We start from the raw sequence: 72089 nt of genomic DNA on the forward strand, positions 1-72089 counted from the left end.
GGGTATAACATCCTGACAATGAGGAAATGGCAATAGCTTGGTCTAAGAGCAGGCTTGTCTATATCTCAACACCTAACAATAAGATGAAATCAGAAGACTCATCATCCTTTGATCAGTGCAAAAGCCAAGATTGCTAACTACAGAAGACTGACTAACCACCATGAGTGGGCAGAACCTATCCTGGGACCAATAAAAAAAGACCCTCGTCCAGGCTTTGGCCTATGACCTGTACAACAACCAAGATTTCTAATTCCAGAGATCTGACTGATAAACTGCAACTGAGCAAAACTTCTAGAAACATAATAACTATCCTAAGCTTCATCCTGGAATAGGCGCAAAAAACTAAGACCACCAACTACAGAAGACCGATTAAAATAACAGTGATGGAACAGACACTCTGGAACTGTAAAGAAAGACTCCATCTAATGACATGTGCAAATACAAAAATCACTAGCTACAAAAAGCCTGATTTTATCACCCATGATAGAGCGGGAAAACTTTCAGACATCACAAAAGGATCTAGGGGGAGAGTATAAGAGCATGTATGGAGCCTGTATTTATACCCATGAGAGTATACTTCAAGAGTGGAGGAACCCTGTTTCTCTTAGGCCAGGGGAATTCCCTATATAATCTCCCCAATTTTTACTGTGCCTATGCAAAAAAAATAGTACAAATTAAATTCTTTCTTTCCTTCCTTCCTTCCTTCCTTCCTTCCTTCCTTCCTTCCTTCCTTCCATCTCCTTCCTTCCTTCTTCTCTCTCTCCTTCCTTCCTTCTTTCTTTCTTTCCTTCCTTCCTTCCTTCCTTCCTTCCTTCCTTCCTTCCTTCCTTCCTTCCTTCCTTCCTTCCTTCCTCCCTTCCTTTCCCTTTGGTAAATGTTGTTGCTTGTGGTTTTTGGTTTTTTTTGTTTTTGTTTTTGTTTTGTTTTTTATTGCATTCACTTTTCTTTGCCCATTTTTCTTTTCTTTTCTTTTCTTTCTTTTTTTTTTTTTACCTGTGCTTGATTCGTCTTTATTTCAGGACTGTGGTTAGTGTTCAGTTGTTGTCAGTATTACTGTGGTGCCTTTCAGGTTTTTTGTTTGTTTGTTTGTTTGTTTTGTTTAGGGTTTGATTTTTCTTGTATTATTTTTGTTTTCCTTCCTTTTTCCCTTTTTTTTCCTTAAACAGATTTATAGTCTCTAGAAGGACCCCTCTTGTTTTTTCTTGTTTGAATTTTTGCCCCCCCTTTTTTCTTTTCTTTTTCTTTTTTTTTCTCTTACCTTCAAACAGAAACACATACTTGAACCATCTTGTCCTGCCTCACAAATTGAGGGGGGAAATAATGGAGGGAACCAAGACCCAAACAGTTGTATGAACATTGAGTAGAAAAAAGGAATGATCAGACTTGAACACCACTTCCAAAGCCAACTACAATAGAAATGACACCTAATCTACAACAGGCTAGACACAGAAGAAACCACTTATACTAGCAGCCTGTGGGGGCAAAGAAGGGGCAATATGTGATGCATGCCAGAAACAGGGGGTGGAGGGAGGATAACATTGGGATGGGATGCCCCTGATTCAATGTCACTATGTACCTAAAATATTACTGTGAATAATTTGTAATCCACTTTGGTAAAAAATAAAAATTAATATAAAAATTATTGATTGTAATCCACATTTTTGGTGATTAATGGCCCACCTTAATAATCTCATGAGTATCTTCTGTGCATGTACATCTGTTCTGATGGTAGAAATAAAAAAATTGATGTCATAGTTTCAAATGTTTTACTTCAAAGAATAAAAATGTTTGAAAGACTTTATGACATATCAAGAAACAACTAATTTGTAGACAGCATTTACATGCTTAAACATTAGAAATCTTTTTTTTTTTTTTGCTTTTTTGGGCCACATCCTGTGACACTTAGGGGTTACTCCTGGTTATATGCTCAGAAATCAATCCTGGCTCGGGGGACCATATGGGAAGCAGGGAATTGAACCAAGGTCTGTCCTTGGATCCTGCTGTGTGCAAGACAAATGGCCCTACCACTGTGCTATCACTCTGGCCCCTAAAAGGTCATTTTTTTTTGTTTTTTTTTGGTCACACCCAGCAGTGCTCAGGGGTTATTCCTGGCTCCCAGGCTCAGAAATTGCTCCTGGCAGGCACGGGGGGACCATATGGGGTGCCAGGATTCGAACCGATGACCTCCTGCATGAAAGGCAAAACGCCTTACCTCCATGCTATCTCTCTGGCCTTAAAAGTCATTTTGACTCTAGAATTTAACCTAATATTATTCTACATCACCAATCATTTTCTGACAAAGCTAAAATTGTAATTATTTATGCCCCAGAATTTTAGTTGTTGGTGTGTAATATTCTAGCAAATATAATGCTCTTGGAAGGAGTCTGAATCCATGGTTACAATCTTTAAAAATAATTATTGTCTAGCCTATTAGATAATTCTAATGGAATCAAGAGACCTATAATTTTAACCATTTAAATTTAAAATAGGCCTGCTATACTGGAAGTCTGGGGGCAAGAGAGGTGGTATTGGATACACTTGGGAACATTGGTGGAGGGAGTTGGACACGGGTGGTGGGATTGGCCGTGACTCATTATATGCCTGAAACTCAAACTGTGAAGAATTTTGTAAATCACGATTTAAAAAAATAAAATTTAAAAAGAACATATCATTTTAATTATCATTGCCAACATTGTATTGATTGGTCTTTACAATATTTAATAATTGTTTTTTATATTTTATCTATAATATGTAGTAGTAAGGTATACAATAAACAAATGCTATCATTTATGTATGAAAGATATGCATATATAATTTCTATAAGTATGTTAATGTATATTTTAATTTTATTTCTACATGTATTTTTGTTTAAAGAAAATTAATTTGTCTTTTATATTTAATGTATTAATAAACTGGGGGATTCTTTCTTAAAAAATAAATAAATGAAATTTGAACAGTTGATTTAAAAGTAGATATATTTAAAAATAAAAAAAGAACCAGAGTTGAAGAGAACATTTGCAAAATATTTTTAAAGCTATTCCAGATTGTTATGGATGTGAATGAAAATTAATTTGATCAATAGTTAATTCAAATGCAGAAACTCATGTGTGCTCTGTGTGATAATAAGGTGGGCTGCCAGCCTGGGTTTAAATGAGGTTACATGACCCAGAGCTGTAGCTACCACCCCAGAACTGGGGACCCCTCTTAACTATCTTCAAGGTGTGTGTGTGTGTGTGTGTGTGTGTGTGTGTGTGTGTGTGTGTGTGTATCTCACTTATTTGTCTCATCAACATTTCCATAGGGTGGGAATCAAGTTTCAAATAAATTTGGAAGTGTACTGATTGTGCTTAACTGTAGACTAGGAAGGTTTTTTCTGGCCACTAAAGTTTATTGGACTGTCAGTCTATTTGCACTTGTTAGATGTGGGCTCCCTGAGAGTTCTGAACATTCCATTTCTCTGATGATTGTCTGGACCTTCTTACTGACTGGTGCTATACCCATACCTCATCAGATGTGCAGGGCTGTGGGAATTCTGTGGGAATTTGCAAGTGATTCCCAGGACACATGATGGTTTTCAGAAGTTTTATGCTGATTAACTTCCGGTAAGCCAGTGTTTTGGAGCAAGTTATTAACCTGGGAAATTGGAATGGATGGTCCCTGAAGGAACTGGGTTTTGCATACATGGTAAGAAGTTGTCTCTATGTCTAGCATGATAAGATGCATTTGGGAACTGTCTTCAGACCACTATTTCTATCAATGGTACAAAAAAACCACAGCCTACTACCTCCTTTTCAGAAAAAAAAACATAAGCAAAACAACAAAACCACTGTCTTCCCCACACCTTTAATAAGAACAAATGGCTGGAACCAATAGCATGACTAGGAGGGCAATTTTGTTTTACACAGCTGACCCAGTTTTGGATCTCCAGCATCCCATATAGTCCCCGAGCCTGCTTGGAGTAATTTCTGAGGAGCCATGGGTTAGCAAGAGTGCTGCTGTGTGTGGTCTTACCCCTTATATTCCCCAAAAAGAGCAAACAGTCTGTCCATCCCATCCCCCCATGGCATCAAATGCTGCTACTGATGCAGTGGCCCCACTCCAACTAATGTACAAAATAAGGCTTTCTAGAGGCACTTTTTCATGCTCTCTTTCTTGTCTGCTCTTCCCTACACAGGTATTTCTTCTCACTGCAGGACTTATGAGATCAAGCAACTGAGATGAGGCTGGGGAAAAAGATGGGGTTCCTTTTTTTTTCTTGCAGACATTCATTTATTGTGTTACCACCCACCAAAAAAAAAAAAAAAAAACTCAGTGACATTCTAATAAGTGTCACAGCCTGTAATGTCATTCTAACACAACACTAAGAGAGGTCTATGCATCTATGTGCCTTAGCCCATGTTCACTGCTGGGATGCTGCAAAGAAGAGATTTTTGCATTTCGGGCAGAGGGAGGAGTTTAACTCAAAAACAGGCCCACACTGAGACAGAAAAACAGTACACATGTACATTTAAAATCAGTTTCCCCGATGGATTTATTGACCTGAGACAGTGGATCCTTGGAATAATGGACTTTATCCAGTTTAAATGGACATAACAGACTTTGATTTCTTATTTTCATCATCAGCATAACTCAAAAACTATTGGTCTGAACTTCATTGGTTGCTTTGTTTTAGAGCCGGATTTTCTTACCCTGAAAAGTTTGTTCCCAGAACATAAAGTTCCCTCTGGAATGTAGAGGATATTTTTGGAAGAAACTTTTACAAAACCTGCAGCCCCTTATGAGCTTTCTGAGTAGCAGTAATAGAAAAAAGCATTCTGTCTCCACTTTCTAATACTTGTGTTAGATCATTTATAGTTGAGAGCCTCAGATGTTAATTTTGAATATTTTGTTTTAACATCAAATATAATACACAATGCACTGATCTCTCAACTAAAAGAATGTTGGGTAACAGTTATGGTTTCTACCACCTGCTTTTGCATTATCTGTAAAGTACCTTTCATACAAAGCAACAAGTTACACAACTTTGATTCTCAAGTTACAACAAAGTTTGATTTAAAAAAATTTGGATTGAGGGGCCGGAGAGATAGCACAACGGTAAGACGTTTGCCTTACATGTTGGAAGGTCACTGGTTCAAATTCCGGCTCCATGATGGTCCCATCCGAACCTGCCAGGTGGTGATTTCTGAGCATAAGAGCCAAGAAGTAACCCCTGAGCATTGCCGGGTGTGACCCAAAAAACCAAAAAAAAAATTGGATTGGCCAGAAAGAGAGAACAGCAGTAAGGCTTTTTGTCTTGCATGTGGCTGACCCAGGAGGGATCCAGTTTGATTCCTGGCATCCCATATGGTCCCCCAAGCCTGCCAGGGGTGACTTCTGAATGCAGAGCCAGGAGTAACCCCTGAGCATCACTGGTGTGCCCCAAAAACCAATCAATTTATCAATTCAAATTAAAAAATTAAAAAAAAATTATAAAAACTTGTTATTAAAAATATAAATTCCATCTGGTGGGGAGGGAAGATTGGAATTGAAAATGATATGGGGGCCTGCTCAGATGTGAATCCACGTCCACTATCCTCCTCCTCAGCAGCTTCTGAGAAGGTCTAGGCATTCCTCTGTGGTGCCATGAATGGCATCCTTTGCAATAGGTCTTCCTGAATTGTGTTGGCATTTCCTAGACTGCATCTTGCTTTGGTGATAAGATATAAACAAAGTGAAGAATTAGATGTCAATGTAACTTTGTTTTGGGCCAGTTGAGACTCAGGTATGTTTGGTTACTTAATGATTTTGAGCACAGCCATAGTTTGGTTTGAGGCCAGAGAGGTATCAGAGTGGCAAGTTAACAGGAGACATTGCCAAAGCCTCTTAGATCTTGAGTGGACGGGATTGCCACAAGTAAGAGGGGAGTTTGTAGCCGGAGTTCACAAGAAAGAACCAGATGTTTTTTGCTACCTATGGAGCGTTTGATAAGAAAGTACCAGATGAGGAGCACTAGGGTCGTGTTGAAGAGGTACTTCATGATCCGGAGCCTAGGAACAGACGATGGCCAGCGTCAGAACAGGTGTCTTCCCTTGTACCTCCTGGCATTTTTACTTTCCACCTTCTAATACCACATAATGCTGCTGAATAATAATAGACTTCTACATGATTCTTCCAACAAGTCTCTTCCTCACCCTTATCCTACTAAAATCTGAAAAGTGTAAAAAGATCTTAGCCTTCTTTCTACTCAGAGTTCCTCTAATATCTATTACATGAAGATTACCTCCATATTACATTTGATGGGGAAACAAGCCTGATATGTGCAGGACACTCAGTTCAGGTTCCCAGAACTTTAAGTTCCCAAAACCAAATGAAAGCTCTTTCATTGGCCTTTCTCTCAGCATACCACATGTCTCATTGTGTTCACCTCTGGACTCATAATGGGGGAAAGGAAGTTATGCAGTTGGAGGGTTTGAAGAATGAAGAAAGCTCTGCCCAATGACCTCATTCAGTGGAAACTCTTTCCTGTTCTTTGCCTTTTGCTATCACATAACTGTGATGATAAATTTATTGATATCTGAGTCCTGTACTTCTTGGCTTTGAGCTGCAATAAGCTGTTTTGATTAAAAAAAATGCCTTCCCCTATAGAGGTATCCATGACAGCATGTCACATAAACAGTGCACATGGAAGCCTTTATGCCCTCCCCTGCTTCTTGTTGGGTATAAAACCTAGTCACAGGGTAAATCCTCCACAAAACTTTGGCCTATAGTACTCACCCTTTTCAAGTTTTTCTTGGCTTTGGGGATTTCAGACATAATCCTCTTTCAATAAGTATTGCTTCTCTCCAAGAACGTAGTTTTCGCTGTATTCCTTCCAGTTCAGCTTGCGCACATCAAAGTTAAACACCTGAAAGGCAAGATTAGGCTGTGCATGTCCAGCAGGGCACTCTTTGGATGGCCACCTCATCTAGTTGGGGCAGCGTCTACCTACATGAGAGACCAATCCATGTACTAAACAAGTTGGTCCCTTGCAAAGGGTTCCTGAGTGATTATTACAAGTCAGTGTCACTTCAACATGAATCAGGCTAAACAATTCACCTTTAGGTAGCAGTGAGGAAACCAGTTTTTAGCCAAAGAAATTTTTTGGGTCGGGGGACCAGAAGCTAAAGTGTTATTCCTTACAGACAACAAGTTCACTCTCCTGATTGAACTTCAAATGGTTCCCGGAACACTGTTGGGTGTAACAAACCCTCTCCACCTCATCCCATAAAAAATTTCAAAGTAATGGGAACAATACTTGGAGACCAAACTAGTATCATGTATTATTTTACCCTTGTACAGTATTGGTATGTCCTAAATAGTAAGAATGTAAATATATACAACCATCTTGGAAAACAGCCCGAGGATTGTCCCCTGCATCCTCAATACAAAATAGAAGTACCATAGTGTCCAATAATTATGGACCTTTACTTGAAAGCAGGAAAGCACATTGAAAAGCCATTACTTGAACCTGTGCTCACTGCAGCAGCAGCAATGGCAATGAGAGAACAGGCACCTGTCCCTAGTGAAGGAAATACTAGCCATTATGGAAGACCAAGGCCAACATCTGAATGACACTGAAGGGGGTCAGGTGCCTAAAGGGGACTGTGCTAAGGGAATCTGAGTGACATCACTACAAGGGTCATAGTTACATGTTAGGTGCCATGGAAAGTAAAATTCATTTCTGAGAGCAAAATGACCACCAGCCAAAGAGCTCAGCAGTAAATTAATCAGGGAGACCACAACACAGATGACACACATACACATACATGTTGTGTCTTTCCATGGCAATAAACTAGTGAGTGTCACTTCAACAGAAGGAAAAACTAAGGTTGATGTACAGATTAGGTAAAGGTGTCAATAGTACAAACTATCCAGTAAAATCTCTGTGAAGACCTGGAAAACCAGGTTAAGCTTTGGGGCTGCATTCATATTCCTCTTGGACCAAAGAGTGAGGGGAAAAGGTGTTATTGAGCTGTAAATGACCACCGTCAGTGATGCCAGATGCCAGAAGGGGGCCACCAGCACTCAATTTGATATCTCTGGGGAAGATACAGGTTGTGCCTTGGTTCTTGGTCTGTAGTCAACATTGAATGGCAGCGCCTCCCCCATGGCCAGACCCACTTCTTAATGGGGGGCAAAGACTCAAGATCTTCTGTGTTATCCTACACATGGGTCTATGGCTTACTTGTTTGTCCTCGGGGCACAGCTCTTCCATGAGCATCTGTGTGTTTGTTCATGTTCCACTCCCAGCTGTGTGTCGAAAAGTACTCCAGCATGGAAATTCCTTTCAGAAGGCGGCTCATGATATTCAGGAGCCTGTGAGGTGGCAATGGGAGCCAACTCAGTATCAGGTTGAGCCTTGGTATGGCCATAGAATCAAAGACACACTACACAATATAAGGGCACTGGGCACTATTTACACACTAGTTTAGCTAATAAAATATCACTAAAATTCAACTTTGAATCAATTCATTGCTAAGGACTCAGCCCCAACTATAGCCCTAGCTCAAAGAGGTCCCTCTCAGCCCCCAACACTGGTCCCAGCACAGGAAATCATCACCCCCATATACTGTCCCTGCGCCACTGGTTCTGTGAGAGCTGCTGTCAGGACTTCAATATTTGTGACAAAGACACTAAAGTCTAACTGCTGACTCCTGAGATGCACACTGGGACTATTATCAAATATCTATCACATATAGTGCCAACCCATCTGTGGCCCTTGGTCACAGGGACCTTAACATTTCTAGATCCTGGTTCCCAGACATGAGACAAGGGAATCATGATGTCTCACAGATAGACTTGGAAGGGGCAGGGTCCAGGTGCTAGTCTGGCTGAGCTCAGTGCATCCACCCTGTCCCTTCACTGCATTTTTCTTTTGTAACTGGGATCAAAGCCCCTCCAGGTGCAGCAAAAGCCAGCTGAGATTTATGTACTGGCCATCATTGCTCCCAAGAGACCACAGTCCCCAGGCGACCCTGAGAACTAGGCCTCTTACTGACAATCAGGCTTGAGGTGGGGTCCTGTGAGGCTGCCCTGCTCTGCCAAAGTTATGTCCAATATCTCTGCCCATGGACAGTGTGCTCATGGAGGATGGTGGGCCACCTTACTGAGGCTTCCTGCCTGTGAGCCACAGGAACAGGTCAACCAATGGCTGAGGACCCCAGTGGCTGACAGCATCTCCAGTATTTCACAGAAAAGGAGCTGGTTGCGATGGTGGCATTGGGTATCCTGAGAGCTCGATCCAGGGGGACTTTTCTAAGGTTGCCAGGGGGCTTCTTTACCTGGGAATAAAAGAGGCAGGTCTATGAAAGGCTACCTGAGTGCAGTCAAGAATGAAGTCTGCAGGCACAACCCTACTTTGGAGACCTAGTACTACTTGGTCTCTGAGCATGCCAGAGTGCTCAAATATATCTAATATACCACCTTCCCAATAGTTTTATATCGGGGGAAAGGTTGGGGATTCACACAGTGGGATCAGGGGTCACTTGTCTGGTGGTACTGAGGGACCATATTTGGTGCTGGGTAATGGAATTGTAGCTTTAACTATTTGGGTCCCCTCAAAAGAATACTAAAAATGGTTGTGTCAGATGAGTGACAGGTAAAAATCATGTGGTAGATAAAGAACATGGTCTTTTGGACAGGGAACAGGTGCAAATAGTACAGCCTGGCCTGTGTGGGAGGTCATGCACACTGTCCCCATTACCAATGGCCTGAGGTCTTTTTGTGAGGCAGGGCTTCTGTTAAAAAGGAATTTCTGGAATTGGAAAGCTTATTTCTGAACAGCAAACACAGGGAAAATGTCTCAGTCAATACAGGAAATATAAAGAACATGGATCCCATAAATAATAGGGTGTCTGTATAGAGAGAGCAGTGTCTGCTCCATGGACAGCTCAGTACTCCTGAGGCAGTAGCACCAGCTCCACCACCCTGCCACAGAATCCATTTCTCCTTCGGATGAGGAGTATCTAGAACTTCTGCTAAAAAAGTTAGTCTCTGGCCTGTCTGCCTGTCTGTCTATCTGTCTCTCTTTTTCTCTATCAACACCCTCCTCTTCTTTCTTCTCTCGCTTTGTCTAACTCTCTCCTCAATCTCTCATTGGCCTATGACTGCAGCCCCCTGAAATTTCATTTTTAAATAACTGCAGTGTACAGCAAATGCAAGACTGAATGCAGATAGATTAAAAAAAACATGAAAATTTTCCAATCAGAGTTATTAAAACAAGGATCAATGATTCAAATTTTTTAAATATTATTTATAAAAAAGTTTCTAAATGGAAAAAAAAGGTGGCAAGCTAATAGTACCTGAGAGGCAGATTATTTTTTTCAAGTAGAAATGAATGGACACTGCAGTTAATGATAATGTCAGCCAGACACTGGTCACAGGTACCATCATGTATGACACTTGGTCACAGACAATATCATATATATACATGGGTAATATAAAAAGAGGAAGCACTGTTATGTTATGACACTTGATCCCAGATACTCGTCATAGACAGACATAAATCATAGTTACATATGAATGTCCAAATGTCATATAGAGAAAAGGGTTACAAGCATTATCTGGTGAGATAGGGTCACAGACACGGTCACTTACATACACTGAGACACACAAACTCAGTCACACTGCCTCTACTGTTCAGCACCCATGGAAGCACTGCCCTCTATACACACTGTACCTAGTTCAACCCATTTACAGGGGTTGATGGCACCTGATGTACAATGGTAGATCCGTGTTGAATTTGGTCTGGAAAATTCAGGAAAGTTTATTTGAGTGAAAGGGGAACACTAGGCAGACGCAACAGAGAAGGCTCATGGTGTCCAGGAGTGGGGCCTCCAGGGGTGCAGTGCTGGGTGGTGATAATAAGCTCCCAGTAACTTCCTCTATGGACTTACAAATCCTACTACTCACAAACCCAGCCTGATATTAATGGATTGGAAATGCTAGAGAACTCACTATCCACCATCACTAACAAGGCTATGAGAACACTGCCTATCTCTGCCCTGGAAACTTCTAATACGGAAGCAGCTTATTTCTACTAGCTCAGGGTCCAGGGCATTGGCTGGGGTGACTTGTCTATCACAGACCCTATCTCCAGTCCCACTTGCTGAGAGGTGCCAAAGAAAGGGGGCCCTGTACTCTCTAAACACACCCATGTCACACCTATGCACCGCCGTGTACCATCCAACAGACAAAATCAGGTTGACCACGGTGTCCACTGGGATTCACATCGGCCACAGCTTGTGGAGAAGCCTTCATGGAGCGGAGCAGTCCTTTCCCAGTCTGCAGAAAAGAGAGAACAAGGACTGGGGTCTAGACGCCATGAAATATCACCCTCTGTATATGGAACAAACATGGCTGGAGTAAGGTCTATGTCCCTCAAATCCTGTAAGTACCAATACTTCCAGAAAACAGGTCCTAGATCCTCCCCAGACTCAGGATATATACTTTTTGAAATCTTAGAAAACAAGGTTTCTTTCTTTTTCTAGGCATACTAAAACAGTGGGAAATCTTATGTAAAGAAAAAAAGCTTTTATCTACTAGGGAAAAGAACCCATAGCATAATATAGTAGTGCCCTCCAACCCTGAACATTTGTCATAGGGACTCGGCTTAGACTCCATGTGATCGGACAATGACCATCCAATCCTAAACTCCATATCCCAACCATAAAACTACACAATTCCTGCAAACAGCACCAGGAACCAAACCTCCCTCTAAGAAGGTTCCTAATACCACTCTGGCACCAACTTGCACCAGGTTGATATGACACCCTGACCAAGAGAAAATAGGCAACAACTTGATCAAAGAGCAGGTTATCATACCCCTCATCACCTAAGGGTAAGATGAAAACAGAAGACATGCATCCTTTTATCTGTGCAGAAACCGAAGATCACTAATTAGAGAAAACTGACTTTGACAACCACATCTAAGCAGAACTTTTTCTGAGCTCAAGAAGAAAGAACCTAGTCTAGGCTTTGGGCTAGAATTTGTAAAAAAGACAAAACAAAAACAAAAAAAAACAAAGATCTCTTTATTCAGAGGTCTTACTTTAATAACTACAACTGAGGCAGAACTTCTAAAACCATAAGGAAAGACTCTATCCTAGGCTTTGTCCGTAGGATCTGTGCAAAAATCAAGATGAACTAAGTACAGAAGACTGACAACAACAACCCCATGATGGAACAGAATTTGTAGAACCATAAAGACTCTATTCTAGCCTTTCCATCTTATGACCCTGTGCAAATACCAAGATCTCTAGATACAGGGGGCCTGATTTTTTATCCACAACTGAGGCAGAAACATTTTCTAACACCAAATAAAATCCTTAGGCTTTGATAATGAGCAGATCTGTAGCCTGTAGGTTGTTCCCATCATAGTATGCTTCAATGGTGGAGAAACCATGTATCTCTTAGGCCAAAGGAATTCTCTCTCTAATTAACCCAATACTAACTTTTCCTATGCAAAACAACAACAACAACAACAAATAAAACCCGACAAAGCTTGCCACAAACAACCCTCCTCCCTTTTTTCCTTTCTTTTCTTTTTTGTTGTTTAGCTATTCATTGTTGCTGTTGTTTTTTGTTGTTGTTGCTTATTTTGGGGTGTTTTTTCTTTTCCCTTTCTTCTTTTAAATGATATTGAATAGCTTACATTGACTCCTCCCACATTTTTTTCTCCTACAGAACTTGAATCATTTTGTTCTGTCTCATAAATTGAGGGGAAAGGTGAAGTGCTACCCAGGAACAAATAGTCACATGAGCATTAAGTGGAAATAAAAATTTATCAGACTTAATACAAAACTTAAAGTCAGTGATGACAGAATCAAGATTCCCAATCTACAACAAGTTTTATACAAAGGGGACCTGTTACACAAGCTAGTCCAGAGGGCAACAGGTGGGGGAGCATATGGGATGGAAGCTGGGAACAGGGATGGAGGGAGGGATTGCACTGGTGGTGGGAATGCCTCAAATTCACTGTCACTATGTACCTTAAATTTAAACTGTGAAACGACTTGTAATACAATAAAACTTATTTTTTTAAAAAAAAAGAAAAGAAAAGAAGGTTGCAAGCTTTTTAAACCACAGAGTAAGATTCACTCTGAGGACAGTACCCAATGAAACTACAGGCACGACAGATAAGAGTGGCAGTGGTGTCCTTTTTGTCATTCAGAAGTGCCATTTCTGCACACAGGTCAGTACTGAGATAAGAGAACAACCTCTTTGTTTCACTTCATGGCTGCACAGTTTTTCCAGCCACTGGGTCACATCAAAACACACTATAAACATTTATAGAATCCTAAGAATTACAATAGGAAAGCAAATCATACCTCCACCATGCTTAGTGAGCAAAGATGGTATTCTGAAGACTCAACTAATATCAGCCAGTTTTATAACCTCTTTCATAAGGATATTAGAGAGATAAATGTAGAGGATTTTCAAGGAATTTAAAGAAACCAGGGAAGAAACAACTAATAAGACTCAAGAGGCTCTTTTCTGAATCCCTGAAGATTTCCTCAGAGGGCTGGGAAGGGCATCCTAAAATAAACTGCATCCTGGAGCTTCTCAGGCCGAGAAGCCAAAAAACACCAAGTGAGTAAGAACTGGCTGTGGAGATCTCCAAGCAGAGAGCTGATTCCTCTATCTGTTGAGGTTCTGACCTGCGGTGCCCTTGATGACTGTGATAACTTGGAGGGGACCTGTTGCCTTTGCTTGTGTCGCTTTTTCTGAATCCCAAAAGCTCTTCCCAAAGGGCTAGGAAGGGGCACCTCAAAAAATAGTCACTAGAAGGGCTGCAGAAGAACACGACTACTCCGCTTCACTTCATAGCCGCACACTCTTTCTAACCAAATGAATCCCACCACAACACACAGAAAAAAATCACACTAGAAGCGTGACAATGGCAGGCAAACACCCATGCACAGAGAATGAAGATGATAGCACTGATGGCCCCCAAAATTCCAATCATCTGATTAATCTCTCAGATTAGGAGTTTAGAATAGAAAGTATGGAGGAAGTTCATAAAACTCAAAGAAAGCATAGATCGAGGGCTGATCAGACCACAAAGAAAAAAATTCAAAAACTCTGGTGCCTGTCTGTGTTTCATTGAATACCTGAAGGTCTCCTCAGAGGCCTAGGGAGCGCACAACCCCCCAAAAAACTGCATTCTGAAGCTGCCCAGCGAGTTAGTGAGTGAAATCTGGCTGTAGGGGTTGCTAACCAAAAGCAGAGCTTTCTGGCCTGTGAGGCTCTGCCCTGCTGTGTCTTTGACCACTCTGAGGACTTCAAGGGAAAATCTCTCCTGTGCCTGTCAGTGTCTCTTGAATACCTGAAGGTCCTCCTCAGAGGGCTAGTATGTGCACCCCCCAAAAAACTGCATTCTGAAGCTGCCCAGTGAGTCAGTGAGTAAAATCTGGCTGTGGGGGTTGCCAACCAATAACCAGAGCTCTCTGGCCTGAGGAGGCTCCGCCTTGCTGTGCCTTTGAGCACTCTGAGACTTTCAAAGGAAATCTCTCTGTGCCTGTCTGTGTTTCTTGAATATCTGAAGGTCTGCTCAGAAGGCCTAGGGATCGCACCCTCCAAAAATTGTCAACTAGAGGGCAGCAGAAGAGCAGGGCCGCTCCGTTTTGTGGCCAGCACTCTTTCTAACCAATAAACCCCCAACACACAACATACAGGAGAAAAACCACACTACAAGTGGTGACAATGAAGAAACCTCACAGGCAAACACCATGCACAGAGAATGAAGACCATAGCTCGGATGACCTAAAAGATTCCAATCATCTGATTAACCTCTCAGATAAGGAACTTAAAATAGCAATAATGGAAGATGTTTGTAGAACTCAAAGAAAGCATAGATCGATCTGACAGAACACAAAGACAGAAATCAGAAAGACTCTAAACTGAAATAACCAATCTGAAAAAAAACGGTAGCTCAAATGAAAAACCTCAGTGGATGGCCTCTCCAGCAGGGTAACAAGAGCTGAGGACAGAATCAGCTTGCTAAAAGGGTGAGATGCAGAACAACTCAATACAGGCGGGAAGAAAATTGGAAAAGAACCGTAAGACAAATGATCAGCAATGGAAAAAGTACTCAAGAATGTGAACAGCTGAAAATAGTAGTCTTTGATAAAACTCAACAGAAACAATATAAGAATCATTGGGAGTCCAGAGGTCAGGGTAGAGAGATCCCCAGGAACAATCAACCATCAAAAGCCATCATCACACAGAGATATTCCCAGAACTAAAGAATGCATGCAATCAAATCCTGCATGTCCGAAGAGTAGCAGAAAAACAAGAAAAACAAGAAAAACACCCCAAGACATATCCTAATTACAGTGACAAATCCCACATATAGAGATATAATACTGAAAGCAGCAAGATCAAAAAGGGAAATACATTCAAAGGAGCATCCTTAAGACTTACAGCAGAACATGCCACAAAGAAACCCTGAAGGCTAGAAGACAGTGGTGGGATATATTGTGACAAGACTGAATGAAATGGATTGCCTAACCGAGAATACTGCACCCAGCCCAACCACACGGTTCACATTTGAAGGGAAAGTTACATAGCTTCATGGATAAGCAACAACTCAAAAACTTCACAGATGCAAAACCAGTGTTGAAGGAAAAACTAAAAGGTCTACTTTAAGACAAGACAGACCAACAAACACAGGCAAACTTATCCACAAAGATGACATTAAATCCTATGACAATCATCTCCAATGGACTAATGCACCAATTAAAAGACAAAGATTGGCAATATGGGTCAAAAAGATGAACCCAACCTTCTGCTACCTACAGGAAACACACCTGAATAGCCAGAACAAACATGGACTCAAATCAAAGTCTGGAAGAAAATCATCCAAGCAAACAACACCATTAAAAAAGAGGTGGTGCCCATATTAATATCTGATGACATCAACTTTAGACTCAGAGAAGTTGTAAGGGACAAAAATGAACACTTTGTACTAATCAAGGGATATGTGCAAGAAGAAGAAATCAGACTACTAAACACATATGCACAGAATGAGAGACCAGCAAACTATCTAATACAATTATTGACTAATCTGAAAGAATATATCAATAATAACACAATAATTGTGGGAGACCTCAACACGGCCCTGTCAATACGTGATAGGTCAACCAGACTAAAACCCAACAAAATAGCCCTGAAAAGAGAAAAGAGTTCTAGTATGTGTGTATATATATATATACATACATATATACATACATATATATATGACACTCGATCTCCAAAAACCTGGATACACATTCTTCTCCAAATATACATGGGGTCATTCTCCAGGAGAGACCACATGCTGGCACATAAAACATACCTCCATAAAATCAAGAGGATAGAAATTTGTCAGGCTACCTTTGTTGACCACAAGGCTTCTGGATTAGATGTTGAACTACAAAGAGACACAGAAGTAAAACCTTTCACAATTGGAAATTAAACAGCCTGCTACTTAACAACCAGTGGGTCTGAGAGGAAATCAAAACTTATCCTGGAAAAAATGATAATAAAGACACAAACTACAAAAATCTATGGGACCACAGCAAAAGCGGTCCTGAGAGGAAAATTTATAGCTTTGCCAAGCACACATCAGGAAGGAACAAGGGGCATACTTGAATAGCCTAATGACGTTAAATTCATAAAAATTAGAAAATGACCACCAAAAGGAATAAAAAATAGGGAGACTGAAGGAAATAAACAAAGCTGAGAGGCAGAAATCAATAAAGTGGAAATACAAAAAACAATCTGAAAGATCAACAAAAGCAGAAGTTTGTTTTTTGAAAAAATAAACAAAGATCAAAGGACCATTGGCAAAACTCAAAAAGAGAGACCTAATATAACCCGTATTAGAAATTAAAGAGGGGGGAGATCATGACAGATATTGCAAGAGAACCAAAGAGTAATCATGGACTAATTTGAGGTCTATGCCACTAAATATGAAAACCCTGAAATGGATAAATTCTTGAACTCTTATAACCTTCCATGATTCAATAAGGAGGAAGTAGCATATATAAACACCCCCGATACACTATTGAGGATATTGAAACTGTAATCAAACTTCTGCCAAAAAGGAAAAACCTAGGTCCATATGGGATTCACTAATGAATTATTTTGAACCTTTTCAAGAGGAAATACTACCAATCTTAGCCAGGCTCTTCCATGAAATTGAAAAAACAGAAACACTCCCAACAAGCTTTTAGGAAGCCAACAGCACCTTGATTCCACATTCAAACAGAAATGATGCCAAAAAAGAAAACTACAGACCAATATCCCTGTTGAATGTCTTTCACTTTCTTAAAAACCATACATGTGTGGAGACCATTCTGCATTCTCTCTCCCTCATCTCTCTCTCTTCTATCCCCTCTCTCTCTCTCTCTCTCTGATTTTATTTCACTCAGCATAATGGACTTTCATGTACATCCATGTATAGGAAAATTTTATGACTTCATCTCTCCTGACAGCTGCATAATATTCCGTTGTGTATATGTACCACTATTCTTTTCTTTAGACATTCATTTTTTGAAGGGCATCTGGGTTCTTTCCAGAGTCTTGCTATGGTAAATGTGCTGTAATGAATATAGGTGTAAGGAGAGGATTTTTGTATTGTATTTTTGTGTTCCTAGAGTATATTCCTAGGAGTGGTATAGCTGGATCATATGGGAGCTTCGATTACCAGTTTTTAGAGGAATCTCCCATATCGCTTTCCATAAAGGTTGAACTAGACAGCATTCCCACCAGCAGTGGATTAAGAGTTCCTTTCTCTCCACATCCCCGCCAACACTGTTTATTCTCATTCTTTGTGCTGGTGGGAATGCCATCTAGTTCAACCACAGAGATTGGCACACATCACAAAGAATGAGAACAAGCAGTGCTGGAGGGAGTGTGGAGAGATAGGGACTCTTAGCCACTGCTGGTGGGAATGCCATCTAGTCCAACCTTTATGGAAAGCGATATGGAGATTCCTCCAAAAATTAGAAATTGAGCTCCCATTCGATCCAGCTATACCACTTCTAGGGATATACCCTAGGAACACAAGAATACTATACAAAAATTCCTTCCTCACACCTATATTTATTGTAGCACTATTCACAATAGCCTGTCTCTGGTATCAACCAAGGTGTCCTTCAACAGATGAATGTGGCTAAAGAAACTGTGGTACATATACACAATGGAATATTATGCAGCCTTCATGAGAGATTATGGCATGAAATTTTCTTATACATGAGTGTACATGGAATCTATCATGCTGAGTGAAATAATTCAGTGTTAAAGATAGACACAGAATAGTCTCACTCTTCTATGGATTTTAAGAAAAATGAAAGACATTCTTGCAACAATCCTCAGAGACAAAGAGAGGGGGGCTGGAACTTCCAGCTCATGTCATGAATCTCACCACAAAGATGGTGAGTGCAATTAAATAAATGACTACACTGAGAACTATCATAACCATGTGAATGAATGAGGGAACTGGAGTACAAGTGGGGGTGCGGTGGGGTGGAGGGAGATTTGGGACATTGGTGGTGGGAATGTTGCACTGGTGAAGGGGGTGTTTGTTACATGATTGAAACCTAATCACAATCATGTTTGTAATAAAGGTGTTTAAAGATATTATTTTAAAAAAGACTCAAGAGGATATGAAAGTAAAAATGAGAAAACTTCAAACAGAGATGAAGTAACTAAAAAAATTTTGTAGAATAATGAAAAACTTCTCTAGAAGTCTTTACAAGCAAAGTAGCAACTGCAGGGCAAAGAATAAGTGATCTCAAAGATGAGCTGTATAACACAGAGGCAGCAACAGTATATGAAAAGGAGTCTTAAAGTAAATGAATGGTTGATGAGAATATATATACATATACATATATGTATATAGTTATATATATATATAACTATATACATAACATATATGTTATGTATATATACATATATATACATATATGTCCTAGAGCCTGAAGGTTCCATATAGAAGAGACAAATAAAAATACTCCAAGAAATCCTAATCAGAATGATAAAAACTATAGAGATAAAAATCTGAAAGTACAAAATAAAATAAGGATATCACACACAAAGTAGCATCCTTAAGATTTACAGCAGTTTTATGAAAGGAAACACTTCAGGCTCAAAGGCAATGGTAGGATATAGTGAAAAACTTAAATAAAGGCCTCACCAAGAATACTTTATCCAGCCAGACTCTCATTCTGATTTGAAGGAGACGTACACAACTTTACAGATAAACAACAGCTCAGGAAATTTATATGCACAACCAACTTTAAGATAAAACAAATCTCACAAATGGTCAAACTTCTTAAAAAAGATAACACAAAATTTTAGAAACAATCGCAATATCAATTAACTAAATGCACGAATTAGCAGAAAGAATGGCATGGAATTTAAAAAATTGAATATGACATTTTACTGCCTGAAAGAAACAAATTTGAGTAGTCAAAGCAAATACAGATTCTACGTCAAATGTCAGAAGACAATCATTCAAGCAAACAACTCCTTCAAAAACTCTGGGGTGATCATACTAATATCAGACAACATAGACTTCAGGCGCAAAAAAGTTATAAGTGACAGAGAGGGTCATTCTTAATAATCAAGGGATATGTACATAAGGAAGAAATCATACTTATAAACACATACGTATCCAATGAGAGCCAGAAAATAAAATAATTGTTAACAGACTGAAGAAAGACATCATTAGCCACACTATCATAGTTTGAGAATTTAACATTGCTCTAGCACATTCTGCTAGATCATCCAGGCTAAACCTATTGGCTTTGTAAGAAGAAATTGTATAGAGGGGAAAAGTATATGTATGTATATACTTGTATATATATGTATATATACACTTGTATATATACATATATATATAGCTGAAAAGCCATATATTGTCCAAATTTGTCCAAAGGACAAATTTATATTATTCTCCAATTCACAGGAAACTTTCTGCCAGATAGAGCACATATTAGGAAACAAAATACACTTTCATAAAATACTTAGCATAGAAGTTTTGATCAATTGTCTTTTCAGACCATGATACAATGAAAATGGAAGAGAACTACAAACAAAAATGGAGAAATAACTATAATACCAAGAAGTTAAACAGTTGGTCAGAAAGGAAATAAAATTTCTAAAAACAAATAAGAATGGGGACAGAAGTGGGCAGAACTTATGGAACACAGCAAAATCAAAGGAAAGAGGAAAGTCTATACCTTTGTAGCATTCATAAGGAAGGAGAAAAGAGCCCATATAACTAGCCTGACTGGACAAATTAAGAAATTGAAAAATGAGAACTAAAATAATCTATAATCAGGCAGAAGGAAATAAATAATAAAACTTTGAACAGAAAGTTCAAAGTGGAATAGACGTGAGTACTCAGAGAATGTTCCCCAGACATACAATCATCTAATCTTTGACAAAGAAGGAAGAAGTCCTAAATGGAGCAAAGAAAGCCTCTTCAACAAGTGGTGTTGGCACAACTGGATAGCCACTTGCAAAAAGCGAACTAAGACCCACAGCTAACATCATGTATGAAAGTAAAATCCAAATGGATTAAAGACCTCAATATCAGACCCAAAACCATAAGGTATATAGAACAACACGTAGGTATAACACTCCATGACATTGAGACTAAAGGCATCTTCAAGGAGAAAACTGCACTCTCCAAGCAAGTGAAAGCAGAGATTAACAGATGGGAATATATTAAGCTGAGAAGCTTCTGTACCTCGAAGGAAATAGTGCCCAGGATACAAGAGCCACCCACTCAGTGGGAGAAACTATTCACCCAATACCCATCAGAAAAGGGGCTAATCTACAAAATATACAAGGCACTGACAGAACTTTACAAGAAAAAAACATCTAATCCCATCAAAAAATGGGGAGAAGAAATGAACAGACAAAGAAGAAATACAAATGGCCAAAAGACACACGAAAAAATGCTCCACATCACTAATCATCAGGGAGATGCAAATCAAAACAACTATGAGGTACCACCTCAGACGACAGAGATTGGCACACATCACAAAGAATGAGAACAAGCAATGTGGGCGGGGATGCGGTGAGACAGGATCTCTTATCCACTGCTGGTGGGAATGCCGTCTACTCCAACCTTTCTGGAGAGCAATATGAGATTCCTCCAACAACTGGAAATTGAGCTCCCATATGACCTAGCTATACCACTCCTAGGAATATACCCTAGGAACACAAAAATACAATACAAAAACTCTTCCTTACACCTATATTTATTGCAGCACTATTGACCATAGCAAGACTATGGAAACAACCAAGACACCCTTCAACAGATTAATGGCTAAAGAAACTGTGGTACATATACACAATGGAATATTATGCAGCTGTCAGGAGAGATGAAGTCATGAAATTTTCATATACATGGATATACATGGAATCTATTATGCTGAGTGAAATAAGTCAGAGAGTAAGAGAGAGATAGAGAATGGTCTCACTCATCTATGGGTTTTAAGAAAAATGATAGACATTTCTAAACCATTTTCAGAGACAAAAGAGAGGAGGGCTGGACATTACAGCCCACCTGTTGAACCTCACCACAAAGAGTGATGAGTTTAGTTAGATAAATAACTACATTGCGAACTATCCTAATAATGAGAATATATGAGGGTAATAGAAAGCCTGTCTAGAGTACAGGTAGGGGCGGGGAGGAGAGGAGGTATATTTGGGTCATTGGGTGATGGGAATGTTACACTGGTGATGGGGGGGGTGTCATCTTATATGACTAAAACCCAAGCACAATCATGTTTGTAACCAAGGTGTTTAAATAAAAAACATTTTAAAAAAGAAATTAATAAACTAGAGGCCCCCCCAAGAAAAACAATTCATAAATCAGTGAAAACAAGAGTTGGTTCTTTGATAAACAGATCAATAAACCATGAGCAAGACTTAGAAAGAACACTAGTAAACCAAATTAGAAACTTAAAGGTGGACATCACAACAGATACTGCAGAAATCCAAAAGGTTATCAGATATTACTTTGAGAACCTCTATGCCACAAAATGAGAGAACTTAGAATAAATGGATAAATTCTTGGACTCCTATAATCTCCCAAGACTGAATCAAGATGATTTGGAATACCTGAACAGACCTATCACTAAAAAGGAAATTGAAATGACAAAATAAAGTCTTTTCCAAATTAAAAGCTGATGCCTAGGGAGGAACTACTATTTCCTAGGGAAGAACTACTATTTCAGGAACTACTATTTCCTAGGGAGGAACTACTATTTCAGGAACTATTTCAGGAACTACTAATTCAGGACTCCTATAATCTCCCAAGACTGAATCAAGATGATTTGGAATACCTGAACAGACCTATCACTAAAAAGAAAATTGAAATGACAAAATAAAGTCTTTTCCAAATTAAAAGCTGACGCCTAGGGAGGAACAGGCTATTTCAGAAAATTGAAGAAACAGAAACATGCTCAAATAGTTTCTATGAAGCAAACTTCACTGTGATATGAAAAGCACACAGATGCACCACACTAAGAACAGAATTATGGGACAATATACTTCATGAGAGAGACACAAAGACCTTCAATAAGTATTTGCAAGTAGAATACAACAATTCATCAAAGAGATTATATACATAACCAGGTAGAATTCATCCCAGGCATGCAAAGATGGTTTAACATATGCAAGTCAACAAAATAAACCACATCAGTTTTAAAAAGGCAAATCATATGATCATATCAATAGATAAAGAATACATTTGACAAGATCAAGCACCCATTTATGATGGTTTTTTTTGAGGGGGGCACACCTGGTGATGCTCAAAGGTTACTCCTGGCTATGCACTCATAAATCGCTCCTGGATTGGGGGTCCATATGGGACTCTGGGGGATGGAACCTCGGTTCATCCTAGGCTAGAACCAGCAAGGCCTTAACGCTCCATACCACCACTTTAGCCCCAATTATGATAGAGTTTTATATTCCCAGCAATACCATTTCTGAAGATACACCCTACGGACCCAAAATATAAGAAAGAAAATTTTTCTGCACTCTATATTCATTGCAGCATTATTCATAATAATGAGAATCCAAAACAGCCTAAGTATCCAAGAACAGTTTGATGGATGATGAAATAGTGGTACAAATCTTGTGTATATTGGTGCATTGGTACATTTCATTGTGTAGACGATGGAATTATTAAATGGTATTATGAAAAACTAAGTCACGAAATTTGCTTATACATGGTAGTATATGGAAAGTATCATGCTGAGTGAAATGAGTCAGAGGGAGAGGAAGAGACATAAAATAATCATACTTATTTGTAGGATAATGAAACATAATATAATAATTATACCCAAAAATAATAGTGACAAGGGCCAATAGGACTAATCCAAACTTGCACAAAGGAGGGGGTGGCTTGGGTGTAGTTATAACAGAAAAGGAGACATTATGAAAATGATAACTGGAAATGATTACTCTGGACACAAACTGGGTACTAAAAGGAGGTAAAGATTTATGCATAATACCCCATCCAGTAACAATATTTCAAACCACTGTACCTCAAAAGAAAAAATGAAAGTGTGAGAGAAGAAAAGAAGAAAAGGAAGAGGATAAAGAGGAGGAAGAAGAAGAGGAGGAGGGGAAGAGGGATGCGAAGGAGGAGGAGAAGAAGAAGAAGCAGGAAAAGAAGCAGAAGAAGAAGAAGAAGAAAGAAGAAGAAAGAAGAAGAAGAAGAAGAAGAAGAAGAAGAAGAAGAAGAAGAAGAAGAAGAAGAAGAAGGAGGAGGAGGAGGAGGAGGAGGAGGAAGAGGAGGAGGAGGAGGAGGAAAAGAAGGAGGAGAAGAAGGAGGAGAGGAGGAGGAGTAGAAGGAGGAGGAAAAGAAGGAGACAGAAGGAGAAAGATAACATCAGGAAAAAGATGAAAAAAGAAGAAAAGTTTAGGAGGAAAAGGCAGAGAAGAGGAAGAAGAAAAGTGGAAGAAGAAGCAAGAAAAACAAGAACAAGATAAAAAAAAAAAAAGAACAAGAAACGAAGGTCTGCCATGAAGGCAGAGGGGGAAGGGTGGGAGGGAAATTGGAGACACTGGTGGCAGGAAATGTGCAGTGATTATGGGATGGGGTTGAACTTTGTATGACTGAAGCTTATCATGAACAACTTTGTCAATATGATTTGATTAAAAATTTAAGCGGGGGAAAAAGTTCACTTCAAGTTAATGTGAAAACAGTAATATTCACAGAGACAGAGCTCTGAAATAGTATGAAGGACACTTAAGAAAGAAACCATGATGCTGTGGCTGCAGACTCGTCTGCTTTCAGATTTGAAAACCCGATTGGTAGTTCTCTTAACTCTGTCAAGAATTAGACTGGGGAATATTAGGCTGTTTGAATTTCTGCCACAAGAATTATCTTCAAGGCTCTGATTTTAATTGTGATGCCACTTTCGTGAGCTGACTCAGGACATTAAAAAGAGAGATCCCATGTGGTGTGTGTAGAGTGGCATAAAGCAGAGTTTTGAAGAGCATGGAACCACATCCCCAATCACAACTTTCCAAATCAGGAAAATCAGGAGTTGAGTCATGATCTGTCTTCCAGGCAATAAAACCTACCACCAACAATAGGGCCTCCATTAGACTATATAATCCATCAGAGCAACTGCTGTGGCTGCTGTCGCTGCACTAAGCCCCTTAACAGTATTGGACAAGCCACTGTGGCTCATAACATGGCCCAATAACCTTCATGTAGGCTGGGCCTGGTGCCATGTCCCCACATATACCTACCGCAACAATGAGTACATTGGGTCCATTCAGGTTATCCACCCAACCCTGAAAGGAGAAGGCATTAATTAGCTGGTGGCATCTAGAATAGCTCAGTTTAGTCTTCCCTATTCTGACAACAGTAATAAGGATACGCTGAACCCAGAATCCCAAGACAGTGGGATGCCAGGTGCCTCTTGTGCCCATGAAACTGTTCGTCCTTGCACCCTAATAGAACAATGGGTCACACTGCACAAATTTCTGGGACTTGTGACCCACCAATGTTCTTATCATCCACTGTTTCTCATTGCATGCAGCTAACTCAGCTCCTGTGAGAAATATTTCAGATGTGACAGGCACAAATGACAGATTTCTACTGAGATCTGTAGGATTTCAGATGAAATCTGTGGTTAGTGAGAAGCCATCATTCCATTTGGTACAGAGCCATATGGGCATGTCAGAGGGAAGATATTGGGGACACATCACATGGCATCATCTCTTAAGTAAACTCACTGAGTGAATTATGGAGCCCAGATGTGCGGCCAGGAAAAGGAGTGCAATAGGTGCTTGTGGTCACTTGGGACATGGCATTACTTAATGAGATTGGGACAGTTTGGGATGCTGGAACTCATTCTTCCTGGCCCCACATTTCACAAAAAGATTCACAAAAATTGATTGCACTCTACGCCCTTCTTTAAAAAGATGCAGAAGAGCCGATGTTGGCACACACCCTGGGTTTTTAACCCTGGCACTACCCTGCCCCAGAATGCTACAAAAAAGAAACATGGAAGTAAACAGATTTGAGAACAGTTATTATTGGGAACAAGAGCTTGCCTTGCATGTGACCAATCAGGATTTGATCCCTGGCACATCATGTGGTTCCCCAAGTTTTGCCAGAAGTAATCTTGAGTATAGAACCAGAAATAATAACTGAACACTACTGTTACCCCCAAACAAAAACAAAAGAAAATAAAAATCACCATTATTCCTAAACAAAGGTCTTCATGAGTTTTCATGATTCTCATTCATGCCAGCTGAAATACAGTGCTGTCCTTCCAGAGAAATGTCTTCCATGTCCATTTACAACTAGTACTAATGATTAGCTTTAGGTGAAATGTGGGGCAATCTCAGTGTGGGCACAGGGGTGGAATTTGCAGAGTGATGTGAGCATACTTACTGGAAAAGGATCCTGCCAAGTGGCTCCCACGATGGAGGGCCTGACAATGGCTATGTTAAGATTTTGACCCTCTGTCTTCACCAACATCTCTGCCAGAGCTTTGGTATAGGTGTAGGTGTTGGGCCTGTCCCCAAGCAGCTTGGGGGTGATTTCATCAATAACGGCATCATCTAACCACCTGCAAACACGAAAGAGAAGTCTAGTATACCAGATAGCAGACAGACACAGTCACATGCTAAACTGGGATTCAGGGAGCTCTTGGTGGCCTATGTGGAACATAGTCTTATCCACATGCCTGTGCAGAGAGAAGGCTGCACTTGTGCAAAATTTGGCAGAAAATTTCACTTAGTCCATGACAACTGTGTTCAGCAGCACACAGTAGCTAAGATGATTCCTTCCTCTCCAGGAAATCCCAACACCTACAGTACTCCTGAGCAGAGTTGAAGGGGAAGTTCGGCTGTTCCATGTACAACTGGAAACCTCCTTGCTATCATAAAAAATTTTTAATCACATTTTTTTTTGGTTTTTGGCCCATACCCGGCAATGCTCAGGGGTTACTCCTGGATCTCTACTCAGAAATCACTCCTTGCAGACACTGGGGACCATATGGGATGCTGGGATTCGAACCACCGTTGGTCCTGGGTGAGCGCTTGCAAGGCAAACATGCTACTGTTGTGCTATCTCTCCGGCCCCTATCATAAATGTTTTAAGTTTAAAAAAAAACTTTTAAAATGTTCTTAAGTATTTTTTTAAGTTTTAAAAAAGTTTACAAAAATGTTTAAGTTTTAAAAATGTTTTAAATTTTTTAATTATCATAAATTTCCTAAAATTATATTTGGTACCTCAACATATACAAGTGACTTTTGTAGATATGCAGCTGTTCCAATCAACCCACAGCACATATCTAGAATACATTTTTAGTGGCTATACAAATTTGGCAATAATTTTTCAAGATATCCTAGGAGATGCGGGACAAAATGAACAGTCTGGCAAATGGAATGATGATGGTCCTGAAGTAGCTTGAATCTATGATCTACTAGAGGGATCTAATAGTGTCTCTAAAGAGGGGTCTTCCAGGGGCCGGTGAGGTGGCGCTAGAGGTAAGGGGTCTGCCTTGCAAGTGCTAGCCAAGGAAGGACCGCGGTTCTATCCCCCGGTGTCCCATTTGGTCCCCCCAAGCCCAGGGGCAATTTCTGAGGGCTTAGCCAGGAATAACCCCTGAGCATCAAACAGGTGTGGCCCCCCAAAAATAAACAAAACAAAAAAGAGGGGTCTACCAGACCCCCTCACATTAATTTAATGAAGGAGAGATCTCCCAGGAATCTAACAAAGGTAATAAAACTGTGACCCCAAAAATATCTGATACTACCAGTGCTCTAATATGGAATTGACCAGTGCAATTGTCAAGCACCTCTGCTTCCCAAGAACGTGAGTCACACAGGGTTGTGACATCAGCACTCCATATCTTCAGAAAGGTGGTGAGAGCTAGGCTGAAAACACCCAACTTTGGTAAGAAACTAGCAACAAATACTGCCATGTGTCTTATGTGTCTTAACAAGCAGGTCTATTTGGAAAATGTTGGTGTATTTTTCATGCTGTGCTGTGCACTCAATCCTTGTCTGGAGCACAGAGCTCTGAATACTCTTCCAGAAACAGAAAAACTCTTGGCTGTCCTTGCTGTCTCACCAGAACACAGTTGAGTAACCAAATTTTTGACAGAAACTCAGCTCTACATTATTACAGAGAATCTCCCCCTGGTATGGGGAGCAAGAACCTGAGTGTGTTCACAGAATATTTGGGCATCTTCTCTGGCATTTGTACCATCACGTGTTTTTCAATTGGAAGAGGAACACAAGGCTCTACAAGCCAGAAAGAATGGAAAATACTCTGATCCCAGATCTTCAGGATGGACAAGAGAAGGTGGAAGGTATAGGAGCCCTGTTTGGGAGCCTGCTATTGTGCTCAGGAGCTGAGGTACTGGAGATGAAAACCAGAACTTCTCTATGTACAGACTCAGTCTCTCTATGGTCCTATGCTGATCCCCTGATCTCTGGTAGTATGCTGAGTCTCAGACCCTATGCTGAGCTCTGAACACCTCAGCCCCACATCATCAAAGTCAGAAGGGTATTGTATTGGAGGCCACAACAACGATGAGTGGCCCCACCTCTGTGCTGCTCCCACACTCAAAGCCTTTTCTGAAGAGCCACAGCAGAGATCACATGCTCTAGGAGAAACTGGCTTGCTCATGGATCATGTGTGCCTCTGCAGGGACATTGGACCTCCATTCTCCAGCTCAGAGACAACCTCTGGCCCAGAAAGCTCCTCTGTATCCACGATGTAAACCCTCAGATATCAGAGACAGCTTTATCACCAACAACTCCAATGCTGCCTCCTATCTTTGCTTAGGGAATTTGATACAGGTAACAGAGCTCTCAGAGCATCTTCAAGCAAGAAGCCAACTTCAGGACAAGCATGTAGGAGCAAAGGACTGGGCAGATATACCCAGGATGTTTGCTGCATTCCTTTTTTTACACACAGCTTAAAAATGAGAAAGAAGGGAGCAAAGTGATAAAAACTGTGGACAAGGGCACTTGTCTTACACACAGCCCACCCGATATTAATTTCCCACATTCAATATGGTCTCCCAAGCGCCTGCACCCGGAGTGATTTTCAGAGCTCAGAAGCCAGAAGTTAAGCCCTAAATATCCACCGATGTTTGGCCCCCAAAACAAAAGAAACCAAAAAAACCAACACTGAGAAAAATTCTGATGTTGAGTGGAGGTGAACCAAGAAAGCAGACACAGAGTACAACCTTCACAAGAAGGGATAGAGATGGGGTAATATAGGCAGAGACAGAAGGACAGCAGAAAAAAGCCTGCAGTAGAGGCAAATGCCAACATACATCTTCCATCTATTTGTCCTGCCCTAGCAAAGAATCCTTCCTCTTCTCATTACTAACAACTTCAACCCTGTCTGTTCCCCCAAGTGGTTTTGTCTTGGAAAACTCCATGGAATGTCCAAGCCAGAAACTGGTAACTGTCATCTATCTTATCTCACAAGGGAGGACATTCCAAGGCCACATAGCAATGGAAACTGAGCCTGGTAGTGCTTAAGCTCTGAAGATGCAAGAAACATTCCATTGTGAGCATTCCTGCAGTTCATTCAAACAACTGTTCTTGAAGGAAAGAACAATCCTCATTCCCCTTCACCCATCCACATAGCAAGCTTGCAGGGATTGAAAAAGAAAAGAGTTTTAGTGAGCTCCTTTTCTGAGTTCTTGTTCCCAGAGCTTGTGATCTCACTCACCCCACAAAGGCCAGCTAGCCCTCCAAGCCAACTTACTCCAGAGAGTCGATAATTTGCTGGGCTCCACAAGACATGGATACACCACTTCATTAATGTACTTGCGGTTGCAGTTGGAATAGGCCGTGGAGATGTGGACAAAGGCTTCCAGACTGGGCATCTGGCTGGCGATGCGCAGGAGCTGCTGTGTGGCTATAACGTTAAGTTGCATAGCATTTCTGTAGCAGAGACAAAGCAAGGGCTGCTCAGATCACCATTGCTGCCCTCACAGCCCAGACTCTGCCTTGGGGCCTGGCTACAGCTGGCTGAAGAGATACAGGAAGCATTTACCATGGCACAGGGATCCCTTGCACCAGGCCTGTGCCAATTGCCTGCAGCTCACTGGACTCATTCATTGAAAACCAAGTGATATGGACACCTAAATGCTGAAGGTAATGCCAATCAGACTTGTACTTTTTTTTGTTTGTTTTGTTTTGTTTTTTGGGTCACACCCGGCAGTGTTTCAAGGGTTATTCCTGGCTCTACGGTCATAAATCGCCCGCAGCAGGACTCGGGGGACCATATGGGATGTCGGGATTTGAAACCAGTGACCTTTCGCATGCAAGGCTAACGCCTTACCGCTGTGGCAAGCTCTCTGGCTTGTACTTTTTTTTTTAACTAAAAAAAAATGTTTGTTATGTTTGGACCTCACCTGAAAGTGTTCAGGGCTTACTCATGGATCTAAGCTCAGGGAAAACTTCTGGGGGGTGGGGGGAACAAGGGAGGACTTATATGTGGTGAATAGGACCAAACTAATGTTAGTTACGTGCAAGGCCAAGAAGTACCCTGTTTGCTGTACTATCACTCTGGCCCCAAACTCCTAATCTTTTAAAAAAAAACTGGGTGTGAAATATTTTTAAGTCTAACCAAAAAGCATAGGCAGGTCAGAAGTAACCAATAAATTTCAATTAAAATTGATGAGTGTGGACTTTTATTATACTGGCTATGTTAATACTGGCTATGTTAAATTTATGTGTATAGCTTTGCATTATTCTTAAATGTTGAATGAAAATCAAGTAAGGTAGTATAGCTGTAGGTTTTTAGAACTGAGATCCATAGATACAGATAGGTTTAGCTTATGTCTTGTGCCTGGATGGCAACTTAGCATTACTAGTCAAACAAACTTCCCCAGTACAGAAGTGATCTGGGATAGAATACAATTCCATGTGGACTTACAAATTAGAGCATTGGGGGTGGGGGAAGAGAGTATAATGTGTAGGGTGCTTGCCTGGCACAAGAATGACTTCATATGATCCTTGAACCCCGATAGTAGTGATCCCTGAGAACAAGAGCCAGGAGTAAGCCCTGAGGCTAACTGGACCATTGGGTATGATCCAAAGACTAAAAATAAAATTAATAATAGTAATAATATAAAAAAACCATCAAAACCCCAAAATAAATAGAATAGGACATTAACCATTAATGAAAAAATCCAGAAATAGAATCTAGTGGTCTACAGCTATTTCCAATGAGGTGAAGCCATTGTGTGTGTGTGTGTATGTGTGTGTGTGTGTGTGTGTAAATTAAACAGAAACAACTTTCAGATGAACTGAGAAGGTCGTAATTATGATTTCCCCAATGTTAAAATGGTTATCCCCTACACAGACTTTCTAGGAGATGGGCAAGTTTCAGTATTTGGGACTGTTTCTCTTTCACTGAGAATATCTTTAAAAAAAAAAACAACTTTAAAAACAAACTATAGAAACAGATAAAACAGGGTGGCATGATACTCAAAAGGCTGGAGCTCACAGCAACATGCAAAAATATGAGCACTGAACCATCTAGCTCACTTTCTCAATATGGCCCCAGGACGCTACTACCTGCTCAGGATGCTCCAAGTAACACCTACACCCAGACACAGATACCTCAAGGACTCATTGAAGCGCACAGTGGCAGCAGAGTGGAAGACAACGTGGTGTTCGCCAGCAGTTCCTGCATATCCTCTTTACTAATGCCCAGGTCCTGGTGTCTGAGATCAGCATGATGGCTCGGATCTTCTCATGCACATTTGGCACATGCTTCTCTGACTTTATCAAAAAGCTGGAACAGACACAGATGGCAGCTCATGGGGACCACCTCCACCAGCTCTCCTGGTAGATTCAGTACCCGCCCCAGATATCCCCATCCCCCTTTGGGGCTCTCTGAGAACACATGTTTCTTAAGGAATTATCCTCCAGAGCTCACTGGATGGAGCTGTGAAGGAATGTAGGTAGGAAACCCTGCTGTCTTGACACCCAGTCCTAAAAAACTCCAATCAGAGGCTTCAATCAGGTTTACCTAGTCTGAGGAAGTTACCATGAGAGGTCAGCAGAAGTCCCTGACTGGCTGTGCTAATCATGGGACCAGATAATCCTGGCAAGACTCTTCAAGATATGATTTTAATGGAAGACCTTTGCTAAAAAAACTACCAAACCTGACAATCTTCCAGTATAAACTTTTCTGAGATAGCACATTCTGGACTTTTTATGTAGCACTATCAATAAATGAACATTTTCAAATGTACTCTTCTAAAAAATGGTTGAAGTCATACCCTGGCAGTGCTCAGGGGATCCTGGCAGGCTTGGGGGACCATATGGGATGCCTGGATTTGAACCACCGTCCTGCATGCAAGGCAAATGCCTTACTTCCATGCTATCTCTCCGGCCACTAAAATTTATTTTTTATTTAAGATTAGGGGGCCATACCTGGCAGTGTTCAGTGCTGACTCCTGGCTCTTTGTTAAGGGATTTCTTGTGGGGATTTCAGGGAAACATATGAGGTGATAGGAATAAAAGTGGAGTCAGCCCACACCTAACACCAGCACCCTGCCTACCCTACTCCTCTTTTTCTCCAGTTCTACTCTCAGTATTTTGAACATTATGACTGAATGACATATATGCAGAAGGGATTCAAATCATGTTCTAAGCACAGCCAGGTTTGGAACTGCAGCGATCTCTTTCTGATAGTCTCTGCCACCATGAGTGTCAAATCAACTCAGAATGAAAAGAACAGCCTCTTGCCTCCTATCAATGAAGCAGACTGAGGGGCAGATGTGCCATATAGTCAATATAAACTTTGCCTGTGTGAGAGGTCAGGTCAGGGGCAACAGCTGACATAGAGATGAAGGCACTGGATCTACAAGTGCATTTGGTCATCATACTGCAAGTGACTGCAGCAACCACTGGCTCCATCTGAAGCACATAAGGCTGACTACTGTCCTCCATGACTTTCTTTGGTGGTTGGGGTCACTCCCGGCTGGTGCTCGCGGTTCCCTCCTGGCTCTGCACTTTGAAATCACTCCTGGCACGCTCAGGGGACGTTCCTGGATCAGCTACATACAAGGCAAAAGCCCTACAGATGTGCTATCTCTCCAGCCCCCTCCATGACACTTATTACAAAAAGCAAGGAGAAAAAAATACCTAAAATAATGACCCACAGTTAATGTGGTTTAGTACAAAACAAAGTCATGGGCCTGTCAGCGGCATTGGGTAAATCCAGATCTTCAAACATCAGACCTTGATTGAAATCCGGAAATACTGGAGTGAGGGAGACACACACACACCACACACACACACAGAGAAAGAGAGAGAGAGAGACAGAGACAGAGAGAGACAGAGAGACAGAGAGAGAATGGTGTAATGAAGAGAGAAAGAAAGAAAGGAAAGAAAAGAAAAGAAAGAAAGAGAAAGAAAGAAAGAAAAGAAAGAAAGAATGAAGAAAGAAAGAAAGAAAGAAAGAAGAAAAGAAAGAAAGAAAGGAAAGAAAGAAAGAAAGATAAGAAAGAAAGAAAAGAAAGAAGAAAGAAAGAAAAGAAAGAAGAAGAGAAAGGGAGAGAGGATTAGACTAGATTACTTGTAAATGATACCAATGGAGGATAAAACAAGATTGGGTATCCATGCCATGGCCAGAGCAGGGCAAGCATCGATCATTGGCAGTGCTGAGTCCCACAGCTTGGCCTATGCCTCCCACTGACAGATACATGACTGGGAGGCCATGAGCAGCAGTTACTGTAAGTAGTATCATTTTATAAGTAGTAATTGACAGTCAACAGCCCAGAGGGAGGACCTATTGGGGCATATCCAGAGTGTTCCATAGAGGAAAGAGACAGTGTAATCAGCATTTCCAGAACCCAACAATGCGGCTTCAGATAACACTATCTCATAGGGGCACATGAGGCCATGAACTGCCAGAACTGACCATGGTATTTATCTAGATATCTTAAACTTAGTCAGAGATGGGACAGAAAGTCAGATATTTTGTGGTGAACCTCAAGTCCAGTGAGAACATAGAACTGAGCAGAGCCTAATAGTGTCTCAGAATGAACCTAACTCAGTCTTAGACTTTAGGTTTCTGAAGCTCTGGTTGTGTGGAGACCCTAACTCCCATCCCCACACTTCATGGCAATCCCCACACACAGATCATAGGAGTGGCCTCTAGTGATAGCTAGCAGTCCTAGCTGTGTCAGACATGGAGGGACTTTTTAATGTCATTAATCCCACTGAAATGGCTCTATTAATGAAACAGCCATGCATCCTCATGCCACATCTGTAATTAATAGCTGTCTTTATAATTGAAGTGAGATCATGTTACCCAGCTCTTCCTTCTTCTTTCTGATCTTCCCAGCAATTCCAATAGACCTAGGATTGGAGGTTTTGTTAGCCCTAACCCCCTAGCAGCCTCTGTGATCCTTTGGAGGGTTTTACCTCTGAATGCCCACTTTTAACTCTTCAGATTCATGGGAAGGAGTTTAATGGAATCCCTATTCATGCCGGGGTAATAAACTGATTATACTGAAGAAATAATTGTCATTCCTGTACCAATTGTTCAGACATTCATTGGATTGACTTTAACACACCTATCAATTCCCCTCTCCTCCGTTCTATGCAAAGCCTTTTCTGTTTTGTTTTTTTTCCCTCTGTGCTCTTCCCTATCCCAGATTTATTGCTTCCCTTATTAAACTCCATTATCCCTACTGGTCAGCACCCCTTTGTCCTAGAGCACACCTCACACCACTGGAATAAGAGGACTGCTATCTACATATGATGCAGTCCAGTCTCTTACACATCATCATGAACTGACACTTTCAACCAGAATGACCATTAATCGGCTTTTCCATTGCCTCTCTGACTGCTCTTTAATGACATATTACCTTGTTAGCTGAAATAGTCCTCAATAATAAACCTACCTTGACATGATCACAAGGGGGGATATGTGTATTTCTTTGTATGTATTTCTTGGGAAACAATATTGTTATTCTTATAAATTAGAGATAGTAGACCACAATCTAGCCATAGTACCCTGGTGTCATCCTAATAGTATACCCGCATGGATCAACTCCATTCTCTCCCCTATAGTACCTCATCTATACCAATTTACCATCTAAATCTCCCCAACCCAGAGATCTTTTGATATATCTAATACTTTGTGGCAATGTCCTATTTTTACCCTTTTTTGCATAGACCCAGTAAAAATGGAGTTCCTATCCATTAGACCTTGAAACTACAAAATTCAAACCTTGTACAAGAGTCCTAGGCCCTGAACATGTGTCATATCAGCTTGACTTAAGCTTCAATTTCTCTGAGATTGGCCTAACACTTCAAAATAGAAGTCCCTCAGAGGGCCTTAGCTAGAACCTGGGCAGCCTTTGTTTCACTGGGCCATGATAAGAAAAATTAGAGAGCCAAGTGTGATGTTTTACAATGACAGCCACTAATGAGAAAATGAGGTAAATAAAGCCTTTACTTTCCCCAAGGATAAGAAGAAGGACACTCTGGTTTAGGCAAACTATAGACTAGTCTGAAATCTGCAGCTAAAAGGCCAAGTGCTTCCTGGGAAAAAACCACCCTGCTCTAATATAAATCTAGGTTAACAGTTTTTATCCCAGTTTTTCTGAACCTATACAAAATAACAGCCACTTTTTTCACTTTGCAAAAAGCTCTGCTTTGGTATAATGTTCTGCTCACCCATGCTGTTTGCAGCTCTGGTACTACTGATTCTGGTATCCTGCCTCTTACATATGGAGAGCATGACATCTAGCCCATTTCAAATGTTTTTGTTTAGTAAACAGAAAAGGGGGAGATATAGCTAAACATAAAGAGCCTAACAGAGCAAACATCTTGTTTCTGTCCCTAGACAGAGAATACATCCTGTTTCCTCCCTAGACAGAGCAAACATCCTTTTTATATCCCTAGAAAGAGAGAGACCGTGTCCTGTTTTTCCTTTAAAAAAGAGTACACATCTTTTTTTTCTCTTAAACAGAGCACTTATCCTATTTTCCTCCTAAGCAGATTGGATCCTGTTTTTCTCCTTTTCTGATTGACTGATTTTTCTGATTGACCTGATTGGCTGGAACACATAAATGTCCTTTCCTACCTATAATAAAGTTGTTGGTCCCCAAAGTGTCTAATGCAGGGGTGGCGAACAAGTTCGACACAAAGAGCCAAAATTTTAAACTGTGAGAGTCAGAGAGCCACACCACGCAGTGGCCTGCCAAAACAGACAAACACTCACACAAAAGCATATCATTTTAACAATAATCTAATAAACACATATTGCATTTTGCCATTTTGAGTAAGGGTAAAAATCCTGCAGTGATGGTGAGGGTATGCTGCATCCTCCACACTAAGAACTAACGTTAAGATGTGACACAACATGTGACCCATGGCTCCCCCCGCTCACTGGATGGGAGACCGGATGCCAAAGCCTGGGGGCGAGACTGCACGCTCGAAGATCTCGCCTCAGAGGTCGCTCCTCAGAAGCAGCAGAACAAAATCCAAACTTGGCAAAGAGCCACAGCATACAAAATAATGATAAGAGGCAGAGAGCCACATTTATTTTGGCTGCTGGAGAGCTGCGTGTTTGCCACCCTGGGTTCCCAAGAGAGTATGTCTCTGGCATAGAGGTAACAAATCCTCAGTGCTATCCCTTGCAGCCTGCAGTTGTGCCCACTTCAATTCATGAATCCTGGAAAAAGCAGGAGAGCATTTCCAGCCTTGTTCGGCCACACACCTACCTTACAGCTGAGCATCTGGTCCACTCTCTGCTCTGGTGTCTGGCCAGCTTTGGGCCTCACCAGGATGTAGATGACCCTAAGATTGGGGCTCGCGCGCAGAAGCTTCTCCAGAAGCACCTTGCCCAGGAAGCCGGTGGCCCCAGTGATGAGGATGGACTTGCCCTCGTAGAAGTTTGCAATCGTGGACATGACTTCACACAGGTCACAGTGCTCTGAAAGGAAGATTCTGCAGGGTAGAACAGTTAGAATCATAGCCAGCTTACCACCGAACCCCACCATGGTTGACCTGATCAAGGACATCCCTGTCAGGGGCACCCTCATCATAGAACCCCATCACAGACACCTCCATCACTGTTCTGAGGAATCAGGTGGCTCAGTTGCAGGAAAAATCATGAAGTACCAGAGTTGGAAGTAGCATCTCTACAAAATCTGCTGCTGTCTACAACAGGTCTAAGGCTTCTGAGCACACCCAGTGAGTATCATTCCATGGGGGTGGGGGACACAGAGTTGCCAGTTTCATCTGCTGCATGAGGCTCATGTCATGTCCCAGTGGTTCAGACCATCTGCCTGATGGTCCTCTTAGAGTCTGACTGCTAGTGAAAGGAACAAGAAGTTTTTGCTTTTTCATAAGTGTAAATATAGTTTAAGCCTTTTTAAAATATAGTTTAAGTTTGAGTTTTCTTAAGTTTTCAAGCCCCCTGCATTAGGCTGTCAGAAGGCCTCCTGCTTTCTGGCCTTCAAAGCTGCAGGCCAGCACTGGCCGAAACAGATAAGAACCTGGCCCTGCTCAAGAGAGGGCAGTGTACTCCCAATTTGCTCATGCTCTCTATTTTTCTTTTTCTTTTATCTGATCTTGCAAAACTTTCAGTAGGACGGCCACCCCCATCTTTTAAAATAGGATAAGAATGTAACCTTAAGATTTAATAATTTCCTGTTAAATTTTAATGATGTTTCTTTGTTTTGATGAATGCCTCTTTCTTCTTACTGAGTTATGTCTGTGAGATAAGTGATGATGCTATTCCTTTGAAAACTGCTCTATAAAAACCCTGCTGAAATAGTGGTTCGGGGGTCTTTGCTCTGAGTTTCTTCTCTTGGCATTGACCCTGGCGCCAGAATAAAATTCACCTTTGCGACTTGCATGGTCTCCTGTCTCTCCTTGGAGGTCTTGAGACAATGCCAGGGAGAAGGAGATTTATCCCCGACCTCAACACTAGCAAGACATACTTGTGCCAGATTCTTTGGCCTTTTGGGATATTTTTGTTCACCAATGTGCTCAGCTAATCATGTTGGCTCTAGCCTGTGACTCTATGTCAGGTTTACAGATGACTAAAGAAAAGCGATCATTGATCAGAAGTTGTAGAGATATACATGTCAATGAATTCCTAGCTCAGGCGTCCGAGACATTGGAATATTAATGCATCCAGCCAAGAGTAGGTGGCACAAGAACCCAATAGCAAAGAGGGTTCAAGCCACAGCACTGAGTTCACCAAGTTGGAGAATCCCTGAGTCTGGAGATCACTGAGTGTGAGACTAATTCAATGTGAAAAATCACTGAGAGCAAGAAACACTGGCTGTGAAAATCACTGAGAAAAACACTGAATGTGAGAATCACTAACTGTGAGAAACACCACTTTCTTGGATTGCAGGAGGTTGATTTTCAGTGGATCCTGCCCCAGGGAGCCCTAGCTAAACAGTCCACACACTATGCCTTTCCTGCCTTTCAGTGTTACTGCACAGCCAAATAATTTGAATAAAAGAGTCAATGCAACAAAACACAGGTGGGATGGACTGGTGTAAGACTCTGATAAACCAGGTGGAGGGAATGACAAAACATGAGCCAGGAGGATGTTTATGAAGCAAAAATTAAGTCCCATTCCCACAACACTCAGTGGGACAAGACCGTTCGGCTGGTGCATGCTGCCCCCTCAGCATGAAAAAAAAATGAGGAATCTGCATTTTGAAAGGCTACCAAAGTGCCCCAGCACTATCACATTCCCCTTAGTCACAGGAGCTGTTCTCAGTGAGGTTGGCCCTTAACCCTCTCACCCCTGACCTGGGTCTGCTCAACCTCCTTCTAACAAAAGTAACCTATGTATTCCCATGTACCATTTCATTGCTACACCCTCCCCAGTGTTACCCATCCCTCTCCTCTTTCCCCAGTCCTTTACTGAAAGGCTTTACTCCTCCGTGCCTGAGAAGCCTCTCCCCACCCCTCTCCATTGCCAAGGAACCCCTTCCCCCAGGACAGATTATTACAGCTTCCTTCCACTCAAGGTCCCCCTCTAATCTAACCTGGATCAAAATTCACCTTTCCTGTTCATTTTATTTTGCAGAACTGAAGTCAACCTATTTCCTTCTTCCAACGTTTTCGCAACCTGCTTTTCCTTCTTCTTACAACAGCCTAGAGTAATGACTACCTTTGGGTTCTTAAGTAAGTGCCAGTAAGTACAGTTTCTGCCCAACAGTAGAAACAATAAAACTCCATGATTTATGGGGCTGGAGCAATGGAGCAATAGGTCATTTTCCTTGTATATGGCTTAACTTAGCTGGGCCTGAGTTCGATCTCCTGTATCCCATATGGTCCACTGAGCTTGCCAGGAGTGAGCTCTGAGGGCAGAGACAGAAATGTCTCCAGAGTGCTTCTGGATATGACCTCCCCTTACCAAAACAAAACAAAACAAAACAACAACAAAAAACACATCGTGATTCAAATACAGCTCAGTGTCCCAAGGCAGTGGGAAGAGGTAAAAAAAAAAGACTGAAAGAGATTCCCAAAAGGTGATGATACTAAAGCTTGGAAAGTGGAGACCCCTCTCAACTCAAGGAAAAACCTCCTTCTCCCTGCTTCAAAGTCACATCCCCACAAAGGCACCTGGGATGAAATCCAGCAGGACAGGAAACAGAAGATCACAATCCTACAAGCCATATAAAAACCATGGGAGATGTTGTGGGATGGGGAATTGGCTGTCAGGGAGCAGAATACATGCCTGACATGTGTGAGGTCCTGGGTATAAGATAATACTATGTTATCAACCCCAAACAAAGATGTTTTCCAAATTTCTTTCCAGTAACTTCTTCCTTTGATCTTTAAAAGCCCATTGGATAGTTACTTTTGTATCCTACTGGACTTTCTTCCCCCTGGTATTGAGAATTGGTTTTAATAAAGAGAACACTTCTGCTTTTGGAGGGCACAGAGAGAGCACATGGCAAAGAGGCCATAAGGCAAAAAGCAGACTGACTCTACTCCTAACTGTTTTATATATTATTTCTCAGCTGTTATCCTGCTTCATCAGACCCATCCACCTAAGTATTTTTATTTTAGAGTGGGATCATTCCCAGCACAATGTGCTGCCTTGCTCTCCATCACTTCTGGAGCTGGTCCCTGTCAAAAACAAAAGTGATTCCACTCAGCGCAACTTGAACATATTTTCAAACAAGAAGAAATGAGCAGTATGAGACTTGTTTTTCTTGAATTTAGAACCATTTTCAAACTCTACAAACCAGACTCCAGGATGCTATATGGAGAGATGCAGACAGTGGTGGAAAGTGAAGACACCTTTATCTCAGCCCTCATAGTTTTCCTTTTCTAATCTATGATTGAGACTTTATGGAGACTAAAATAGAGCTGAGATATACTCGGATTTGCAGGGATAAGGATAATAATAAATGAGAGGAGATACTGTGTATGTATGGGGTCATGGTTTTATCCCTGGTACCACGTGACCCTTGAACACCATCAGGGGAGTCCTAGAGATCACTGATCATGGCCAAGTGTAGCTCTAATCATGCTCAGTACTTCTGGGCCTGAACAACAGCACATCCTTGGACCCTAGGCATTATGTAAGAGCCTGCCCCAGACAAAAATAGAACATAAGGAGAATTACAAATCAGCTATAGTATATATAGTGCACCGAAAAAAATAACATTGTTTGGTATGCCCCCCCAAAGAAAACAAAAATGAAAAAAAGCAGATCATTAAGTGTCAATTCTGATTATACAACGCAATTGGGGGTGAACTAACAAAATACACAATCAAAATTAGCCTTTCATTTTATTTTACTTCATTCAGCGTATCGAATTCCAGCTCAAATGCGGCTAAATTAGCTCCTTGAACATCTTCAGAAAAAATGGTAGGATCACCCTTTCTCTCAGTCTAAGCCAGTCATGTCTAGTGCAATGTGTTTTAATTATACATCTCATTATCATTATTACTATTATTGTTATTATTATTATTATTATGTGTTTGAACTATATTCCACGGCGCTCTGGACTTACTCCTGATTAAGCATTCAGAAATCACAGTTAGTTGGCTCAGGGGATCAAATGGGATGCCAAGGATCAACCAAAAGTTGGCAGTGTGCAAGTCTAGCACACTCCCTACTATATTATTGCTCTGGCTTTCAGTTCATGTTTAAAAATAAAATGTCATGTGTTTTAAATACAAATGCCATTTATACATCTATGGTGTGTTTCTATCTATACGAATGTTTTTGCTGAAAAGAAAATTAAAATAAAATATGAATGGCAAGTAATTATATAATACCTCTAAAAAATGGTTAACATTTTTTGAGGAATCTCCATATTATTTTCCATAAGTCTGAACAAGAAGGCATTCTCAACAGCAATGAATGAGAGTTCCTTTCTCCCCACATCCCTGCCAGCAATGATTGTTTTTGTTCTTTATGATGTGTGTCAGTCTCTGTGGCATGAGATGGTATCTCGTCTTAATTTGCATCTCACTGATAATTAGTGATGTGGAGCATTTTTTTCATGTGTCTATTGGCCTTTTGTATTTCTTCTTTGAGGAATTGTCTTCATTTCTTCTTCCCATTTTTTATGGGGTTAGATTTTTTCTTGTTAAGTTCTGTCAGTACCTTGTATATCTTAGTTATTAGCCCCATCTCTGATAGATATTGGTTGAATAGTTTCTTCATTCTGTGGTAGTGTTCCTGATTCTTCAGTTTCCTGAAAGAGCCTAAAAAGGATTGGTAGTACTTACTCTTGAAAGTTTGAAAGAATTCATTAGTGAATCTATCTGGACCTGGGCTTTTGTTTTTAGGAAGACTTTTGGTTACCATTTTAACTTCCTTAATAGTGATGAGACTGTTTAGATATACTGCATCATCCTGATTCAGCGGTGGAAGATTATAAGAGTACAAGAATTTATCTATTTCTTCCGGGTTCTCATGTTTTGTGGCATAGAGTATCTCAAAGTAGTCTCTGCTTACCTTTTGGATCTCTGTAGTGTCTGTAGTGATCACCCCTTTTTTCATTTCTAATCAGGTTTATTAAGTTTCTCTTTCTTTGTGAGTTTTGCTAGTGGTTTATAAATCTTATTTACTTTTTTCAAAGAACCAAATTTTGCTTTTGTTGATCTTTCAAATTGTCTTTTTTGGGTTTCCACTTCATTAATTTCTACTCTAAGCTTTTTTATTCCCTCTGCCTGCTTATTTTAGGTTCCTTTTGTTGATCATTTTCTGTGTCATTAAGCTCTTTATGTAGGCCCCTTCTTTCTTTCCAATGTGTACTTGCAAAGCTATAAATTTTCCTCTTAGTAGAGCTTTTGCTATGTCTCATAAATTCTGATAATCTGTGCCTTCAGTGTCATTAGATGGGTGCGTATATGTTTAGGATTGTGATTTTTTTCCTGTTGTACATATCCCTTCATTATTAGAAAATATCCATCTTTGTCCCTTATAACTTCTCTGGCTCTAAAGTTTACAAACATCTGATTTAATATAGCCATTCAGCTTTTGTAAAGGATGCTAGGATGATTTTTCTTCAAACTTTAATTCTGAGTCTATGTTTGTTCTGACTAATCAAATGAGTTTCTTGTAGGCAGCAGAATGTTGGATTTCATTTTTTGATACATTTTGCTAATCTATGTCTCTTAACTGGTGCGTTTAGCCCATTGACTTTGAGACAGATGATTGTCATGGGATTTAGTGCCATCTTTGTGTAGAAGTTTTGTGTGTCTTTTGGTCTGTTTTCTTCTTAAAGTAGACGTTTCAGTTTATCTTTTAAGTTTGAGTCTGTAAAGTTTCTGAGCTGCTGTTTATTGTGAAGATACATATACTTCTTCAAACCTGAAAGTAAGTTTGGCTAGGTGCAGTATTCTAAGCAAAGCATTAATTCGTTTCATTAAGTTTTGTCACTCTATTCCACCACTGTCTTCTGGCCTTTAGGGTTTCTTATGACAGGCCTGCTGTAAGTCTTAGGATGCTCCTCTGAATGTAATTTCCCTTTTTAATCTTGCTGCTTTCAGTATTCTATCCCTATCTGTGGAATTTGTCATTGTGACTATGATGTGTCTTGGGGTGAATTTCTTTGGGTCTCTTTTAGCTAGTACTCTTTGGGCATGCAGGAATTGGTTGCATTCAGTCTTTAGCTCTGGGAATTTCTCTGTAATTATGTCCTTGACTGTTGATTTTTTCTGGGGATTTTCTTCCTGGGTTTCTGCAACTCTAGTGATTCTTAAGTTGTTTCTTTTGAGTTCATCAAAGACTTCTATTTTCATCTGTTCACAATCTTTAAGTATTTTTTCATTTCCTTTAAGGTTCTTTTCCATATCTTCTGCTGTATGGAGTGTTCTGTATCTCATCTTCCAGATCACTAATTCTCGGTGCTCAGTCCTCAGTTGCTGTTACTCTGTTTGAAAGGCTTTTCATTGAGTTTTTCATTTCATCCACCAAGTTTTTCAGACCTATTATTTAAGTTTGGAATTTTCTGTTTTTCTTTGTGGTCTTTCAATCTATGCTTTTGTTGAGTTCTATGAACATCCTCCATATTCTTTCTCTAAACTCCTTTTCTGAGAGACTAACTAGATGCTTACTACTTTTCAGGTCATCAGAGCTTCCATCTTCATTCTCTATGCATAGTTTTGTCCTGTGTTTTTTCCCATTGAAACACTTGTAGCATAGTTTTTACTATGTGTTGTGATGGGGTTCATGGGCTAGCAGATGAGCATGTTAGCAAAGCAGAGTGGCCATGCTCCATTGGCTCCACCCTTCTTGGACGGAGGCAGCTTATGATCCCTGAGGAGATTATGTTCGCTGGAATCTTTTTCGGATTTTTCACACCTCACACAGAAAAGCAGGAAATGAAGCAGGAGGAAGCAGCAGCCTGTTATGTCTCTTTGTACCCAAGCTCATGACAGGAAACAGTCTCCACACTTCTCTGGAAGAGACAGTCTACCTTGCTTATGGGCCCTAAAATTATGTTAGCTGGAATTTTTCTCAGCTGTCTTATGTAGGAAAGCAGGAAGCAGAAAACTGCCTATATCTTCTAATGTCCCTCTCCACAGGAATTCTTGGATAAGGCATCTGAATGCCATGGGCTCTTTTTACAATGCTCATCACCATTGCTTTAAGAATGTTCTCTGCTTATTCTAAACCATGAAACTTTTTTCAGCCAAGTTCCCCTCCATCGATGTTGATTACTGAATAAAGTAGAAAACTTTTTCACTTGACATGCCGGCTTTATTTTTTGAAGCACTTTGACCCATTCTACCTGGGTCAGTTTTTCAATGGATTGATTCATTTTTCCATCTATGTGTGAGAGTGTGTGTGGTGGCCACCTTATATTTAATGTCTGTCTGTGATATATGTAATATTTGTTTGTACTGTATTTAGCCCTTCCTTCTTGTATATGGTCATTTCATTTTTTTCCTGGAAAAAGATGCTGCCACAGTGGTCGCAATGGTGCTCATAACACCACTTCAATATAAGTTTGTAGGATATATATATATATATATATATATATATATATACATATATACATATATACATATATCTAAATATTAGCCAGCTGGATTTGTTGTTGACAACCCACTGCATGGAAAGAGAGACAGGCTGCTCCATTGGAATCTGAACTACTCATGGTCCTCTTCAGTGGGTTATGTTACATGTAGGTCTTCTGCTCTATGTCATTTATCTGACTGCTGCTGCGGCTGTTGGAGTCACTCAAGTCTTTGAACTGCAAGTCATCCTCAAAGAAGAAAGAAGGCACACTGCTGTTGCTGATGTGTTCTCAGTGATCGATTTCTACCTCTTCATTTCACCATAGATTCTTGCTCACATCTGGTTTCAACTATTGAGTAAGCCTCAGATCTATGACATTTCCTGATCTGTAATGCTGTGAGCCAATTTTCCAAACTCCACAAGACTGGGCTGCAGACTGCATTTGAGATCCAGAATTTATCTACCCTACTCAGACTATTTCAAAAGACTTAGGGTATATGTATAATCTCTTTGTTTACTTCTTAGGTGCATCTCTTGAACATGAATATGCTCTATGGTGTATTATGCTTTTCCTTTTAATTTAGATTTGCTAGTAGAAACTCTTAGAAAAAAGTAGAGATAGTACCCATGAAGTCTTTGTGCTGTTCACTGAATCAGGACAGTAATTGTTAGTTTATTATCTTCCCCTTCAGCTGCAATTGTATCCCATAGCACTGTGTCTTTTGCATAGGCACATTAAAATGAGAAATTATTAGAAACTAAGAGGAGTTATTATCCATTACCCTGTTTTTAGGCCAAGAGTTTTTTTATGTTTTCCCAAATTTTGCTGCATCTATGCAAAATATTGCCAAAACTTATTTTTATCTTTAGGGGCATATGCTATAATCTTAGAATCATGAGCTGTAAATTATTTTGTTTTTCTACAAAGTCAATTAGGGGTAGAGGTTGGTTAACTGTTCATACCCTAATTAATATACACACTTCGCCAATATCCCATCACCAAATCAAAGTCTGGGGATAAATTTTGGCAATCCTTGCTTTAGCACCAAAAGTTCCATTAGCAGACTGCTTCTAAGAAGGAGACAGGAAGGAACAAAATGTGAACAGATCAATCATAAGATAAAAGAAATTCAGCAGTGATCAAAAGGCTAAAACCAAAAAAGAATTTAAAAAAGGCTTAAACCAAACACAATCTCATGTCTTCATTGGTTAATTTGATTTCACCAATTAAGCTAACATAGTTTCACTGACACTTTCAAAGAAAAATTTTACCTATTGCACTCTTTTGAGCACCTGAAAAGGAGGTGAGTGGGTAAGTGGGGAAATTTCCACTTCCAATGAAGACAAAAGCACCCTGATTCTGAAACTAGACATGTACACAAAAAATGAGAAAACCAATGGCCCATCCTTTGATCTGTGCAACCATGACTGGGCAGAATGTATCCTGGGACCCTAGTCTAGGTTTCGGCCTACAATCTGTAAAACAACCAGTCTGTACGATCTGTATGAACTGTACAATCTGTACAATAACCAAGATATCTAATTCTAGAGGTCTGACTGAGACAACTGCAACTGAACGGGTCTTTTGGAAACATAACAAAAGACTCTATCCCAGGCTTGTTCCTAGGATCAGTGCAATGACCAAGACCAACAACTACAGAAGACTGATTAAAAAGACAGTGAAGGAACAGAACTTCTAGAAAGATAAAGAGAGACTTCTTCATAAGCTCCATTCCTTGACCTGTGCAGATACCAAGATCTCTATATACAGAGGTCTGATATTATCACCCATGAAGGAGCAGATGTCTTCCATACATCAGAAAGACCTAGGGGAGAGTAAATGAACATGCAAGGAGTCTGTAGTTATTCCCATGACAGTATACTTCAAAAGCGGAGAAACCTTGTATCTCTTAGGCCAAGAGAGTTCCCTCCCTAATTTCCCCCAATATTTACTGTGCCTATGCAGAAAAAAAAAGAAGCAGCACAAAATAATTTTATTTATTTATTTAAAATTCTTTTGGTTTTTGGTTTTGTTGTTGTTGCTTTCATTTTTTTGCACTCTGTTTTGTTTTTATTTCAGGACTGTGGTTATTATATGATGCTTGTCTTTATTGCTGTAGTGCTCATTGGATTTTTTTGTTTGATTTTTCTTTTTGTATTGTGCTGTTTCTCTTCCTTTTTCCCTTTCTTCTCTCAAACTGATGTTGAGAGCCTCTAAGGACTCTGCCCATTTTCAGCTTGTTTGATTTATACCCCATTTTATTGCTTTTCTTTTCTTCAAACAGAACCATATAACTTGAACCATCTTGCTTGCCTCTCAAATTGAAAGGGAAATAATGGAGAGTATCAAGACCAAACAGTTGTATGATCACTAAGTAGTAGTAAAAAGTATCAGACTTGGGGCCGGGCGGTGGCGCTGGAGGTAAGGTGCCTGCCTTGCCTGCGCTAGCCTAGGATGGACCGCGGTTCGATCCCCCGGCGTCCCATATGGTCCCCCAAGAAGCCAGGAGCAACTTCTGAGTGCATAGCCAGGAGTAACTCCTGAGCGTCACAGGGTGTGGCCCAAAAACCAAAAAAAAAAAAAAAAAAAAAGTATCAGACTTAAACACCAAATCCAAAGCCAATGACAAAAGAATCGATACCCAATCTACAACAAGCTGGACACAGAGAGGATCACTTATTCTAATAGCCCCGGGGGGTAAGAGATGAGGATATGGGATGCAAGCTGGGAACAGGCATGGGAAAAAGACAACTTTGGTGATGGGAATCCCCTGATTCAATGTTAATATGTGCCTAAAATACTACTGTGAAAGATCTGTAATCCACTTTAGTCAAAATAAAAATTATTATTATTAAAAAAGGGGGAAATGTCTTTCAGACAGAAACATGGTTTCAACATTCTTTAGGCTTATTCACCAAAGATCCAATATATGATTACAAATTATCCTGGTGAGGTTTTAGGTGATATCTTAATTGAGGAGAATTAGACCTTCTATCTATAATCTGAATGGCCCCCACCCAGCAAGGCTCTCTATGGGCTGAATTCAAAGACTGAATTCAAGATCTGATTCTAGGTCAGACTTGGGACCTAAGGATATCACTCCAGCCTGCTCCTGCTTCCCATTATGTGTTAGCCTTGGAATTCTCTGGTGGGCAGTGCCCCACACTCCCATCTATTTCTGGCACCAATGATAGTTGGAACTGATCATTCTGAACTATAAATGGGTATTGAATGGAGATTAAGTAATATGCACTGCAGGCCTTCACTAACAGTAGTGTAAACTACAGTGTCTAAGAGAGAGAGAGAGAGAGAGAGAGAGAGAGAGAGAGAGAGAGAGAGAGAGAGAGAGAGAAGTATAATGCCTGACCAGAGACAGATTGGTGGGAGAGTGGGATGGAAACTGGGATCATTGGTGGAAATGTTCATTGGTTAAGAGTAGGGTAGTTTGTAAGATTAAAACTCAATCATTAACAAATCTGTGTTCAAATAAAAGGAAAAAATAATAAAAGAAAAAATGTATTGGTAATGGCCAGAGGCAGGTGGTGGGAAATGGAGAACATGGGTCAAGGGGATAAAAAGATATGAATTTCCGACATGAGGCAAAGAGGTGGGAAGATGTTGTATAGCCACACAGACAATGGCTAAGACATCGCTATTTATTCACAAGAGCAAAGAAAGTAGTTATCATAAGTTTTCATCATAAGAAACACAATTTGTCCATGACCAAATTTGATAATGGACTAAGAGAATTATATTAAAAAGAAAAAAAAAACACTTTTTTCTGCTGTATGGTAGGGGATGATGCAAGACTTATTGTGACAATATTTTATGGCAGAAAACCATGTCCCACACCTTAAACAAAGTTCAGTTATACTTCAACACAAACATTCACAGGCCTGCCATACTACTTAGACAGTAATAAAATAAATCTTTTCTAGTTTTTTGTTTGATTTTGATTTGGGGCTGAATCTGGCAGTGCTAAGGTGCTCCTGAAATCACACCTGGCAAGCTTGGACAACCATATAAAATGCCAGGCATGGAACCTGAGCCAGCTGCATGCAAGGCAAAAGTCCTCCTCGCTGTGATATCTCTAAGTCCCTCTATCATTTTTTAAGTTTCATTTTTATGGCATACTTTCAGATGATACTCATTAATTACTTCTGGTTCTGCATCAGAGATCACTAGTAATATGCTCAGGGTTGGGTGCATGCAAGTTAAGCACACTCCTGTCCAACAAGGATTTTCTGAATAACACAGTAAAGCACGAATGACTACTCAAGTTTTACTGCTATCTTTAACTTCTCCCTATTCTTCTACCTTCCAAGTTGAAGTGATTTGAAAAAACTAGAAGACTTTCAATGTGTCAGTACAGTGCAGACAAGTGAGTCTACAGAAAAGAGCATCAGCCTCTTGATCAGTCTCTTGACTCACAGGTCACAAGTATAGAGGATGCTCATGGTGGACAGAACAAACAGAGCTTGATTGAAAGGAACTAGCTGTGTTTCTCTAAGCGTGGGCTAGTCACATTCAATGGTGCTCAGGAGCTATACCCAGCTTGACTATATAGAACCCAGAGCTCCTCCTTGCAAAGTCCTATGAGCATTCATCCAGCCCATATCTATGCTCTACATGGGATTATACATGCTAGAGTTAGATTGCTTGCAGTCACCACCCATATAGCTCCTAATGCCCCAGAGCACAGGAAAATCACTCCACAAATCCCAACAAAAGACAGGAAAATCAAAGACCAGGAAACTTCTCAAGAGAAGCGCTTGAAAAGGTACTCAGTAACAGGATATCTACTGCTGTTCCACACTATAGGGGTGAACAAGATGAGTTGTAATAATAATGTATGTTCTCTGCTGGGGGAATAAAAGACAGGGTCATGGACACCAGGAGAATTGGCCATAAATGTTCCCACCCGTTCCTCTATATTCTCATGGTCAGTTTTGAGAAGTGTTGGAGGCTGTTAGAGCTAGAGAGCAAAATGGAGTCTCTGATGCCTGATACATAAGGCCTGTGTACCTGACAAGCTGATACTGTGGCATTTACCCCCTGGACCTAAAAGAAATGTTAACCAAACAAGTCAGATGTCCCAGTAAACCACCCGAGTTGATAAGATAAGATCACATCCTGTTAAGCTAGCATTGTGAAAGAATGTCTGTACAATATAAGGGTATGCTGTAAAACTGGAAAGTTCATCCTGCACGACCCCCCTATTTTTCTATAGATGCCATAGAAAAGTACTGACTGTTACTTTCGTATTTTGCTCAGGCTATAAAGCTAGCCCCCTTTCATTTAACTTTAGCTCTTGATCAGCAAGCTTGACTTGAGTGTTGGTGTACCTATCTGAGACCCTGGATTTGGTGTAGATACCTAAGACCCACCCATTTCTGGGAGGGGTCTTGGGAACCGGATATTAGGTGTGACCTTACCTGCAAGACCCGGCCCATTCCTAGGAGGGGTCTTGGAATAGGTAGATAAACCCTGGAGCCAGGGGATTAGGGGCTCTTTGCCCTGCTGCGCTCTCTGGCTTTTGGGTCGTTGCCTCTTTTGGTCTTGGACCAGGATGGAGGCCAAAGGGAAAATGGCTGAAAGGGTTAAGACGCAGGGTAGCCTAGAATGGCTGAATGCTTGAAAGGTTATGAGATAGGCCACACACCTGTGGTGGTCAGGGCATGAATAAAGATGATGCTTCCTAATGCCTGCCTGTGAGTGAGTTTGATTTCGCCTTTCACCTGGGCCTGGAACCTGCTGGCTGGATGGGGTTGCAGAGCCACGTGGCCTGGGGTGGCAGAGAGAAATCCTTCACCATCCACCGCCATCCAGCCCCATCGTTAAATATTTTTTTTTTTTTGGTTTTTGGGCCACACCCGTTTGATGCTCAGGGGTTACTCCTGGCTATGTGCTCAGAAATCGCCCCTGGCTTGGGGGAACCATATGGGACGCCGGGGGATCGAACCGCGGTCCTTCCTTGGCTAGCGCTTGCAAGGCAGACACCTTACCTCCAGCGCCACCTACCCGGCCCCTATCGTTAAATATTTAATGCAACACTTGAGCTCATTTCTTTCTCAGCCTCTTTCCTCCTTTTTCGGTCGGATCCCGCTCGTGACCCACGAATTACTTCATGATCCTCAGTCCACCCTGTGGGCAGGGTCCTAGGGGGCCACAGAGAAGTTGCTGGCCCATGCTGCAAGAAGCCTTCTGGAAGAGCTTGGGCCCAAGTGGTATGCATATCCAGGGCTCCAGAGAGCAAGAAGATCCTGGTGCACACTGGTGGCTATCTAACACTGTTACCTTGCTCTGGAGATCCCTGCAGACAGGCCCAAAACTCAGCCCAATTGAGGCATGCTGGGAAGGGCTTTAAGACCCAGTGCTGTCCTGATCTTCAACTCTTGCTCCTGAGTAAAAAAGATGGCTTGATGGCAATAAAGAGCCAGCCCTGTCACCTCAGAGGAGGCTATGGCAAGTACATGGCCCTCTGCCAACTCTTGCCCTATTCCATCTACTAGCAGTAAGGGACATTCTAAGGGTGGGGATTACCCCACAGCTGGTGTGTGGGAGATGAGCCCCATGGAAATGTGAGTAAAACCCTAGCAAAAGCCTATGGAAAGTGTTACCTGAAGGGACAGCACAGAGCCTCATGTGTCCCAAAGTGTGATCCTGGGGTGAATAAGGCACCAGTGGTCCTTTTGGTGGCTTCAGGAACAATGGGACAGAAAGTAGGAAAAAGGTCACTATACTTCTGGGCCTGGGATTTTTACAACAAGAACCTGAGACAGAAGAATGCTGTGCAAGGTAGAGAGAAAGAAGCTACTTATGTATCAACTCCCATTCCAACTCCTAAATCTCTGTGGAGAATGACAGACTCCAGAGATTGAAGGCTTCGGTGTCTCTATATGAGAAGATTCCAATGCAATCGAGACAGCACTCAGGGTGGTAGGCATGTTCAGAAACACAGTGAATACAAAAAAATAAATAAATAAATCGATGATGGCTTTCTGGCTAACTCATTTGCTTCTGTGATAGGGTAACAAGCACAGACATTGACCAGAAGCACAGACACACAGACAGGAATTACAAACTCACAGACAGGAATATAGGACAAACAGGAACCACAGACACAGACAGAAAGCACAGACACACGGATATAAAATACAAACTCACAGATAGGAAGCAGCAGAGAAACAGGAAGTGCAGAGTCACGGACTCACAGTTAGGAAACAAAGACACACAGACAAGAAGCACAGATAGACCGACAAGAAGTGACAGACAGGGTTCATCGCAATAGCACAGTTCTAGGGAGTTTGCCTTGTTTGGGGCTGACCCAGGACGGGCCTGCGTTCAATCCCCGGCATCCTATATGGTCCCCCAAGCCAGGAGTGATTTCTGAACCAGAATTAACCCCTGAGCATCACCGGGTGTGGTCCAAAAACCAAATCAAAACAAAACAAAAGAAGTGGCAGACAAAGAGATAGGAAGTGCGGACTCACAAATAGGAAAATAATAAAGAATGGAGGAAGATGTTTTTCCTAACACTTCTTGCTCCTGTGTTAGACAGTTCCATGATCAGGCTCAAACATACCAGAAAACAATACTGCACTGAGATTGAGCTTGGAGCCATTTTTGAACCATCTTCCTAGACCTTTCATGTGAAATGAAGAAACCCAGGTCTCTTGTTCTAACAAGGAGTTTCTTTTCATGCCACAATTATTATTCACTTTTAGATGCTTTTATTACCCACTAAAATTATGCTACCATCCACACACCATTCAGCATTCAGTACTCCTTTCTGCATATAAGGCTGGCAACTGCATGTGGTTGTCACTCATATCAGATGTTGCAAGCTGCCCCCCCCCCCAACTGTTATCCACAGAGTTCAGTTCACTGTGACTGGCTGTCATGTACACATTTTGTTGTCACTCAGTCTGGTTATTAAATATACCAGATGGTCATATGCAATCTCTTACACACATCTGATGATCATGTCCAGTGTCTCATACAAATGTGATGATTACACATGAACAACTCATCTGTTAGACACATGCCTGGTTGTGCCACCAGTGGCCTACTCATACAAGGTGTCTGATGGATGAACACTGTTTGGTTTAACAACTTTTAGGAATAGAATCTCTAGTTTCCTGACAATGCTGCTCAGCCACATGATGTGCTCAAGTGGTTTCACTTTGTCCTGTCATGAACAGACATGTGCTCTGAATCTCTCTACCTGCCCTCAGGATGCCCTGACTCCTGCTGACTTCTGTGACAAATGTTCTCTCACTGACCACATGGAATAGAGCTCCAGAATTCTAAAATAATCCCTAATTAGAAGTGCTTGTACAATGACTTTTTCTCTCTTTCTTGGCTCAGCAGGGCTATTCTTGCCCCCTGTGACCATCCTGTTATTCTCCAGTCAAAATCTCTTTCAGAGATTTTCAGACCCACCTTGAGCATTGAGCCACCTCTATTGAGAAATAAATACCCCAGATCTGGGGGGAGAGTCTCACTTTGCTGAGAAGGTAAAGCTCTGGTTTGGGTTAGGAGTGGAGGCAGGCCGGGCTCTGCCTCTACAGATTCACAAGTGAGAGTCCAGGCTGCCTCAATTGAGGAAGGGGAGAGTTGGGATGCCTGCAAACAAAGGAAGCTTTTGTGGGGCTACAAGTTAAAGTCATTTAAAGGATCCAAGAGTTGCTATTCTTATCCAGGTAGCACTGTAGCTACCCTGGCAGCTGCTCTCTGTTATTTTCCCACTTTCTTTCTGACCAATTTTCTAAAGTGGTCCTTTAGCAAAACCCAATGCCAGGTTGGCCTCTGGAAAGTCAGAGTCTTCTATCCTGCAAAATGGGGGTTATCTGAAGGTAGATCTATTTTATGCCTGGATCCCTGGCAGGTCCTCCTAGGTTCGCAGGGAGGAACAGACAAGTCACTCCAGAAGCACAGGAGGAATACTCTGGTTTCTCTTCAGATCAAAGAAGCTCAGGAGGGCACCTTCAGCAGAATAGCAACCTGGCTGTCTTCCCATTGCCCCTCAGGATAATCCCAAAGCAGCAGCACAAAGGGTGAGATGGCCCCTCTTAGAGTGACAGTTATCACCACTGAGGCTCCTCAACTGAAGCGAGAGGGGCAGACTTGGTTTTCAGAGATTCAGACACACCTTGGGCACTAAGACACCTCTACTGAGAAATAAATACCCCAGATCTGGGGGTGGGGGGAGTCTCAGAACCCTAGGTGGGCATGGTGTGCTGCCAGAAGCAGGGCACTCTACAGCAGTCCTGCACAGTTGGGGGCCTTCCCTTACCTGCCTCAAAAAAGCTCTTTGGGGCAATTCATGCTAGCACAGGCCCACTTTCCTGTGGGACATAGACGTCCTGGCCCACCTAGCATGTGAGAGCCCCTGAAATGACCTCCAAGGGTACCGCTCTCCCCTCAGCACCTCCCTGCCACCTCTGGAGCAGAGGCAGCATGTCCCAACCCTAGGGCCTGGCCCTGTGCCCAAGCCCCCTACCTGCTCTCGGTGCGGCCGAAAAGGTTGATGTGAAGGTCTTGGCATAGGCAGCTGTGGTGGCTTGGAGCACCCCTAAATACCTGCTGACCCGCCTCCATCCCCACTTCCAGCCCCACGTGTGGCTTACTAAGATGAGCAACACCTGCATGGCCTACAAACACTGCGGGGCGGGGCAGGGAAGGGCTGGGAAGGGCAGGAGGAGAGAGGGCCAGATTGGGAGGAGACTGAGGGGCTAGGAGGGAGGAGAGGGGAGCGGTGAGGAGGGAAGGCAGGGAAGGGGGAAGTTGGGGAATCCCAGGAGACCCAAGGGAGGGATCAGTGTCCCGGCAGGCCAATGCGAAGGAGAGTGAGGGCTGAACCCCGACTCTTGCTTCTTCACCCCTCTACTAGATGTTGTTCAGGAGTGGCTCCAAGCCATTCTGTAAGAACCATAGATGTTCCTGGATTCCATACCGGCACCCACATGTTCCCACAACCTGCGCCCTCAGGTCCTCCTGGAACGAGCTGACTTGACTGGGTCAGATCTCTGGGGTGCTAGCCAGGAATGTGCAAGGCAGGACCTGGACTAGCTTCTCAGCTGGCCCTCGGGGTTCAGAGTGACTGCGAGCTGCCTGCAGGGTGGGGAGAAGAAGCTCCGCAGCAGCTTGCTCTGTGCTTGCAGCTGGGGTGGGGTAGGGCCAAGATGATCAGTGGGGAGAAGGGGCAGTTAGTTTATGCCTGGAAAAGGTCCCTCCAAGATACAGCCTCCTGTGGTGCCTGAATGAAGGTGGTCCATGTCCCGCCCCAGTTCAAAAGTGACCTTGCCACCTTCACTCCTGACTTCCATCTCACAAAACTCTTCAGGCATGAGGTCAGATGGTAGTTAGGTGGGCACAGTAGTCAGGACTTGGAGTCTAGGTGTGGGAAGAGATACCAGCCGGACTCAAAGCTTACTTCTGGCTCTGTGCTCTGAAATCCCTCCTTGGAGGAACTCAGGGGACCATATGTGATGCTGGGGATTGAACTCCTATGGATCTTGTGCAAGACAAATGCTGTAAACTCTATGGCACGGACTATACACCATGTTGGGGGAAAGGGATATTTGTGCCACACCTGGCAACACTCTGGGTTACTCCTGACTCTTAGCTCAGAAGTCACTCCTGGCAGGCTCAGGGGACCTTATGGGAAGCCTAAGGCTAAACCAGGTTGGGTTGTCAGTATGCCAGGCCAAGGCCCTACCTGCTGTGCTGTAGCTCAGGCCTTGGACAGCATCTTTTTTAAGTCTCTTCCATTTTAAGAGATATGCAGAGGACATGGTAAGGATTTCATCAACTTGAAGAGAAATGGACCTCTCAGTGGCCTCAATGCAGCCACAACTACAGATGTTTTGATGGGAGACATGAGGGACAGGGGTGCTAATGTACTGTCACCACTGAGGAGGGGTATTGCAACACCTACCTTCCTAGGAGGAAGGGATGACTTTCAGAATTTCTCTTCTCATGGTCACTACTAAGAATGAGTATTATTTGACCAACTCTGTTTTGATCTCCCTCAAAGTTTTCTCTCCCTCAGCATCACATATATTTACCATTGCATCCAACCCACGAAACCAATGTCTATAGACTTTGGGACGTCTAGTATAAAAAAATGCTTAAAAATTTTACCATATCTGGGGGCCAGAGCGGTGGCTCAAGCAGTAAGGCATCTGCTTGGCCCACACTAGCCTAGGACGGACAGTGGTTCGATCCCCTGACATCCCATATGTTCCTCCAAGCCAGAAACAATTTCTGAGCACATAGCCAGGAGTAACCCCTGACGTCACTGGGTGTGCCCCCCCCAAAAAAGAACTGAGCCATATCTAAAAGAACATCAGATTATTTAAATAACAATTGGAAATTTTGGCAGATCCTAAAGAAACCCTACTACTTGCTTAGCAGGCTCCAATGCCATCTAAATGCCATTTCTGAGGGCTGGAGAAAGAGTACAGAGCCTGATTTGTTTCTTACACCATATTTCCCCTCCCCAATAATAAAGAGGCTTCCTCAAGCACCATAAGATATGACCAGAGATACTTTCCCTAAACACTGTTGGGGATGCCCTGGTGGTCCCCAGCACCTCAAAGTCTGAGTAACACTTTGCCTTCAATCCTAGCACTGAACTATATTGTATATCCAAGTCCTGCCTGGAGTGGCCCACAAGCCCCCTGAGCACCCCTTTGGGAGCCCTACCCCTAAAACCATTTGTCATTTGATGGGCAAGAAGTTGGATATTGAATTGCAGTGGACTCATAACAATACAGTGTTCCAGAAGAGAAAGCAAGTATGTCAGACACTCCAGCTTACTACACTGAGGGTAGCCTGTATAACTTGTTGGTCTCCATATTTTACTCCTTTTCCTTCATGTTTTGTTTTATTTTTTCCCCCAGTGGATATAAAGACTGGTTAAATTGCCTTGGAACAATATATTTGGAATGAATGCAACAGATTTCACATCATTATAAATAGTTAATAGAATTTGTGGTTTTGAGATGATGTCCACTGAGTGAGGATTTACCAGCGTGCAGGCAGGATGGACCCCAAGACAGGGCCTGGCAACTCTAGTGGAACCCGAGTCTTCTGGCAGGCATGTAACAAAATTTAATCTCCAGGCTGGGAGTACATAAAGGGTAAAAGGACAGTCATATCATGAGAGGAATGCTCACATTGTTTCTTTGCAAAACACAGAAACTATCAATGTACATTGCTTGATCTTAAAACAAATACACAGGTTTTAGGTGGTTTGTAATCTTAAAATAGAATAGAGTTTAGTTAGGAGCCAGAGGATAAAGGAAAGGCTAATTTCTTACATATCAATGTAGTTCCTAGACCTAGGTGTCATTACTGATGTAAATTAAGGGTTAGCAAGAAACCTGGTTTCCTAATAACAAATATCCTTAACTTAAGGGAATAGTTTTCTAGCTAGGGGCTAAGACCAACTTCCTATGGTCTGGTTATAGAAAGAGAGAAATATAAAATGGGTACAGAATTATATATAGTAAATTCAGTAGCCTAATCCTACACTGGCCAAACCTATTTGTTAGCAGGTGTTCAAAGTGACAGGGAAAGTCCCTGAGGCAAAGCCATCCTGTTATGGTGTTCAAAGACAAGGAGAGAAGACATTGTCTTTAAGATGCTATGTTTTGACTTGGCTTTTAGATGTAAATAGGCTGACAGAAAGAGACCAAACTTGTCTTATTATTTGGTGTGGAAATTTCTCTGGGGAAAGGAATTTGATAGAGGCCCTATTTTGGCCTATTTTGTAAAGTTACAAGGGAGAAATAATATTAAAGCCAAAAAACTGAAGGGAAATGTAATGTCAATACCAAGACATGAATTTCAGAAATATCTCTTCAGGAATTCCTCAACTTTCTATGCAAGGCAAGAGCTCTCTCAGCTGGCCTTTTGAGGAAACCAGTGGGGGGGATTCTAGCCATCTGCTCTAAAGAAAGTCCAAGGATTGCAACTAGTGGGCTTGCTGAATACCCCTTAAATGGAGGTGCCTTATGCATGGCGTGGCACTAGGGTTGAACTCAGACGATTGGTTCTACTTGCTCTGTGGGCACTGGGACTTTGGCTCCACTGCTTGTGATCTGGTATAGCCAGATCTGCAAGATCATCTCTGCAGAGCATCCTCTTCAGTCGACTCCTGTTCTCCCAGGCAGTTTTTCTGCTTCTTTGAAGTGGGAAGGAAACTTTCCCCCCAAACCCTTTCCAACTCTGACCCAGTTTAAGGTTGTAGCCTGGAGAACCGCCCTCTTGATTCACACAAAATCAGCTGATTTGGGCCAGTTCACTGTCCCTCAGACCATTGGAGGGTCTGACAACAGTAAAAACAAAACTTATGAATGAATTCTTATGCACACTACATATATCTTATTTTGCAATGAAGAAACAAAACAGATACAAATACAATATGTGGCACGTGGGCCATAGTTTGAGGACCACTGGATGGGTAAAGCCCTCCACAGGCTCTGTTCCATCCCTCAGGCACGTGGAAGGGGCTGCATTGGCCTTTAGAGGAGAGCAAGGTGCTGGCACAGTTCAGAATCCCATCTACCCAATTGCTTTCAGGGACAGCAGAGGGAGCATGAAGAAAAGACAACTAAATGTTTACTAAATGCTAAATGTTTACTAAATGACAACTAAATGCTTTACTCTCTTTCCACAGGAAAACTTGACTATTTTGTGAAGCAGCTAGAGGTGGACTTTTAGGGAACTCTTTTCATTTTCTGGAGAGCTAAATAAGTCTGTCAAAACTATGCAACTTCTTTATACAGTTCTGTAAATGTGTAACAGGAAAAGACAGTCTCATCTTTTGTGATTCCAAAGTTAGGCAAGTCTGAATCCATCACTCCTGAATTCTCAGCTAGATATATCAGGATCTGTGTCAGAATGCTAATAGGCAAGTAAAGTCTAGTAAAGATTGAAAATATAATTGAATATGTGAAAGCTGAATTGCACTAACTGAATGGTAGTATGTGAAGAAAGTAAAATATTAAAATAATGCACAGTACAGGTGCGAAAGAGATAGCTCAAGGGTTTGGAGGCAGCTTTGCATTCAGGAGGTTAGAGTTCAATCTCCAGTACTACAAGGTTGCCAAAACCCAGCAAAACTGATCCCAATGTGCCAAACTTGAAATAGCCCCTAAGGACTATCAGATATGATCTTCAAATCAAAACAAAAACAAAATATGAAATATATAATCATGTTCCCATTAACCTGAAGCCAAGTAATTTTGAATATGCATACATGGAAATGTAGAGAGAGTACAAAAAATGGATCGAGGTATACATGGAGTCACAGAAATTAAATAAATATATTAGTTATAAGAATTATTTATTAGTTATAAGAATTATTTTTAATGAATCAGAAGTCATTCATTCCAACAAGCCTAGAAGATTGTTCAGCAGGATCTTTGACAAGCCTTTCTATCTATTTTAAAGCAATATTATGAGTGGAGGTACTTGATTCTTGCTTCTTAAATGAGTTAACTGGGATGAATTCATCTGGGTTCTTGTTAAAAGCATTGATGTCACATTTGTGATGAATTTAAATAAGCTTTATCTTTAAAAGCTGCCTCCATAGATTTATTTTATTTATTATTTTGAGATGGCGGAGGGTGGGGGAGGACTGGAGCTGCTCCTACCAGTGCTCTGGGATACTTGTGCTTATGAGTTTCTCCCAGCAGTGTTCGGGGAATCATGAGGTGCCAAGGATGAAACCTAGGGAATGCAGCCCAGTTTACTGAGTTGTCTAGCCTTTATCTAAGTTATCAAGACAGTCCTATAGCCACTGGCTTTTCTCAGTGACTCAATGAGACAAATGTCTTAGATCACAAAAGATGTAGGCAGTGAGGGCCAGAATGATAATATAGCAGGTATTTTGCTTGTGTGTAAATCTGGATTAAATTGTCAGCATCTCTCTTTTTTTTATTTTGTTTTTTTGTTTTGGGGCCACACCCAGCAGTGCTCAGGAATTACCCCTGGTTCCATGCTCAGAAATCACCCCTGGCAGGCACAGGGAATCAATATGGGATGCCAGGATTTAAACCACCATCCTTCTGCATGAAAGGCAAACACCTTACCTCCATGCTATCTCTCCAGCCCCAATTGTCAGCATCTCTTAAGGTCATCCAAACACTGCCAGGAGTAATTCCTGAGTGCAGTCAGGAGTAAGTTCTGAATATCACTGTAAGTTGTCCAAACACCAAAAAAAGAAAAAGAAAAAGTGTTATATTGCACTATGTGCAATATAAGTACAGGTATGTTCAATTCACTGTTGTCTGGTGCAACCTGGGGCAATTGAGGGTTTACAGCACCTAAAATGACCATTGCCTGGATACTGTGCCCTGTTCTAAAGCCAAGCACTAAGCAACAGCATAGTAGTCGAAGATTTTAGTACCACACTTTCATACTGTATAGATCAGACAAAGGATCAATAAGGAAACAGTAGCCTTAAAGGGAGAAACAGAAGAGATGGGCTTAACAGATCTCTATAGGGTACTATAAGTACTATACATGTATGTATATATATATATATATATATATATATATATATATATATATATATATGTACACACATACTAAAAGAGTACATGGGTATTCATGAACAAGTCTCAAGAATAGGCCACATTCTGGTACACCAAAAAATATTTATAAAATCAAGAAAATGAAATTTGGTCTGGAGAAAGGATACAGGGTTAAGCATCTGCCTTATATGAGGCCAACCCTGGCATGATTCCTGGAACCACACATGATCCCTTGATCATAAAACCAGGAATCAGCCCTGAGCACCACTAGGTGTAGCTCAATATTTTTTAAAAAGCAAAAATGAAAAGACAATAGAAATCATATCAAATACCATATTAAAGTTGAAAGTAAGCTCCAAACAGAAAGTTCGGAAGAGCTCAGACATTAAAAGTTGACACAATTGGACAACCATTCAGTCAAAGAAAAAGGTAAAAAAAAAAAAAGTAAAAGGATTCATAGAAACAGAGATGGAGTGATAGTACAGTGGATTGGGTGCTTGCATGCACATGGATGACCCAGGTTTAATTCCCAGCATCTCACCTAACCCCCTGAGCCTGCCAGCAGTGATTCGTGATTGTAAAACTGCTGGGTGTGCTCCCCCAAACAAACAAACAAACAAACAAAAAATCCAACAAAGATTCCTAGAAACAATACGATTAAAGACACAGGTTACCCGTATGGACATAGCAGAGCTGCACTACATTACAGGCAGTCATCAGGAGACAAGAGCAGGTACAAAAAATGACCTAACTCACTCCTCAAAAACTAAAGGAAGAACAGCAAAGGGAGTAAGGAAATAATAAATGTAAGTAAGGCATATAAAATAAAAAGTAGAGTGTACATTAGTGATATAGAAATAAAATATAATAAAAAAAACCAAGAGTTCGCTTTTTAAATCAATAAAATCACCAAATCTAAATCTGATTTAGACTCACAAAGGGAGAAAAAAGAAAAAAACCTGATAAATTAGCTCAAGAATGAAATATGGAAAATCATAACAAATATGTTAGGATTGCAAAAGATTTTATGAGATTGCTATGAACAACTTTTTCCTATTAAATGGGAAAACCAAGAAAAGAAGAATTAGGGCCTGGAGAGATAGCACAGCGGTGTTTGCCTTGCAAGCAGCTGATCCAGGACCAAAAGGTGGTTGGTTCGAATCCCGGTGTCCCATATGGTCCCCCGTGCCTGCCAGGAGCTATTTCTGAGCAGACAGCCAGGAGTAACCCCTGAGCACTGCCGGGTGTGGCCCAAAAACCAAAAAAAAAAAAAAAAGAATTAATTTCTATAGTTTAACAACTTCCTATGATTGAGGAAACAGAAAACTCGAACAAATCTATTGCTGTCAAGATGTCAATGCAGTTTATTAAAAATCTACCCCCACACAAAATGTGGCCAGATGAGTTCATCAGTGAGTTTTTCAATCTTCTAAGAGGTCCTTCTATCTATCCTTATCAAGCTCCTTCAAGAAGTGGAAGAAACAGAAATCCTCTTAGTTCTCATGAGACCAGCATTATTTTGAAAAAACAAAACAAAACAAAACAAAACAAAAAAAGACAAGTTGAGAGTCAACACGAAATAAGAAAGTTATTTAAGCCAAGATCTCTGTTGAATATGAATTTAAATATCCCCCATAAAATCCTAGTAAATCAAAGATTAAACATGTTGGACATTTTTGTCCTACATTACTGTATTACCCCAGCAGCAGTCCAGCAATAGCCATAAAAACAGTCCGCCCCTTTAAGGAAGACCATAATCAGCTGTTATTGACTGGCTGGCATTATAACCCCCGCCCCCAGATTGAGGCTCCTAGAACAGAGTGGGTAGGTAGCAGTTGACAGACAATTGGAACATCAATCTGACGGAAGTGCTTCTACTCCTGTCTAAAGCTTCTCTTCCTGATTTCAACAGACCTTTGGCTTTACCTTTTGATACTACTTATCCTTTACTTTATATACCCGTTCCTTTTACCTGGCCCTCAATATGACCTTATCCTGGTCCCAAACCCAGCTTTCTCGCCCTCTCTCTCGCCCTCTCCCAGCCTATGTGTTTGTCATAAGTTCCCTGGGTTCTCTATTAAAAAAGGCTTGACCTATCTTGTCAGAGTACTACCTGCTCTGCCTCTTACAAACCGAAGACCCCACTGACTCTGGCAGCCATGACTATCCAGTGGGGCTCATCACAGTGAGCAAGGATAGTTCAATATACACAAATCAAATCAATTAATGTTACATACCACACCAATTAAAGGACAAAAACATGTGATCATTTCTTTGAATATAGAGAAAGCATTTGACAAAAATCCAACACCTATCCAGGATGAACATTATGGAGATTAAAAGAATTGATCTCAATATTGTACAGGTTTATGTATCAAATCTAAAAACAATAGTATCCTTTATTTAAAAAACCTGAAAATCTTTCCTCAAAGGTCATGCACAAGAAAGAAGTCCTCCTTCACTGTTCCCATTCTATATAGTATTGGGAGTGCTTGCCACAGCTATCAAGCAAGAAAGAAAAACCAAAGGAATTTAAATTAGTAAAGAAATCAAGCTATCACTATTTGCAGATGAAGTGATAGTACACATAGAAAACCCTAAGGATTCCACTAACCAAACTTCTAGAAACAATACATTTATACAGTAAATCAGCAGGTACAGAATCAATGCACAGAAATCTTTGTATTCTTTTTTTTTTTTTTTTGGTTTTTGGGCCACACCCGGTGACGCTCAGGGGTTACTCCTGGCTATGTGCTCAGAAGTCGCTCCTGGCTTGGGGGACCATATGGGACGCCAGGGGATCGAACCGCGGTCCGTCTCCTAGGGTAGCGCAGGTAAGGCAGGCACCTTACCTCGAGCGCCACCGCCCGGCCCCTGAAATCTTTGTATTCTTACATGTTAACAACATGAAAAGAAATAGGGGCCAGAGAGATAGCATAGAGGTAGGGTGTTTGCCTTGCATACAGAAGGATGGTGGTTCGAATCCTGGCATCTCATATGGTCCCCCAAGACTTCCAGGAGCGATTTCTGAGCGTAGAGCCAGGAGTAATCCCTGAGCACTGCTGATGTGACCCAACAATTAAAAAAAAAAAAGAAAAGAAAGAAAGAAGAAAAAAGAAAGAAAGAGGGAGGGAGTGAAGGAGAAAGAAAGAAAGAAAGAAAGAAAGAAAGAAAGAAAGAAAGAAAGAAAGAAAGAAAGAAAGAAAGAAAGAAAGAAAGAAAGAAAGAAAGAAAGAAAGAAAGAAAGAAAGAAAGAAAGGAAGGAAGGAAGAAAGAACTCGTAATAAGTTAAAATAACCTCTGTAATATTATCTAGGAATCGGTTTAACAAAGGCTAAAGGCATTTTTAGTAAAATTAGAACTCACTTCTAAGAGAAGATGCAAGAAAATGGAAAATATTACTTCTTTATAGACTAGAAAAATATACATTGAGAATATGGTCATCTTACCCAAAGTAATCTACAGATACAATGCAATTCCCATCACATTTTTTCAAGTACACAATGAAAATATTAAAAAGAAAATTATGATCACACTCAGTAGTGCTCAGGGCTTTTTCCTGGCTCTCTGTGCTTTTATGGCAGGGTTTGGGGGACCGTATGGGGTAGCTGGTATTGAATCAGGGTCAGATATGTGCAAAGAAATTTCCTTACCTACTATACTATTGCTCTGGTCCCAAATATTTCTCGAGTTTATATGAAAACCTTCACAAGAATAAACTTTTGTAATAATGAAAGCAATTGTCAGAACAAGATAAGAACACTGCATTCCCAGACTTTACTCTTTATTACAAAATTATAGTGATTGTATTAAGAACAGACTATCAGATTAAGTATAGAACTGAGATCCCACATATAGATCTTCAGATGCATGCACATTTAATTTACCCCAAAGAAGCCGGGTGCATGAAATGGAGCAAGCAGAGCCTCAGCAAATAGTGCTGGAAAAATTGGATGAACATATGCAAAAAAAAAATTAGACCCTTTTTCTCACACTGTACACAATGGTGAATTCAAAATGCATGGACTGAAAGAAAATAATGGCCACTGATATTTCTCAGGTAGTATGATACCTCAGTGACTGTCAGAAAAAGTGAGTGGGTGACAGGAATAGATTCTTTCCACATGAAATTCAGCTGCTAAACATCACACTGTATAAATTCAGACAGAAATGGACCAGCTCCACAACTGAAATAAATCAAATGAGCAGCTATAATCTCTCAGGTAACATTGGGCTATAGGTCTGAAACTCTGAGTCTTTCCTTTAGGAAGGGGATTGGCTAAGCCAGTGCTTCTCAAATAGTGGGGCGTGTCCCCCAGGGTAGGCATGAGGCCCCTGTTTATGCCTCTGTATGTCTCTGGAGCTGAGAGTTGCTGTGTCCTGCTTCAAACTCTGCTTCGAAAAGCCATGCATTGCAAAACATGCTCATTATATCCATTAATCGAGACAACACCTCTGATTTAAAAAATCAGCTCAAATTATTTTATATATTTTTGTTTTGCAGGTTAAAGATTTTTAATAAAGATACTATTTACAGTCGCGTGGGGGGCACGAAAAATATTTTCTTCTTCTTAGGGGGCCTTACAGAAAATAATTGAGAAGCACTGAGCTAAGCCCACTTCCCACCCATCCCACCACCAGAAATCCCAGTAGCCCCACAGCCACGATCAACCTGGCAGAAAAGAGCATTGATCCTTCACTAAGCTACAAAAGAAAATAATGGCTGCTGATTTTTCTCAGTTAGCTAGATCTAAGCTGATATTTATGTGGTATTCTCAGAAAGAGGGGAAGGCAGATTCCCTTCTGCATGAACTACAACAGCCCTGTATCACAAACTACATTCTCCAGCAGAAATGGCCCAGCTCTGCGACTTAACCTTAACAAACTTCCATGCCACCAAATTTATTTCAGATCTATCGATTCTGGGCACTTCAGGTTTTATAGTAGAGCCAGTTCAGTAGCATCACAGGGAAAGTTACATAGTAATCCATCAAGCTCAATGAGACTAAACAATAACACAGAAAGCTTAACTAGGACCAACCACAGTCTAGTAAATCCTAAACACTGACTTTAGCAACACTATGGACTCTATACAGAGATAGCACAATCATTTCTACTTTTTTTTTGTTTGTTTTTTGGGCCACACCTGGTGGTGCTCAGGGGTTACTCCTGGCTATCTGCTCAGAAATAACTCCTGGCAGGCACGGGGACCATATGGAACGCCAGGATTCGAACCAACCACCTTAGGTCCTGGATTGGCTACTTGCAAGACAAATGCCGCTGTGCTATCTCTCTGGCCCCTTATTTCTACTTTTTAAATAAATTTTAATTGAATCACTATGAGATAAAATTACATGTTTGAGTTTTAATGTCCAATACCTATACTTTAATCAGTGTACATTTCCTAAAGGCCCCAGTTTCTCTTTTGCCTTCCTTTCTTTCCACCTCTATAGCAAATATCCACCCCTTTTCTTTTTTATCCTTTAAGACACTGTGGTTGCAATATTTTTAATTATTTTTTAAAACTTTATTTATTGGTTATTGGGTCACACCCAGTGGTGCCCAGGAGTCACTCCTGGCTCTGCACTCAGAAATTATCCCCGGGCTGGCTGGGGAACTATATGGGATGCTGGGATTTGAACCGGATCCCTCCCAGGTTGCTGCATGCAAGGCAAATGCCCTACTGCTATGCTATCTTTCTGGCCCCAGGTTTACAATATTGTTACCGAGTGGGTATTATGTATATTTTTATCTCCTTCCACCTCCCAGTTCTTGTCCAGAGTGATCATTTCCAACTATTATTCTCATAATTGTCTTTTCTCTCTCCTAACTGCAGTCCCCTATTATTTGTAGCAAATTTTCTACCAAGCCCTCTTGGCCCTCATCTCTATTGTCTTTGAGTATTATTATTATACTATTTTATTTTAATATCTCACAAATGAGTGCAATCATTCTGTTTGTCTTCCCCACTTAGCTCAGCATATTTTGCATATTCATCCATGCATAAACAAAATTCATGACTTCATTTTTCCAAACAGCTACATAGTATTCTATTATCCACTACAGTTTCTTTAGCCACTCATCTGTTCTTGGACACTTGGGATATCTCTAGATTCTGGCTATTATGAATAGTGCTGCAATGAACATATGCATATGTCTCTCCTGCATTGTGTTTTTATAAGTCATTTTAACTTGACCCATGTTGATCTAAGTTTTGATAATTCCATTTGCATTTGTGTTGTAAGAAGAAATCTGAAATAAATCTGTTTGTGTCTATAAGGAGGTAGGTTATGGTGGTAGGTGAAAGATTGGAGACACTGGTGAAGGGAAGGCCACACTGGTGATAGGATTAATGTTTAAATATTTAATACTTGAAATGACTGTATTATGAACAACCTGGTAAATCATGGTTCCATAATAAAATTAGAAAGACAACAACTTAAAAATTGATGGAATAAATACCTTGAGAGCAAACATTTTCTATAAATTAAATTGAGAAAAATATAGGCAGGATTCTTCAAGATCTTGACCCCCAAGAAGTCTTCAATGATACAACTTCATTGACAAAAGGGAGATAAGGCAGAAATAAACAAATGGGTCTACATCAAACTAGAAAACTTCTGTAAAGAAATGAGGATTAAAAAAATACACTTTACTGATGGGGTGAAAATACTCACATACCAAATATCAGCCAAGGGACTAATACTCAAGTCATATAGAGCACTCTTGAAGCTCATTAACTAAAAAATGAATGACATCATCCAAAAATGGGGAAGGACAAGGATGTTCCTCAAGGATGACATTGAAATGCCAACATACATATGAAAAAAGGACCATTGGCACTGATAATCAGGGAAATGCTATCAAAAGTCTGGAAACACTAAGTACTGGTGGAGATGTGGAAAAAGCGGAGTCAACTTTCCATTGCTACTGGTGGAATTGTTGCTGGGTTCAACCTCTTTGGAAAATGATTTAGAGATGTTTCAAAAAATAAAGGCTAGAACTTCCATCGACCCTGCAATTTGACTCTTAATCATTTGCCCCAAGAATACAAAAGCTGGAATCTGAAAGGTCATACATATACATCTGTCCTTGCAGTGCCAGTTACAACAGTCAGGATTGATGCACAACTCTAGTATTCAACAACAGATGAGAGGGAAAAAAATGAAGTCTCAGACTTGAGGTATTTTGCAACTTGCATGAAATTCTTGGACTATATGATTCTGAGTAAAATGAATCAGAAAGACAAATGTGAGATTATATCACTCACATGTAAACTATAAAGAAACAAAGCTAGGATTAAGCAACCCCCAAACCACCCTGAAAAAAGGTCAGTAGAACTAAGGGTGTTGGGAAGTAGAGGAAGGCCTGGGGTGTGGACATGAAGTACAACAATATGGGCATAAAGCAATAACAATACTCTATTGTAAAGAAGAACTGTGCCAGGACATCTGGCCATGATTCTCCAGATAGGCCCATTTGCTCCATATGTTCAGGGCCAATGCCCTTAGAGGGGTTTGGACACCACCAGGAGCTGCACCTTAGGTAAAGTTTTGGGCATAGGTAAATCCTTGGGTCCCTCTTCTGCTTTAGAACTTAGTCTTTTTTTTTTCATTTTAAAATTAGTCCAATTATAGTTTAGGTCACATGTTTACAGAAATTTTCTTAGCAACAATGACTCAAATCAAAAGCCCCAACTGAACAATAGACTAGGATAATGGGGGGGGCTCAAGGGTCACACCCCACAAATCCTGGCCTCACCTTTCCTCCAGCATGTTCGGGATTCTGTATGTCCAAGGAGCTCTATAGCCCCAGAAACCCAGGTCCTTGTACCCCAATAACAAGGAATCGATTGTCCTGTGTTCAGTTGCAGGGCAGGTGCTTGAAGGCTAAACCACACCTGGGGAACAGTGCAAGGTTAAGGGGCAAATTTGGGGAGGGCAGGATATGAGTGATAGTTGGCACATTGTAGGGGATAGAATAAGGCTTTGCTATGGCCTTGGGCAAGAACTGTCTGTGAAGAGTAACTGGGACAAGGATTAAGGGAAGGACTCTACTTCCGCTCTGCCATGCTCAGAAAAAAGAGGGTTGGACACATGCCTACACAGACTTTCAGAGGCCATATCCAAGGGACTCAAACCTAATTCTGCAGGGCACATGGGGGCCTACAAAGCTTTGAGGTGGCAGATCACATGAACTCATAGCATTTTCAGGAAATCCCATCACCCCTGAGCACAGATCAAAGGACAGAGGTGCACACCTGTGAGCAGGGCCCCGATGTAGCTCTGGAGCCACCTGGGAAGAGTTGTTATCTCACAGTTTCCAATGCTTGTGAAATAATGCAGGTGTGTGGCTGATCCAACCCTGGCCTAACTCCATACCAGATGCTAAGGGGCCCTGCAATATATCATTAGTCTCTGAATCAACCCCTCTTCATGGATAGAGAGGAACACATAGAAATCTCTGACCAATCACTGAGAAATGAAAGTAGGCACATTGTATATGGCATAGTGCAGAGCCTAGATTCAGTAGCCATCAGAATTTAGCCATGATCCCCCTATCCTTCACAGGTTAGTTAGAATCACTATGTGCTCCATAGATACACCACAAACATCATCTCTTCTATGCATTAGCTGTGACTGCCAAGTAAAATGGAGCACAAAAAGCCCATCAAGGTGTGTGCTGATTTTTTCAGATATTATGCACTTTAGTTTTGTTCCTGCAGGATCCCAAATAAACATCCCACCCAAATAAAATTTAATAATAAATAAAAATAATTTTTTTTTGTTCCTACAAAAGACAAAACTCTGCTTCCAATAAAAATGCAAAGTTGGAGCACTGGATTAACTTTTGTCAGTAGTTAGTTGCAGAAAAGGACTCAAATATGTATCTCATTATTTCTGCAGTGTTCACTGGGTATAAGAAACACAAACACCAATGGTGACAGATTAAATCCACGTTTACAAAAACCTCTTTCTTATGGCCACAGTGACTGGTGAGGGCAGATACTTGTGGTTTGTTTCATTTGATCTATATTTTTTGTGTGTCTGAGCTTAAAACATTTATTTATTTATTTATTTGTTTATCTATTTATTTGGTTTTTGGGCCACACCCGGTAACACTCAGGAGTTACTCCTGGCTATGCACTCAGAAGTTGCTCCTGGCTTGGGGGACCATATGGGACACAGGGTATCAAACCACGGTTCATCATAGGCTAGCACTGGCAAGGCAGATGCCTTACTGTTTGCGCACTCCTCCGGCCCCTGAACATAAAATAATTTAATATTGCTGAATATTAAAGTGTTGTGACTTAATTTCTAGTACTTAAAATGGAATTAAATTTATATGTTCCCTTATGCTAAAAACATTGTTGACACTTAAAATAATATCAAAAGAGAATTATCATAAAAATTCCACAAAGCAGGGCCGGCGAGGTGACGCTATGTGTCTGCCTTGCAAGCGCTAGCCAAGGAAGGACTGTGGTTAGATCCCCCCTGTTGTCCCATATGGTCCACCCAAGCCAGGGGCTATTTCTGAGCCCTTAGCCAGGAGTAACCCCTGAGTATCAAATGGGTGTGGCCCAAAAACCAAAACAAACAAACAAACAAACAAAAAATTTCACAAAGCCCTAATTTAGGATGTTTTGACACTTGCCCCTGAAACTCCTAAATTTAGGACTTCTCAGTTGGGGAGCAGGTCATCTCTGTCTTCTTATTGGATTTGGATCTGATTTGACTTTGACCTTATCCAGTTACAGATGCCTCTTCAAATTCTGATCTAGAGTTGTGTAAATCTAACAAAATAAAGAAAATCAAGATTTATTACTTAATACTTCCTTAATATTCTAAAGATAGCAACTCTCTATAATTCTGCGATTTCTTTACAGTCTAGTTTTAACTCACAACAGGAAGAAAATAGAAAATTGTTGTAAGAAAAAAATACTTTAAAAAAACCATAGTTACAAATGGAGACAATCTAAATACACAAAGAAACTAGAAAAAAAATTATCCAGAAACTTTTTTTAATCTGAGAATTCAGTAAAGTTAGGACATAAAAACAGTGTCTGAAAAACTAAGGTGTTGAGCACAAATCAATAGAATGTCATAAAAGACCTAGAAGAAAATCTAGAAGACTTTAGGTTTAATAATCACTTTGAAGTACAATCTACAAAAGAAACAAAACACTAGTTTGAATTAATTAAAGTTAAAAATTACAAGGGGCATAAAACATGGTTCAAACGTGCTGGAGCCAAACATAAAAAAAAAAGTGGTGGAGCATGTTGTAGGCATGTAAGATCCTCAGTTTGATCCTCAGTGCTGGATGGCTGCCCATGTCCAGTATTATCGGGGATAGCCCTGGCCACCCCATCATCATTGGGTCTGATTCTGTCTGCAAAGGTAGCATGAGGACTGCACAGCTTGGCAGACAATGAACACTTTAATAGAGCATGTATCTGAAGGGTGCTAGGCACAAAAGACTCCTAAAACCCAACAGCAAGAAAACAAATACCCTGACTCTATGGAAGGACTGAAGACCTGACATTAAAGCAGAAACACAAATAGCAAATGACAACTGGAATAGAGTCTCAGGAAGGTGAAAAGGAAATGGAAATGCGTCAGCCTTCGAGATAGGATAGGTGCTTGCATGCAGCCAGCCAACGCTAATTTCATCACTGGTACCAAAGGTCTCCATGCCCCAGGAATGTCTGGGTGTGGCCTGGTAATCCACAACATGACATCCTGGATGATCATTGTTCCAGATGGCCAAGAACCTCGATAGAGAGTCTTTGGTTTCCTTCTAAGGCCTGGAAAAAGTTCCTCTCCTCATATAAAAAACAAAAGGAAAAAATAAGAGATGCCACAACATGCTGTTTAGAAAGTGTCTTGGCTGGAACAGAGAAGACAACTGACACAGTCAAGGAGGGATGCAGAGATGCAGGCTGTTAGGGTGGTGGCAAAACCATTTTGTTGTTTGTTAATGGTTGCAGTCTCCTGCAAACCAAATCAAATATGTATGTATGATTCATCAATTACATATTTCAGTATTGACCCAAATGAATCACAAAATCACATTTATACAAATCCCCCCACAGAGCTGTTTATTGACACTTTATCCTTTTCTGCTGAAAGACTCCATGGGGTGGGTGGACGGACCGGCTATGTAACCTTTGCATAGAGAAGCATTACTACAATGCCATTGACAAGCACACACAGAAAGTCCAGGAGGGGAGCTTTGTGGCTTGTGAGTCATGGAAAGACCTCGATATCAGACCCAAAACCATAAGATATATAGAACAACACATAGGCAAAACACTCCAGGACATTGAGACTACAGGCATCTTCAAGGAGGAAACTGCACTCTCCAAGCAAGTGAAAGCAGAGATTAACAGATGGGAATATATTAAGCTGAGAAGCTTCTGTACCTCAAAGGAAATAGCGCCCAGGATACAAGAGCCACCCACTGAGTGGGAGAAACTATTCACCCAATACCCATCAGATAAGGGGATAATCTCCAAAATATACAAGGCACTGACAGAACTTTACAAGAAAAAAATATATAATTCCATCAAAAAATGGGGAGAAGAAATGAACAAACACTTTGACAAAGAAGAAATACAAATGGCCAAAAGACACATGAAAAAATGCTCCACATCACTAATCATCAGGGAGATGCAAATCAAAACAACTATGAGGTACCACCTCACACCACAGAGAATGGCACAATCACAAAGAATGAGAATAAACAGTGTTGGCGGGGATGTGGAGAGAAAGGAACTCTTATCCGCTGCTGGTGGGAATGCTGTCTAGTTCAACCTTTATGGAAAGCGATATGGAGGTTCCTCCAAAAACTGGAAATTGAGCTCCCATATGATCCAGCTATACCACTCCTAGGAATATACCCTAGGAACACAAAAATACAATACAAAAACCCCTTCCTTATACCTATATTCATTGCAGCACTTTTACCATAGCAAGACTCTGGAAACAACCAAGATGCCCTTCAACAGACGAATGGCTAAAGAAACTGTGGTACATATACATAATGGAATATTATGCAGCTGTCAGGAGAGATGAAGTCATGAAATTCTCCTATACATGGATGTACACAGAATCTATTATGCTGAGTGAAATAAATCAGAGAGAGAGAGAGAGAGAGAGAAATGCAGAATGGTCTCACTCATCTATGGGTTTTAAGAAAAATGAAAGACATTCTTGCAATAGTAATTTTCAAACACAAAAGAGAAAAGAGCTGGAAGTTACAGCTCACCGCAGAAGCTCACCACAAAGAGTGAAGAGTTTAGTTAGAGAAATAACTACATTTTGAACTGTCCTAATAATGAGAATGTATGAGGAAAATGGAAAGCCTGTTTAGAGTACAGGTGGGGGTTGGGTGGGGAGGAGGGAGATTTGGGACATTGGTAATGGGAATGTTGCACTGGTGATGGGTGGTGTTCTTTACATTACTGAAACCCAACCACAATCATGTATGTAATTAAGGTGTTTAAATAAAATATATTAAAAAAAAA

The 72089-nt window shown here is 41.0% G+C and overlaps 1 pseudogene; it reads right to left on the reverse strand.

The window, feature by feature from the left end:
* Nucleotides 1-5862: 5862 nt before the first annotated feature.
* On the reverse strand, nt 5863-36461 carry LOC126022012 (fatty acyl-CoA reductase 2-like; annotated as a pseudogene).
* Between the last annotated feature and the right edge of the window lie 35628 nt (nt 36462-72089).

This window comes from Suncus etruscus, chromosome 11 (assembly GCF_024139225.1).
Source record: "Suncus etruscus isolate mSunEtr1 chromosome 11, mSunEtr1.pri.cur, whole genome shotgun sequence".
NCBI classification, from domain to species: domain Eukaryota; kingdom Metazoa; phylum Chordata; class Mammalia; order Eulipotyphla; family Soricidae; genus Suncus; species Suncus etruscus.